Below are 72,089 nucleotides of genomic sequence, written 5' to 3' on the forward strand. Positions count from 1 at the left end.
ATTCACGTATTTGGTGGCCTTGTAGAGTACTTCCGACATTGTCTTTGGGTCGTTTTTGTATAGTTGGAACAAAAACTTACCCTTTCGCAACCCATTTGTAAAGGCTGCTACAAGTATTTTGTCGTCGACTTCATCGATCGAGAGCGCTTCCTTATTGAAGCACGTTATGTAGAATCTCAGTGTCTCATCCTCTCGTTGCTTGATACTCATCAAGTACGCCATGGACTTCTTATACCTGTGCCCCCCAATAAAGAGTGTAGTTAACTGAGCGCTTAGTTCCTTAAAAGTGCTGATAGAGTTCGGCGTCAGTCGGCTGAACCATACCCTGGCGGGGCCTTTCAGCGTTGTAGGGAAGGCCCTACACATGATTTCGTCTGCTACCCCTTGAAGGTGCATTAAAGTCTTGAAGGTCTTCAGGTGATCCAGTGGGTCCTTCACTCCATTGTAACTGTCTATATGCGGCATGCGAAATTTATGTGGTAGGGGGAAGGAATTGACAGCTGCAGTGAATAGCGAGTCGGTGCGATTTACCAGATCGTCAAGGTCGCTGGATGCCCATCCTTTGAAGGCATTCATCATGACCTCCATTTTTTCCTTTATTGCCTGTATCTCCGTGACAATGTGTGGTTGAGTTGCATCCGTGAGGGATGGCATGCTCAAACTCTGACCCTTCGATCTACTCAGAGCATTACTGCCCTCCAGCCTTTCTCGTTCTCTTCTATCGGCACTGGTACCTTCTTGGTCCTGCTCTTGAGTGCCGTGACTTGCATTTTTTTGGTGTAACTGTTCCTCTAGATCGCGGTTCTGCTTAGTAAGACGCTCTACGGCGGCGCCCAAGGTTTGCACCTGCCTTTCGAGGGCCGCTGCGCGGGTTTCATCTCCCTGAATGTTGTTCATTGTCGCCATCAAGCAAGTCAGCACCATACAACTCTTTTGTCTGGAAAGCGTTTGCAATGGCTTACAAACCAGAAAACGTCCGATCGTTCCCACAGACGGCGCCAATTGATGATGCCAAAAATATCACCAGTGAGTTACACGATGTTTGCACACTCGAAACGACACCTGCACGACAAAAAAGAAGAAGACTTTACAAAGAGCATCTGTGTGGTGCCGGCCAAATACCCTTCGAAGGTCAAGTTAGAACTTGTTACAACTCTAGAGTGCAAGAGAGGGGTTAATTATGTGTACCTCGATTTGTGAGGGTATTGGGGCTTTTATAGTAGCAGAGAGTTGACCTCTCTTTCTTGGAGTAGAAGTCTTTTCCTTATAGGAGTCCTTATGAGTGTAGATTACGGAATCCTTTCCTTGTAGGACACTAACACTCCGTGTGTGATACAAGTCATTTTCTTATATACTTATGCGTGGTGATCAAGCCAAGTTTTAATAGGGTCGTCAGCTTTAGGATTGTCAGCTCACCTTATTTCCTTCAGCTATATTGGCGTCAGCTTCTTAATGGCATCAGCCTTAAAGTCCAGCTATACACTAACTGTCCCGTTAGCTTAAGCTATAGGATCTATTATAAAAGCAAAGCTGACGGGTTGAACCTAAAGTCTTCCATGCCATAATTTTACCTATCAATAGACATAAACATAAACATTATATGATTTGAAAAACTCTTCAATATAGTTACTTCTATAAGATCTTAATCCATTTTATTGAAAGAAATTGGATTTCATATCTCAATTATGGGATCTAAAAAGTACTGTAAGAACAAAGAATGCGATAATAGTCCTATGTAAATCCAAACAAATATAACTCAACAAACCAAAACAACTCTAATGTTACAACAATAGTCACGACTAACTCAATAACAATCTCATGTATTATTGTACACTCAGACTTTACAAACTTCATGCCTTATTTCTCTTGCTCATGCACATCCTTTATGTGTTACTAACATCTACATCAGGCAACATCAACTGGTAAAATCTAATTTTAAAGTATAAAAAAAATATAAACATTATATAATTTTAAGAACCGTATAGTATACTTACACATATAAGATCATAATATTTTTTATGGAAAAAAATTTGGATTTATTTTCTCAATTATAGGAAGCTAAAAAGCACTAAATGAACAAAGAATATGATAATAGTTTTGTGTAAATCCAAACAATTATAACTAAATAAATCGAAATAACACTAACGTTACAACAATATTCACGACTAGCTCAATAATAGTATTATGTATATTGTCCACTTACACATTTCAAACTTAATGCATCCTTTCTCTAATGCTTATGCACATCCTTTATTTGCTGTTGATGGCTACCTCTAGAAACCTGTGAAAGTATTGTGAAAATGTTATAAACATAACATTTTTTTCTTTCTCATCCAAACTCTTCTTTTTGGATCAATAAAAGACAAAAATTATACTAAACCAAACTTCAATAAAAGACAAAAACTACACTAAACCCAACATACGGTAGAAAAGCTATTCAATTTTTTTATATAGTTAGTAGATAGAAGTAGATATTTAAAAATAATAAATTAAAAATTATTTCTAATCAAATGCAGCTTAAAATTAAAAGGGACGTCCAACACAATATAATAATTGAGTTTCTTCATTCAATTGTTCAATCACTCCGTATCCGGGCCACGAATTTTACTTTTGAATTGATCAATTTAGTTCCATCTCTATCTCTCTTCCTCTTCTAGATCGAGCTAAAAAAACAAGAGTCTTCTTTTTAACCCAAGCTTCTTAACAATTTCATAAAAAAAATTAAAACAAATCATTCACACATCCTTGAATTGTACCTGTAAACCCAAACATTTATAGGAGTTGAGTGAGTTCATCATCAACTTATGTCTTTATGTACTAGGTATTATTATTAACTAGTCGCAATCCCGCGCGTTACGCATGATAATTTTTTTAGGTTTTTTTTTTTAATTATTATTATTAATATTTGTCATGTTATTATGACTCAAACTGTGTTATATACATATCACCAATATATAGTAGGATTCACGCTGACAGGAGTTTTTGCTCATGGAAGTATATTTTTTTTTATTAGAGATTACTATTTGGAACAAAATGATGATAATTTATAGTAGAATTGATTTTTTTTTTTTTGAAATATTAATTCTACCATACTCAGTTGACTAATGTATACATTTTCAAGTCAATTGAACATATTTTGCATGTTACATGTAATTCCTTGTTTTCATAAGGGTAAGGACATTCACAATTCCAATGATCCACTCCAATATTTTTGCATGCTTGGTTTTTTGGGATGCAAAATGTGGTTGTTCTAAAAGTTGTATGTTGAAGGATTTGTCAATAGTCTTGGAGTAGTTGTTTTCCATCTGATTGATTTAGAATCGATAATAGTTATTGTATTCCCTCATCATTTGATTCACATAATAGTGCAATTGCGAGTACATATTTTGCATTTCGTCCCCTTCCATGTTGGCTTGAGGAAGGATTTCTTTTCCCCTTGTAATTTGATCTTGTACAAAATATTTGTGATCATGTTGTATGCTCATTTTGTGATTGTGTAGTTGTATGATTTTTTTAGTTTGTAATTTTTAAGTTGTTTAGGATTTTAATTTATAGTGTTGTGTGTGCTTTATGGACTATCGATTGCTCTAGTTATAACCAATAATTTTTCATTGTCTATTAAGCGAATAAAAACTTTTCAGATACCCTCCACTAGCCCAAGCCTTATAACATTTAATATGTATTTCAATTATAGCTGATGTTTAATGTTATCATGAATAAAGCCCAAGACAAATAGTCTTTCACACTACAATACTTGTTCAATTGCCACTTTACTTAAAAGATCAAAAGACAATGTATATGAACTATCAAAAGTCTCTTATAATCAAATTATTAATAATATTGAAATATGCAAAGAATGGAAGAGAGAATAACAAATTTATACTAAAATGGTGAGAATAAGAAGAGACAAAATAAGAAAATATGAAGAGAAAGATGAAAAGTGATATTAAAGTAGGGGGTAGTAGGGAGATAAAAATGTAAGAGAGGGAGAAATGTCGGACAAAATGTAAATATTAAAAAAATTATAGAAAAATTGGGAGAAAAAAATAACATGGATCCAAATGTGGCCCAATTTTAACTTGTTACCCTAGGATTTTCCTTTAGCTTCTTTTTATCCAAGCAAAAAATAGTCCAAATCTAAACTTTTGGGATAATCTTCTCAAAAAAAAAAAAAAAAAAAAAAAAAAAACTTTTGGGATAACAAAGAAAAAGCTGTTAAAAATTAAACCTCATTTGTGAAGCCCAAAACCCAAATCTATTTTGGGCCAGCTCCACCCAATCCAACCCAAACTTGTGTATTATGGAATTTTTAATTTGGGAGGCTTCTGCAAAGAAAAACGCGACTCAAGTCACTCAACCCCTAGCACCAGATTTCTTTGGTGGTCGTTGACGTAAATATTTAAAACATTCATTAACGCTAATTTTTTTTTCCCTGGCAATTAGTACATTGACCCTTTAGGCAACCCAGAAGATAGTAGAGGTTACTGAAACATTTGGCGTTACATTGGAATACTTTAAAGTTTTTCTATTTACTTTATAATGTTAAATGTAATTACTTTAGGACAAAATCATTGACTTCTGCAAAAGTCATAATAATGGCTTGGCCTTCCGACAAAACAGAATCCCAATGGCAATTGAATAGTCCACTAAGTTTTTTTTTGACACTAAGAGATAGAATTTTATTGAAACAATAGTATTGTGTTACATCACATCAATCCAATCAAAATACCCAGCATGGGCATGTGTGGAAGCTTAGTTTACAAATATACTTTTTGCAACCCCACTTTGTATTCCTCTATTGACATAGGCTCTGGTATTCCTGCAATAATGACAACACTCCTTGCAAAATGTCCGAAGGTTGAGATTGTTTTTTGGCAAACAAGTACCTGTTGCGTGCATTCCAGATAGACCAAGATACTGTAGCCCATACCTCCAATTCTTTTGTCGTAAGGACCACCATTAGTTCTCTCACCAGGATATAAAAGTCCTCCACTTCAGAGCTACGTTTCTGCATCTTACCCTTTACCAGCGCTCATACATTTCTAGCCAATGGACAGCCCCATAGAGCGTGGGCCACGGTTTCGTCATGTTGCTGGCATATTCCGTAAGCCGGGTTCAGTGGTACTTTCCTTCGACATAAGTTTGTGCGAGTGGGGAGTATATCTGAGAATAGTCCACTAAGTTAAAAGCTGACTTGTTTCTCTCTCTCTCTCTCTCTCTCTCTCTCTATATATATATATGTGTGTGTGTGTGTATATATATATATATAAAGGTTAAAAGCTCACTACTTTAGGAAAAAACCACCATAAATTTTAACAAATGCTTCATACCAAGCTTTTATATATATATATATATATAGGGTTATAATTAATTGAGTTTAATGTATTATGAATATTTAAAAAAAAATAATTGACTAAAGTAAATCAATAATCAAAAAGAACAAAACAACTTAAAATACAGCATTATATCGCATCAATCAAAAACATCAATCTAAATAATACAAATATTTATCAACCGAAAGCAAAGATGCAAGAAAATTACAAAATCAACCAAAAAGTTGAGAGAGAGAGAGAGAGAGAGAATTAACCTTTTTTTGTAAGAGAAAACTATGCAAAGAATGAAAGAAAGAATAAATATTTATAGCAAAAGAGGGTGAATAAGAAAAGACGAAATAATGGAAGATGAAAGGAAAGATGATGAGTGATATTAAAGTAGGAGGTAGTGGGGAGATGAAAAGAAAAAGGAGAGGAAGAAATGTTAGACAAAGTGTAAATATTAAAAAAAATTATAAAAAAATTGGAAAGAAATAGGATAATGACGTGAATGCTGATGTGGTTCAATTGGAGCGTAGCAATAATAAATGCTACGCTTCAGCTTTTATTTATATATAGATAGATATAGATGAGATATGTTTTACCAAAATGGTGACGAATTCATTTGAATTATTTATTTTTTTCCAAACGATGTTTAGGATCCCTTATTTATTTCTTCTGACAATAAGTTCAGGCTTCACTAAGCTAATGTATTGTTTTCATACAGGTATTTTTGGTTTTCAATTCCTTAAAACTAGTAGTTCTTTTATAGATATACCATACATGAATGAGTTTGACCAAGACCTTGTTTTTCAAAATCCTTATGCACTGCATAACGGGCTTGAAGGTTGATGTGCGAGTGTACTGTTGTAGTTTTAGATTTACAAATAGTTATAATGCTGAGACTACATGCTAAGTCACCTCAATGGCTCCATGAGAAAGTAAATTCTTCTTCGAGAGCCATATATTATAAAATACTATAATCAATATTTAACTTTTATGTAAACGTAAGATATGTGAGATTTGTGGGATGTATTGTTATAAGAAAGAGTAGCTAAGAGAAGAGAATTTGTGTTTTGGTTACTAAGGCATACATGTGGAAGAAGAATATGGCCATGGGCTTCTAATTTCAAAGTAAAAGACAACCATAAACATAAACATTATGTGACAAAATCTAATTTCAAAGTATAAGACAAAGATAGACGTAAACATAAACAGTATATGATTTGAAGAACGCTTCAATATAGTTACCACTATAAGATCTTAATCATTTTTATTGAAAGAAATTGGTTTTCATATCTCAATTATAATAAGCTAAAAAGTACTATATGAACAAAGAATGCAATAATAGTCATATGTAAATCCAAACAATTATAACTCAACAAACCAAAACAACACTAATGTTACAACAACAGTCGCGACTAACTCAATAACAATCTCATGCTCATGCACATCCTTTATGTGTTATTAACATCTACCTCAAGCAACATCAATTGGTAAAATCTAATTTCAAATTAAAAGACAAACATAAACATTATATAGTTTTAAGAATCCTACAGTATAGTTGCACGTATAAGATTGTACGGCCCCCGCACCGGGGCCTGTTTTGGGCCTTGGACCGTGGCCTGAGTGCATAGCCCATAAGGCCAGTCTCCCTCTACCTAGCAGCCCACCCCAGAGCCACACATGATACGGGCCTAGACTTTACCTTTTCATCATTTCTCGGCAACACTTTCCCGAGCAGTGATAAATATTCGATTCTCGGAACACCCCGCCCTATACCTACTCGGCCTCGCCTCGGAGAGGCACCGCTACCGAGAACTATCGTGGAAGTGGGAACCAAGTTCCAACGCCATCCCCACCGATTCCCACTCCCACCTAACCAACCACTTACGATCGATAACACTGGACCACCGGTTGCACTTACCGGCGAGTAATCATAACCTCTCCACTAACTATAGGCTATAAATACAAGAAGTCTTGAGAAGACAGGGGTTGGAGAATTCACTGTAAAAGGAGAGAAAACAGAGAGGGAGCAGTGAGAAGGTGGTTCGGACCCTTGAGGAAAGAAAAGTGATCTCATAGAGCCTTAGCGTCAAGAACGACCCAGTGTAGGAAATCCAAACCCACTACACAAGTAAGTTGTGAGCCCAAGCGAGGCCCAGCCCAACAGGCTTCAGTTTTAGGTGCGCACAATTGGCGCCGTCTGTGGGAAATCCTACTAAGCAGTGGTTCCGCTGAGACTCTTGTGCAGGAAGATGTCTGGAGGTAACGCCGAGAGTGGTTCGGCAGGGTCTTCCCGGGGCTCCACTTGGCGGGAGCAGAGGCAGAAGAGACGCGAGGATCCGGCTTACGAGCAACTGGCAGAGCGGTCTGGCCTTGGAGAAGGGTCGTATCAAACGGGGAGAACTGTATCCCACGCTTCCCGGCATAGGCAGCCCGACGCCAGGGATGAAGAGCTTGAGCGGCTGCGGAGGTTAGTACAAGATTTGGAGTTGGAAGCAAGAAACAAGCGCCGCCGAGTGGGTCAAAACGACCGAGGGAGAAGGCCTGACGCCGAGGAGGAGGGACGCGGGATGGGATCGAATCAATCAGGATCCCGCCCCCACAGGGAGCGTGTGAACTCGAGGGAGTCCCGTCGCCACCGAGACCGCTCCCATTTAGCGGAATCTCGTCGACGACGAAATCGCTCTCGGTCGCGGGAATACGGAAATTGGGGTTCAGATTCTCTAGAGGGACGGCCAAGGAACGCGGCCATGGATGCGATGAGCCGTGCACTGCGCAAGGCGGCTCGATCCCCGTTTTCAGCAGATATTGAGCGAGTGCCGATGCTGAATAGATTTACGCGCTCGCCGTTCAATTCGTATGGCTGGAAAATAGACCCCGTGGAGCACGTCAACCACTATATCCAGATGATGTCACTACATACCCGAAATGACGCTCTGATGTGCAAGGTTTTTCCCTCCAGCCTAGGTCCCACAGCTTTGAGGTGGTTCAATGGGTTGCGCAAGGGCTTCATCCATAGTTTCGCCTAGCTAATACAGGAATTCGGTTCTCATTTCGTGACGTGCAGCCGGGAACAGCAACCGGTGGACGCGCTGCTGTCTATGAAGATGAGGGCAGGGGAAACCCTCCGTGATTATGCTAGCCGATATTGGGAGCTCTACAACGAGATTGACGGAGGGAACGAGAAGATTGGAGCGAGCACTTTCAGAATGGGATTGCCTGAGGAGTCGGGATTGAGGGAATCATTGACTAAGAAACCTCCCGAGGATATAAGGTAGTTGATGAGACGCATTGAGGAGTACAAGCGGCTGGAAGATGACAGAATACAAAGCAAAGGCAAAGCACAGGTGGCAGATCGTCCTCGGCAGAGCGGTTTTCAACAGAGGGCACGTGGAAATTTGAGGATTCAAGAACCAGCAGTACCAGTAGGGGAGGTGAACGTGACGTTCAAGGAGCTCGTGCATAAAATTGTGGATAAGATTAAACATGAGCCGTATTTCAGATGGCCGAATTGGATGGCTGGCGACCCCTCTAGGAGGAATCAGAACCTATACTGCACCTACCATAAAGACCGGGGACATACGACCGAGCAATGCTGAGTATTGAGGGACCATCTCGGGCAGCTGGCTAAGGCAGGGCACCTCAAGGAATTTGTGACGGACGCCAGGGATCGAGAAACGGGGCAGGGCGCTCCACACAGAGGGAACCCCCTTCCACCCCCTCTTGGGGTAATTGATGTTATTCACGTCGCCCTGAGGGGCATTTCAACGACAAAGGGAAGGAGGTGTTGACAGTAATATATGTGGAGGGAGGTACAGGCGTGCCGCCTCCCGCAAAGAAGATCAGACCTACCTGAGAGCCGATCGCCTTCGATGATAGTGATTTGGAAGGAACCATTCAGCCACACGTCGACGCATTGATAGTCATGGCAAGGATTGGCGGCTTCGTTGTGAAGAGAATAATGATAGACCAGGGAAGCGGGGCGGATGTTATGTACCCGGACCTATTCAGGGGGCTCGGGTTGAGGAACGAGGATCTGACGAAGTACAGCACTCCCCTGGTAGGGTTCGACGGGAAAATGGTGGCTCCCGAGGGGCAAATCTCTTTGCCCGTGAATATGGGGGGCAAGGAGGTAACGGTAAGCTTCATCACAGTTGCCTCATACTCCCCCTACACGGCGATTCTAGGGAGACCATGGATACATGCAATGGGGGCTGTCTCGTCCACTCTGCACATGAAGGTCAAGTTTCATACCGATTATGGTGTCACGGTCATACATGGAAGTCAGTAGACGGCCAGGCAATGTTTGATCGCCATGGTCGATTGGAAGGAGTAGACCGACCAGAAGGATCAGGCCGACCCCAAATGTTCGTCGTCGGGGAAGCCATTATAGCAATTATAGAGCCCGCAAGAGGGGAAGGGGGTCGCACGCGCCAAGAGTATGCTCAAGGTAAAGGTGTTGCCGGATAGAGACAAGTACTTCCAAATAGGGGAGAGCATGGAGAATATGGAAAAAGTAGAAATGTTGCTACTCCTAATACGGAATGTAGACGTATTTGCGTGGAGTCCATACGAGGTTGCCGGGGTAGATCCCAAATTCATCGTGCATAGACTTGGAGTTGACCCCTCATTGACCCCTAAAAAGCAGAGGCTGAGGAGATCAGCCTGGGAGCACTCCGAGGCTGTCAAAGTGGAGGTTCAAAGATTGAAGGAGGCTGGGGTGATTCGGGAAATCTTCTTCCTAGATTGGTTGGCGAATACCGTGGTAGTGAAGAAGAAGAACGGCAAGTGGAGGGTTTGCGTCGATTTCACCGATCTGAACAGAGCCTGCCTGAAAGACCCTTTTCTCGTGCCAAAGATTGATCAGCTGGTGGACGCTACGTGTGGGCACTCGAGGATGAGCTTTCTGAACGCTTTCCAAGGGTATCACCAAATCGCCCTGGCGCCCGAGGATCAAGAGAAAACGACGTTCATCTCCCCGGAGGCCAATTATCACTACACGAGGATGTCCTTTGGACTGAAGAACGCCGGAGCCACCTACCAACGAATGATAACAAGAATGTTCTGAGACAAGATAGGGCGCACGGTCGAGGTGTACATTGATGACATGGTGGTGAAGAGCAAACAGGAAGCCCTTCATATGGGGGACCTCCAGGCGGTTTTCAAGGTTCTCCGACGGCACAAGTTGCACCTTAACGCGGAGAAGTGTGCTTTTGGCGTAGGGGCCGGGAAGTTCCTGGGGTACTTGATCAGTATGCGGGGAATTGAGGTCAACCCCGACTAGATAGAAGTTGTGAGAAGACTAGAGCCACCGAGCAACCCGAAGGAAGTGCAAAGATTAACCGAGATGCTAGCAGCCCTTAATCGATTCATCTCAAAATTCGCAGATCGCTGCCGACCATTCTACCAACTACTGAAGAAATGGACTGGATTTCGGTGGAGTGAAGAGTGTGACGAAGCCTTTGTGGATCTGAAAAATTATTTGGCGCGGGCACCCATGCTTACGGCACCAGAGCCAGGTGAGGATTTATTCATGTATCTGGCGGTATCCGAGCACGCCGTGAGTGCCGTGCTGCTGAGGGACAAAGGAATCCAGCAACTTGTGTACTACATTAGCAAGACTCTAGTCGACGCCGAGACGAGATACTTGCCCTTGGAGAAGCTCGTGTTAGCCCTAATACACGCCACCAGGAAGTTGCCGCACTATTTTCAAGCTCATACTGTATACATCCTGACCGAGTACCCATTACAGTCGTTATTAAAGAGGTCGGATTTTACTGGTCGAGTAGCCAAATGGGGAACCCGACTTGGTTCCTTCGACATACGGTACAGACCCCGAAGCTCGGTGAAGGGCCAGGTCCTTGCGGATTTTGTCGCCGAGTTTTCGCCCAAGGAGAAGGGGGAGATGGTTTGCCGATTGGAGGCTCGCCTGTGGAAGGTATTCGTGGACGGTGCGTCAAGCTCCACGGGCGCCGGTTCGGGGGTTGTTATAATCACCCCAGAAGGAATACGGCTAGAGCACTCGTTTAGATTGGGTTTCAGGGCATCTAACAACGAGGTAGAATACGAGGCTTTTCTGGCCGGACTAAGGACAGCTTCGAGCTTGGGGGCCCGGGAGGTTGAACTATATTCGGATTCGCGTCTGGTGGTTAATCAGGTGCTGGAAAGTTTTGAAGCCCGAGATCCTCAGATGAAAGCGTACCTAGAACAGGCGAAACTGGTTATGGCCGGCTTCAACATGGTGAGGATTTTTTAAGTAGCCTGAATGCAGAACAGACACGCCAACTCCCTCGCCACGTTGGTATCGTCAGTAATCGAAGAGATACCACGGCAAATTAAAGTCGAGCTTATTTCAGAGCCGAGCGTCAGGGTAATGAGCGATTCGGGAACGACAGGGATCAATGTCACGGCCATCGCAGCCCCTACCCCGTGCTGGATCGACCCCATTATCGACTTTCTGGCTGACGACCGTCTGCCGAGTGACGAGAAGGAGGGCATCAAGATCCGTAGGACGGCTCCTCGGTATTGGTTGGCGGAAGACCGGACTTTGTATCGAAGGTCCTTCGGAGGGCCGTACCTCTTGTGCTTACGCCCGGAGAAGGTGGGCGAGCTCTTAGCCGAGCTCCATTCTGGGGTGTGTGGCGGCCATGTCGGGGGACGTTCATTGGCACACCGAGCAATGACCTAGGGGTTTTGGTGGCCTCAGATGCAGAAAGATGCCGCCGATTACGTGCTTAAGTATGAACAATGTCAGAAGCACGCCCCTCTGATCCATCAGCCCGCGGGCCACCTGAACCTGATCAGCAGCCCTTGGCCTTTTGTACGATGGGGGCTGGACATCATCGGCCCATTCCCTCGGGCGACGGGCGGCCGAAGGTTCGTTTTGGTAGCCGTCGACTATTTTACCAAGTGGGCGGAGGCGGACGCTTTGGCCAACATACGGGATGTGGAAGTAAAGAAATTCGTGTGGAAGAATATCATCACCAGGTGGGGTGCCGAACACTATCATATCGGACAACGGGCTACAGTTTGACAGTCAGGCGTTCCGAGAATTTTGCGGTGGACTCGGTATCAAAAATGGGTACTCCACTCCCGCTTATCCACAGGGCAACGGTCAGGCCGAGGCCGTGAATAAGGTGATTGTGAGCAGGCTGAAGAAAAGGCTGGAGGGTGCGAAGGGAAACTGGGCCGAGGAACTTCCCAAAGTCTTGTGGGCGTACTGCACCACTCCTAGATGGTCCACCGGGGAGACCCTTTTCTCTCTCACTTATGGAGCGAAAGCCGTGATCCCTACCGAGGTGAATCTATGCAGTGCGCGGGTAGCGGGGTTCCATCACGCCCAAAACGACGAAATGATGGTAGGATATTTGGACAAGATGGAGGAATACCGCGAAATGGTGACAATACGGCTTGCGAAATATCAGCAGAAGCTCACCCAGAGATATAACCGAGGTGTAAGAATGAGGGAGTTTGTTGCCGGGGATTTGGTTCTCAAGAGAGCCGTGGGCAACATGCGGGACACTAGAGCCGGGAAATTGGCGCAGACATAGGAAGGGCCCTACAGGGTCACTGCGGTGGCAGGCACCGGGGCTTACTTCTTGGAAGACCTAGACGAGAGACAGCTGCCCCGACCGTGGAACGTCCATAATCTCAAGAAGTACTATCATTGATGGGTAATACGCCGAGCATCAGGTTAACCGCGACCTATTGTATATGTTTTGTTAGTTATACTAATGGTATTTCTCATGCAGATCCGCACCGTTCTAACCCTAATCCTCGGTTCGATCCCAATCACCGAGCATGGTTCATTATTAGCCGATTATTCTGAGGACAAAAGCCTGATTCCTGGTTCAATTTCGGTCACCGGGCAGGTGGAAACCTTAACTATTTGCCCTAAGGACAGAAGCCTAATCCTCGGATTCAGTCTATCGCCGAGCAGGTGGAAACCTTAAAGGCCCGTTCTCAGGACAGAAGCCTGACCCTCGGTTCGATCCGCATCACTGAGCAGGTGGAAACCTGAACAATTCCCTCTCAGGACACAAGCGTGACCCTCGGTAGAAATCTTACCAAGTAGGTAGAAACCTTACCCATCCTTAGGACGAAAGCTTGTTCATCAGTTCGGTCCCTTCGCCGAGCACTTAGAAACCTTATCATAGCCAAAAACATCACAATACAGAGGCAACCAACGAGAATTCATTACTCAGCCAATGCAAAAACACAACACGATAAAGCAATCATATTAAAACATAAAACTCAAACTAATAGTTTATCGCCAAAACCTGGCAACTCAAAATAAAGTAAGTACCACATAAATAAATTATCCTGTCACCACATCCTGGTGACCTAGGCAAATCTGATCATTTAAATTCTCAAAAAGGAAAAACAAAGCAAGGTTGGCTTTTAAACTTAAATATCCACCGCATGGGCGGGGGGTGCATCCTCTTGGGGGCGTTGGTCTGCATAACGGGTTGGCGACTGGACGTCCTCTTCGGTTCGGTCCCCAACATGAGGGTTGCTGGTCCCCTCCATATCGGTCGGCACTACGTGAGAGTCAATGGTGTTCACCAGTTCCCTCATGCTGGAGGTCTCTTCTTCGTCAATAATAAGGGGCGCAGGCTGCTCGGCGTGGGGGATACTCGGGAAAGGGATTTTGCTGCGATCCCTCAATGGAGAATCCTCGGGAACCCCCAAGGATTGAAGAGTGGCGAACCAACCCTCCTCGTATCCGAGCTTGTGGGCCTGGCGCATAACCAGCTCCGCCGAATTCTCGGCATCTGCGAACCCCTCGTTATACCACTTGTTTTCACAAGCCTCCAGCGCCGTCTTCGAATCGGCCAATTGTCCTTCCAACATAGTGTTTAAACTCTGAGCCTCCACCAATTTGAGCTCGGTGCCTCCCGGTTGCAGCTCTAGCTCCTCAGACTTCGTTTCAGCAAGAGCCTGGGCCTTCGCAGCCACAGCAATTTTACTCTCTGCTTCCTCGGCAATTTTTGACTTTTCTTTCGCCGTAGCCTCGGCGACGTCCTTCAGGGCCTTCTCACGCTCAACGTCCTCGGCTAAATCCCTCATCCTACCATCCACAACGTGTGACATTTGTGCAACCTGACCACACAAAATTCAAGTTATAAGGTAAAATGGAAAGTGCACGTAGATGAGCAAATGGGAAACCGAGAACGGGAAATAAAAACGAAACAGTTATCGCTATGGCGTGCCACTGTAATCGCCTCCCCAAAGACTCGTCCATCGATTCCGTAAAAGCATGCAGGTCCTCGAGCAAAAGCAGGCCGCGCGCTAGACTTTGCGCGACACGACCCCCATGGCCTTTGTCCTAGACTCGCGCACTAGCCGTCGCTGGAAGGGGCTTGCCGTCGACTTGGAAGGAAGGTTGCCAGTCCGTCGGAGCCTGGGAACTGGACGCCAAATTTACCCCGGTCTGTATAACCGGCTCCCGAATAACGATGCCCATCGACGGTATGCGGGGGGCGTCGCTCGAGCTCGTCTGTGTCTGTTAGACCGCTCGCGGCCTCTTTCGGACACGTGTTGCCGGGGCAGCTGGGGGCGATGCATCTTGGCCGGGGGTTCGTTGCTGCTGCGCGGCCGGCTGGGCACTCGGGACAAAGCGTTCGATCATCATTTTCCTCCTGGCCACCATGGCGTCGCCTAGGTCGGACTCTGTCTTGAAAGAACTGATGGACTCCGCGGCCGCTCCTTCTGTCGCCCGAACAGTAACCTCGGGCTCTACAGGTTCCTCGGGCTGGGCAGGAACTTCGCGCTGAATTTGCTCGTGGGCACGCTTCTTACGCTCGGCGGATACGCGCTCGGCAGATTCGTCACGTATTGGCTGTCGCTCGTCGGAACAAATGGGCCGGGGACCGAGATCACGTGCCTCGCCTACAGTTAGCCTTGGTGGAAAAAAGTTTGCGTGCCAGACGTCGATATATGAGAGGATAGGGCTGTCAACTAACAAAGCTTGGCTGAACGCTTGCTAGGTTGAGTAGACGGGATTGACACCGAGGATAAGGTGAGACGCTCGGAGTTGTCCGTCCGAGTGTACGAAGATTTCCGACCTGAGCAGGAAATTTAGGTCCCGAACGTGCACCACCCTGAGGTTCGGCTTGAATCTTTTGCCCTCTGCACAGGAAATAAGGGTTAGTGGTTACATACCTGGACAAAAATCAAAAGAGGCAAAAGTAGATAAAAGGTTAGTCACCGACCAAGGTCGCGCGGCGAAAATGCACAGGGGATCTCCTCGGCAAACCAGTTGTCGCTAACCCGAACGAAATCTTTAGCCGAATTTCGATTTGAATCTGGTAGGCATGAAATGAGCCGTACCCTACATCCCTAGTCTTTATATAATAATCCGACTCGATATTGCCACACAGACTATATATCTGATTAATGTCAAAATGATTCAGTTGTAACCCGTACAACTGGTTCAACCTACTCACGCAACTCACTACCCGGTAAAAGTTGGGGGGGAGTTGGTCGGGGCAAATGCCGTAAAATCTAAGGGTACTAAGAATTAAAGGGTCTATCGGGAACCTGAGCCCACCCTCTAGAATGGCCATCAAGGGGAAGAACACCGTGTTTTCACCATGGCGCATCTAGATGTCAATGTCGCCCATATTACAGTAGGCAATATCTACGTCCCTTGGGACATTATAGGCGTCCCTAAATCTAGCCAGAGCGTTTGCGGAAGAAAGGAGGTAAGAGTAACTCATTTTTCTAAACGAGTGTTTTTAAAAAGGAAAGAAATGCTACGATTATCAAAGAATAGAATCAAATGGCCAAACAGAAAAAGGAAGAAGAGGGAAAGGAACTTACTGTGGGCTCTAAGGAGGAAGTATGTTCTGGGCCAGAAGATGAACCACGAAGGAGGGATGCTCGGCAGAGTAAGATATTGAAAAGGGAGGAATGCAAAAGTGAGGGTCAGTGACAAGAGCGACTATTTATAGGCGTAAGGAATGAAGTGGGTAACATTAAATAACCCACTGGCAAGAAATCCACGCTGACCGCCGCTTCAACTTCCACGCGCATAACGCATCGGTTCACGAACCGTCAGACAGCGATGACGGATAGGCCGTCAATCAACTCCAAATGCGTCTTTTGAGGCATGCATTAATGTGCCCATCAACGGCCGGGCACAAACCCTTCGACTTCCCAGACGGGTAATTACCCCTTGTGATCCTTAATTCACCCCCGAGAATGGGGAGTGAATCATGGGGGGGCTATTGTACGGCCCCCGCACCGGGGCCCATTTTGGGCCTTGGACCGTGGCCTGAGTGCATAGCCCATAAGGCCAGTCTCCCTCTACCTAGCAGCCCACCCCAGAGCCACACGTGATACGGGCCTAGACTTTACCTTTTCATCATTTCTCGGCAATACTTTCCCGAGTAGTGATAAATATTCGATTCTTGGAACACCCCGCCCTATACCTACTCGGCCTCGCCTCGGAGAGGCACCGCTGCCGAGAACTATCGTGGAAGTGGGAACCAAGTTCCAACGCCATCCCCACCGATTCCCACTCCCACCTAACCACCCACTTATGATCGATAACACTGGACCACCGGTTGCACTTACCGGCGAGTAATCATAACCTCTCCACTAACTATAGGCTATAAATACAAGAAGTCTTGAGAAAACAGGGGTTGGAGAATTCACTGTAAAAGGAGAGAAAACAGAGAGGGAGTAGTGAAAAGGTGGTTCGGACCCCTGAGGAAAGAAAAGTGATCTCATAGAGCCTTAGCGTCAAGAACGACCTAGTGTAGGAAATCCAAACCCACTACACAAGTAAGTTGTGAGCCCAAGCGAGGCCCAGCCCAACAGGCTTCAGTTTTGGGTGTGCACAAAGATCATGATCCTTTTTATGGAAAACAAAAATTGGATTTATTTTCTCAATTATAGGAAGCTAAAAAAAAAAAAAAAATACTAAATGAACAAAGAATGTGATAATAGTTTTGTGTAAATCCAAACAATTATGACTCAACAAACTGAAATAACACTAACGTTACAATAATATTCACAACTAGCTCAATAATAGTATTATCTATATTGTCCACTAAGATATTTCAAACTTAATGCATCATTTCTCTCATGCTTATGCACATCCTTTATTTGCTATTGATGGCTACCTCTAGCAACATTAACTGCGGAAGTGTTGTCAAAATGTTATAAACATAACATTTGTTTTCTTTCTCATCCAAACTCGCTGTTTTGGATCAATAAATGAAAAAAATTGTACTAAAACAAACTTCAATTAAAGACAAAAACTACACTAAATCAAACTTACTATAGAAAAGCTATTTAATCTTTTTATATAGTTAGTAGATAGAAGTAAATATTTAAAAATAATAAATAAAAAAATATTTAGAATGAAATTCAGCTTAATTTAAAAGGGACCAACAAAATAATAATTCAGTTTCTTCATTCAATTGTTCAATCAATCCATATTCATGCCACAAATTTTACTTTTGAATTGATCAATTCAATTCCATCTCTATCTCTCTCTCTCTCTTCTAGATCGAGCTAAAAAAAACCAGAGTCTTCTTCTTAACCCAAGCTTCTCAACAATTTTATAAAAAAAAAATTAAAACAAATCATTCACACACCGTTGAATTATACTTGTTAACCCAAACATTTATAGAAGTTGAGTGAGTTCATCATCAACTTATATGTCATTATATACTAGGTATTATTATTAATTAGATATGCTTGAAATTAATTTTTACCAAAATGATGATGATTTCGTTTGAACTTTTTTTTTTTTTTTTTTCCAAACGATTTTTAAAAACCTTTATTTATTTCTTCAGGCAATAAGTTCAGGCTTCTCTAAGTTAATGTATTGTTTTCATACGGGTATTTTTTTTTTCAATTCCTTAAAACTCGTAGTTCTTCTATAGATATACCATGTTTTTTCACATAAATAACCTTCAATTTTTTTTTTCCAGGTGTGATTGGAGGGGGTATCATCTATATAAAAGAAGATTTTGAGTTGGGTTTGACTGAAACCTTGTATTTCGATGTTCTTACCCACTGCATAACGGGCTTGAAGGTTGATGCGCGAGTGTACTGGTGTAGTTTCAGTCTTACAAATGGTTATAATGCTGAGACTACCCACTAAGTCACCTCAATGGCTCCATGAGAAAGTGAATTCTTCTTCAAGAGCCATATATTATCAAATACTATAATCAATATTCAATTTTGATGTAAACGTAAGACATGTGAGATTTGTTGGATGTACTGTTATGAGAAAGAATAGCGAATGCAATGACATGAAATGTTATTGCATTCGCTATTCACTACCTATGTGTTTTAGTTTTTTTTTTTTTTTTTTTTTAATGGTTTTTGTTTTGTTACTTAGATTTAGATGGTTTATCCTTGATTTTCGCTATTCACTACCTATGTGTTTTAGTTTTTTTTTTTTTTTTTTTTTAATGGTTTTTGTTTTGTTACTTAGATTTAGATGGTTTATCCTTGATCACTGTTCTGTAGTTGAAGCTTGAATGTTGTAGTGTAGTCATTTGACAAATGCAAATTAATTGTCGTTTAAGTTGAATAAGTTATAATGATCATTGCAATAGAATAAATGCTTTCTAAATCAAATAACTACAAGATTGTGCTTTATGTTAAATGCAGGTTGGTACTAAAGCAGGGCCGGCTCAATGGTATAAGCCATTGATGCAGCCCCCTAAGGCCTGAACTGTAAAAAAGGCCCCTAAATTTTAACCAATAGTATTAATAAAGCCAAAATATTAACCAATAAATAAAATAATATTTTCTTAATGAAAAACAAATAAAAAGAGAAAGAAATGTTATGTCTACAACATTTTTACAAAAAATCTTAATAGCAGATTGTTAAAGGTTGTTATTGATAATAAAAAAATAATTTTAGTGGTAGGTTCAACTAGAAAACAAGAAGCAACATAACACCTAAGATTTGTCATGAAAAATATTATGAATGTGGCACTTCTAAAAGAAAAAAAAAAATCACAAAAAATTCACAACATTTTTCACAATAGTCAAGTTAGCAAACTTTTAATAGTTTTTAACTAGATTCACTACTGACATCACTCTTTTACTCACTACTATCAATCTAGCACATCAACAAATGTAAAAAGTTTTGTCAAATTTTTTTGTGTCTATAAATTTTAAAAATAAAAAAAATTCTACATAGTTCATGTTGATTAATAGTAATTTTATATATGAAACAAGATAACTAATTTTCACCTTAGGCCCCCAAATGCATCAAGCCACCCCTATACTAAAGACATATAGAAACAAAGGAAAATTGAAAATCTACATACTGATGCTTTTGTAATTACTCATATGAAATTCAAACCAGTTTCAAAAAAATAGCTTGTGGTTTAGAGCATTTTTTGTCCTCACTAATTATGTTTTGCTTCCATGTACTTGTTTTTAAAATTTGGTTTGTTTCCATGTACCTGTTTTTAAAATACATCTAAATTTGGTCAAATAATAATTTTTATGCCTTACAGGGCTTTGAGGAGTACATAAATTTGATTTTGGAAGATGTTGGAAAAGTCAACATCAAGAGGGAGAGGAAAAAACTTTAGGTGAGTTCATTTTCTTATTTTCCTTCACTTTTAATCTCAGAAATGTGCATACTCTAAATGTGGTACATCTATTTTGTTATTTGTCAATTACATATCAAAAAAATATACTGGGTAGATTCTTCTTAAGAGATGCAACACAACAACCATCCCTCTCTCTCTCTCTCTCTCTCTCTCTCTCTCTCTCTCTCAATAGTGGAAATAATGATTTCAAAAATTGTGTAAATTGGCATTATGTTGCCTTTTCAATCCCATTAAGGTTTGTGAGAGTACTTTTTTTTTCTTAGCACACAAGCCCAAGTAGAGACAAGGATCCCGGGCCTAAATACTTGTTGTTTTGGTGGACTGGGCCTGATTCACCACAGCTAAATGGGGCTGATTACGAACCAAGTTGTGCGCATGTCACACAAAACTCCTCAAGATGAAAAATGCATTCCTCTTGGTACCCCGGGGCGTATTGTCGTGGGATCCCGGGGTGTACTAGGCCTGTAAAAACCCAGAAGGCTGGTTCTCTGAACTATGTGATCTTTTTCCGTGTTTATTATGCAATAGAGCTTTGTCCTTACCCTTTACCTCTATGTGTGCTACATAAAAACACACTATACAATACACATATCTTCAAATAATTGTTAGTTTCTTAGATTAGGATATACATTTTAATATATATACATATGTGTAAATGAATTTCATGAGACTGATTCAACTAGGAGGATCTTGGCCCCAATTCTCACAGACTTAGTGCTTTTACACAAGACTTGTGGGATTTGGAGCTCAAGTTCGAGTGGCTTTGCTTGAGATTTTCCTTCTAAGATAGTTAGGTAAGAAGGATTTTAGCAAGAAACAGTAAAGGAAGACAATGTAATAAAGAAATACACCAAATAATTGTTAGAGATCCTCAAATCAATATGAGGTATTTCATTATTTTTTTTTACTGTGGGTTACAGTGTGCTCACTAAGACATGATACAAGGTTCAAATTAACTCAAAAATTGCAAACTTTGATGGCTATACAAACCTCTAAGACTTGCAAAGTTTGAATCCTTTCGAATCCAAGTATGTGCTATAGTGGCTATTTTCTGGGATACCGGGAGACAATCCTCTGTTTTTCTTTGGGGTTTACAGAGTTCTTTTTATGGCTCTGTTGTGATATCTTTTCTCAGATCAAAATGGTGATGAATGAATGTCCCTCAGCATGGGTTTTCTCTTCCTTTTATAGTGCGACTCTAGGGCTCCAGGGTACTAGCTATTTCTCTCTTTTGCCCCTCAGAGCTCGTACTCTGTCAGTTACGCAGGGGCTAGTCTTTTCATTTTTTCTCATAGTTTCTTCCTTTTGGTCCGACCAAGCTGAAAGCCCTTAGTTAACATTCTATTCCAAGGTCCCTTTAGGTTGCTAATTCTAGCTATTTTGGCCCTCTTCACTTTTTCAGCTTTTGGCTGCCTTCCATCCTTGTCATTTTTCCCAAATAATCGAAATCTTTTACTACTAGGTTGAAAGCTCCTCCCCAGCCACTTCTACTTATGGTTTTTTCATTCTTGGTTCCTTGAGGTGTAGCTCCTTTGTTCATGAATGTTTGCTTTACACTTTCTGATGCATGACTGGGCGCTTGAGACCTGTTTGTCCTTCATCCTTTATGCTTTGAGCCGTTTCAATCTTACTTAGAGCATGTTGTGCATCCCGAGGATCCCGAGCCTCTGGTGATCCCGGCCCAGTTCTTTCACTGGAATTTGCTGGACTTTTTTAATGGTCTTTTTTGCTGGAAATCTGAACATACATAAGGCCTTGATGTTTATTCTTCTTGCTGCATGAATTGGGGCTTCTTTATTTCTTATGGAATGGGCTTTGTTGTGAAATTTTGGACCTCAACGTTAGCCGCTCGAGCTCGTGGGTTACCTGTAGCCCATGCGCGAGAAAATAAAATTTTTTTTGGACACTTTCCTACTTTGTAGAACCAATGTGTAGATCAAATAATTCTTGAGGGAAACTCCAAATGAGTTTCTACACTTGCTTCATTGAATGAACTTTCTTTTGTTGAATTGAAGTACCTCCAAGCCTTTGGTGAGTTTACACCTTGTAAGAGGAGGGAAATGTTGACTAGCTGGTTTGCAAAAGTATCCATGCTTTTGCGGCTTCGAGTGATGTACTCTTAGAATTTTTTTTTTTTTTTAGTTACGCCTTCCTTGCTTCCTTAGGCTCCCTTGAACCAATTCCTTTCAAGGAGGTCAATCTTGTGTACACCCACTTTTGGGTTTTCATATCCACTTGAGGCTTTTTCTCTTTGTACCCCTCGTTGGGCCTTGCTTACAATTTGCACCCTTTGTTGGGACGTGCTATGGCTTGTACCTATTGCTGGTACGTGCTACAAGTTGTAGCCATGACTGGGATATGCTTACAATCTGCACTTGTACCTATTGTTGGTACATGCTACAGCTTGTACCCATAAACTTTTGCTTTTGACCATTTTCTTGGTTGTACTTGGAAACTTTTGGTCTTGGCCAATTTCTGAGCCACGTATTTAGAACATTTGTTCTAGGCCAAGTCTTAGGCTAGGTACATGGAAAGTTTACTCTTCCCAAGTCCTAGGCCACGTCACTTCAAATTTTTTTGGCCAAGTCCTAGGCCAGGTATAAACAAAGTTTGTTCTTTCCAAGTCCTAGGCCATGTCACTTGGAAAATTCTATTTTGGTCAAGTCTTGAGCTAGGTACAGGGAAAATTTTCCCTTTCCCAAGTCCTAGGCCATGCCACTTGGAAAAATTTCTATTATGATCAAGTCCTAGGCTAGGTACATGGAAAATTTTCCCTTTCCCAAGTCCTAGGCCATGCCACTTGGAAAATTCTGTTTTGGTCAATTTCTGTGCCAGGTACATGGAAAGTTTGCCCTTTCTCAAGTCCTACGCCATGTCACTTGGAAAAATTTGTATTATGATCAAGTCTTGGGCTAGGTACATGGACAATTTTCCATTTCCCAAGTCCTAGGCCATGCCACTTGGAAAATTCTGTTTTGGTCAAGTCCTGTGCCAGGTACATGGAAAGTTTGCCCTTTCTCAAGTCCTAGGCCATGTCACTTGGAAAAATTTGTATTATGATCAAGTCCTGGGCTAGGTATATGGAAAATTTTCCCTTTCCCAAGTCTTAGGCCATGCCACTTAGAAAATTTTTATTATGATCAAGTCTTGGGCTAGGTACATGGAAAATTTTCCCTTTCCCAAGTCCTAGGCCATGCTACTTGGCAAAATTTGTTCATGACCATTGAATTTTTCAATTTTCAGAAAAAGTTCCTTCATAGCCCCTCGTTCTCAAGTGGACTCATTGAATTGATTTCTTTTCTTGTCTTTAAAGGGTTGAGGATTTGTTTCCTTCTCCGAGGATCTTCTAAAATATCCTCTCTTGACTGTGAACAAATTCTTTATGGAAATAAACTTTTATGAGTCATCTAAGGTTGCTCTAGCTCCACCAAGATGATTCTGTCATGGTGTTTTCTTCAAGTGGGGGATCCTCTTATTGGGATCCTGGAAGAGGAAGGCTTCCTCTAGGCATGCTCGTTAAAGGCTGTCTTCACAAACCTCATAGTCTGTTTCTTTACAAAGATCTCTACCGCTACTGCTTTTTTGGACATCTTCTCACTCAATAGGTACTCCTCTTCTTCAGAGAACTAGACCAGTAAGTTTGTTACAGCTTAGCTCTTGACAACTCTGGGGATCCTTTGGACCTATGTTGTATTGGGAAATTAATATTAGCCACTGGGTCACTCTTCAAGATCTCAAGGGCTGATGGAGGAGGGCTTTTATTGGATGAGAGATTATCACCAATAGGATTTGGTGGTAAAAAGTAATGATTCAGTTGTTAAGATGCATGACTGCCAAATGCGCTCTTTCTATGTTGGGATACCTCATTTCGGTTTCCTTTAATGCTCTGTATGCTTGGTATCGGGATCCCAGGTACAACAATAATGATTTTGCCATGGACTAGTACCCATAAGGTAGGCAAATGACTCATGTTGAAGTTTTATGATTGGATGCTCAGCTCCCCATATGAGAACATTCTCCCTTTTCAACAGTTTGGATAGTCCACTAGTGACCAATGTTGGTCTTGGTGTGAACTTCCTAATGTAAGAAACTCTTTTCGAGAAGCTCTTAAGTTCCTTGACCATGGTATGCCTCTTCATGGTTGATATTGTTGTTGCCTTGGCTAGATCTATGAAGAAATCGATGTTAGGCAAAGGGAATTTATCCTTTGGACGTGTCTTATTTAATTTGAAGGAGTTCATGCCAATAAATCTTCATATTTTCAATAGCTCCACCAGTTGCTTTTTTTTTTTTTTGGATACCGATAACTGACTACTGATTAGGATAGGCCCCGGGTTCCTTGGGTCAACCCCCAAGTTCACCTCTTCTAGTTTTTCCTTTGGTAGGATTTATGTCTTCCTTTTCATATCCATAAGTTTCTCTGGGATCTTCAAAAGCAGTATATCAGCCTTCCTCCTTCTGTCTTTTTTTTATTTTTATTTATTTATTTATTTTTATTTTTAAATTTTTATGTCCAAGGGATCCCTCAAACCATGGGTATTGTTTCCTTCTTCTAGGATGGGAGCCCCTCGGGATCCTGGAGATGGGATATTTTGACTCATCGTATCCCCAGGTTCCTCCAGGATCTCTTCCTGGGCTATCATGTAAGATGGTGGTCTGAGATCCTTTTGTAGGCTACATTCAAGTCCCGCATGCCTTCATAAGTAAAATTCTGCCTTCCCTCCAGGTTTCTTCTTCTTCTGGGATAGGAACCCCCCCAGGATCCTCGGGATGGGAGCCCCCTGGGATCCTTACAATAGGATATTCTTCAGCTAGAGCCAATTCATCATAAAGTATATTTTCCACAAAGTTTACTTTGTGCTGGATGAAAGGACTATGATTGGCAGTGACTTTTGTGGACTTCCCATTCAATCCCTCTTTCATGTATTAGTGGTACATTGAGGGGATTAGGCAATACTTGTGATGTCATGGTTGGCCTTTAGAGCTAGTTGTAGGCGCCCTTCAGTGGTCTCTGTATCTCCTCCAAATTTTGTTATTTCCATGGGTGGGCCCAATTGTTGAGCTATAACAAATGATAGATGTACTATATAGTTGTTGAGTTTTCAATAATGTTGATTTTGATGCTAACTTGCAATGTAGTGTTTCTGTTTATTTTCTTCAAAATATATTCAAGGCCCATTGCATAATAGGCTTTAGCCCCCAGGACATGAGGTAGTTGTTGAACCATGCTTGATCCACCTTCTCTTGATGTTATTGTGAAACTTCTATCAAAGTTTTTTATAACCATTTAACTTTGTTGGATCCATGGAGGTACTTCAACTTTGTTGGAACCAAAGAATTGTTCCATTTTGCAAGAATCAGAAAAACTATTCCATCAAGGAACAACTTGAAATTTTTTTATGGAACCAAAGAACTACTCCATTTTGCTAGAACCATGGTTGGAACCAAGGAACTACTCAACTTCTTTGAAATCAAGGAGCTACTCTATTTTTGTTGGATTCGTGTCTAGACCCAGGGAACTACTTTTTTTTTTTTTTTTTTCTTATTTTACTGGAATCTAGGATCTCATTTGGAATCAAGGATCTCCTCAGCTTTGTTGGGATCAAGGATCTCTCAGGCGTTGCTTCTTGGAGTCAAGGATCTCCTAGGCTTTGCTGGAATCAAGGGTGTACTCAGCCTTGCTGGAATAAAGGATCTCCTCAGCTTTGTCGGGATCAAGGATCTCCTAAACTTTGCTTCCCGGAGTCAAGGATCTCCTAGGCTTTGCTGGGATCATGGAACTACTCAATTTTGCCAAATCCATGGGCGAAGCCAAGGAAACTTGTCCATTTATTTAACCTGTGCCATATGATATTATTATCAAGTTGCTGCAAAATTATTTAGCCCCACAACGTGAGGCGATTGCTTTGCTATGTAATTTACATCTCATCAAGCCTCTTTGATTTGCTTACTACTCTTTCTTTTTTCTTTTTTTCTTTTTTAAAAGAAATGAAACAATATTATGATTTTTTAAAAAAGAAAATAAATCAGCCCCTAAACGTGAGGCAATTGCTTTACTGTGTAGCTCACACAATCTTCATTCCATCAATCTTTTTTTTTTTTGCTCACTTCTCCATTTTTTTTTTTTTTAGCAATGAGACAATGTTTTGATTGTTAAAATATTATTACATGACTCCTCTTACCCCCTTTTTGTAAAGAGTAGAATCCTCATGAGAAACAAGATTCTATTTCTTCTAGCTGAGTTCAACATTTATTTTTTTCAATTTTTTGGTTGTACTATATAGGTTGGCTGTACTCTATAGGTTAGCTGTACTCTCAAAACACCTTTAGTATTAGTTAAGTTTTTATGAGACCAGTGAGTTGCCTTTGGAGACCAATGGTACAAAGTAGTTTCACACCACCAATACCTCATTTAACAAGCATCTTCAAGTTTTGGACTTCAAAGTTTAAGACTAAACTAACTGCATAAATGCTAATCAAATTGGCCAGCTTTCTTCTTATCACTCCTTCCTACCCTTTCTATTGCTCAAGGTGTGGAGTCATCAGTAGCCAATCCCATGCCATGCTCAAAACATTGTGAACTTTAGATCAATGTCAAAACCATTTAGTAACATGGTCTTAACCACCAATAAGTTGAAGTAAAACAAAATTGCAGTACCCTACCTCCAACACAAGGTTGAAGAATAAGTTGAGCTAAGCTGAGGGCTTGGCTACCAAAAATTCCAAGTCCTTGTGGGCAGTTATCTTTTATGAATATCTTTAAATGAGGTCCAGTTAATTGGAGGATGAGTATGACAACTAAACTTATCTATGATTCTATATTGTGTAGAACAAGTGTCTACTTCTATTATTAAACAATACAATGCTTTTGCTTTCATGCAACATAGTGTTAGCTATCCATTTGAAAACCATAGATTTCAGTACATTATGTTCAAAATATAAAATGGAGAAAATAATGATGCATAAAACTTATCTTGTGTTGGGAAGTTCTCCAAAATTCCATATAGAGTCCATTGGTAGGACGTTCGTTAGAGGAACCCGCACTTTTGGGATCTTGATGTTGAATGCACTAAGAGGAACTTTCCTTCCTCTAGGTGTTTTCTAGCTTTGGAGTCATGCTTGCGAAGGGATTGCTTTTTCCCTCTCCTTTTTCCCAGTCCCCAGTGAAGTTGCCAAAATGTGAGAGTGCTTTTTTTTTTCTTAGCATACAGGCCCAAGTAGAGACAAGGATCTCGGGTCCAAATACTTGTTGTTTTGGTGGACTGGGCTTGATTCACTGCAGCTAAATGGGGCTGATTACGAACCAAGTTGTGCGCAAGTCACATAAAACTCCTCAAGATGAAAAATGTAATTCCTCTTGGTACCCCGGGGCGTATTGTCGTGGGATCCTGGGGTGTACTAGGCCTGTAAGAACCCAGAAGGCTGGTTCTCTGAACTATATGATCTTTTTTCATGTTTATTATGCAATGGAGCTTTGTCTTTTCCCTTTACCTCTATGGGTGCTACATAAAAACACACTATACAATACACATATCTTCAAATAATTGTTAGTTTCCTAGATTAGGATATACATTTTAATATATATACATATGTGTAAATGAATTTCATGAGACTGATTCAGCCACGAGGATCCTAGTCCCAATTCTCACAAACTTAGTGCTTTTGCACAAGACTTGTGGGATTTGGAGCTCAAGTCCGAGTGGCTTTGCTTGGGCTTTTCCTTCTAAGATAGTTAGGTGAGAAGGATTTTAGCAAGAAACAATAAAGGAAGACAATGTAATAAAGAAATACACCAAATAATTGTTAGAGATCCTCAAATCAATATGAGGTATTTCATTATTTTTCTTGACTGTGGGTTACGTGTGCTCACTAAGACATGATACAAGGTTCAAATTAACTCAAAAATTGCGGACTTTGATGGCTATTCAAACCTCTAAGACTTGCAAAGTTTGAATCCTTTCGAATCCAAATATGTGCTATAGTGGCTATTTTCTGGGATATCGGGAGATAGTCCTCTGTATTTCTTTGGGTTTTACAGAGTTCTTTCTATGGCTCTGTTGTGATATCTTTTCTCAGATCAAAATGGTGATGAATGAATGTCCCTCAGCATGGGTTTTCTCTTCCTTTTATAGTGCGACTCTAGGGTTCCAGGGTACTAGCGATTTCTCTCTTTTGCCCCTCAGAGCTCCTATTGTGTCAGTTACGCAGGGGCTGGTCCTTTCATTTTTTCTCATAGTTTCTTCCTTTTGGTCCGACCAAGCTGAAAGCCCTTAGTTAACGTTCTATTCTAAGGTCCCCCCAGGTTGCTAATTCTAGCTATTTTGGCCCTCGTCACTTTTTCAGCTTTTGGCTGCCTTCCATCCTTGTCATTTTTCCCAAATAATCGAAATCTTTTACTGCTGGGTTGAAAGCTTCTCCCCAGCCACTTCTACTTATGGTTTTTTCATTCTTGGTTCCTTGAGGTGTAGCTCCTTTGTTCATGAGTGTTTGCTTTACACTTTCTGATGCATGACTAGGCGCTTGAGACCTGTTTGTCCTTCATCCTTTATGCTTTGAGCCGTTTCAATCTTACTTTGAGCATGTTATGCGTCCCGAGGATCCCGAGCCTCTGGGGATCCCGACCTAGTTCTTTCACTGGAATTTGCTGGACTTTTTTAATGGCATTTTTTGCTGGAAATCTGAACATATATAGGGCCTTGATGTCGATTCTTTTTGCTGCATGAATTGGGCCTTCTTTATTTTTTATGGAATGGGCTTTGTTGTGAAATTTTGGACCTCAACAAGGTCTAGCATCTTTGTTTACTAGCAATGTTAGAATTTAGATACATCTAGTAATTTATGAAAGATATTAGATATTTGATTGAATGAGTATGGAATTAACTATATTTGTGTAATTAATTGTATTGGAGTGTACTTATATCAGTTATATATTTTCTCAATATGATCTCATGATATCTCATTGTGTGTGATAGATTTTATTACTTTGTAAGTGATAGATTTTATTGGTTTGGTATATAATTTATACCAAGATATTGATTTTTTTTTCAAATTAGGTGAGTTATTAATAGCTTTTCCGTGCATCGCACGGGTTAGCGACTAGTTATGCTTAATGAGTTATAATTTAATTTAAAAATCTAGGTTTATAGTAAAGTTAAAATTTATTGATTCATTTTTAATGATAAAGAAATATGGTAACATTATTATTTTAACTATTTTATATATAGAAGAAGAAAAAAAATCATCATTTTTTTTTTTGTTTCACCTCCAAAATCAAAATTTTGGCTCTACCACTGCTTAGATAGTTGCCAATGATATAAGATTTGTCAAGTGACATCAAATATGCCCTCTTCCAACCCATTAAGCTCTTCAACATAATTCAGGATGCTCTGCATAATGATACCTACACTGTCATTTTTGTTTTCAATCCAGAATACATTTTGAGCTGTCCAAAGTTTTAACAATGAGACAGCAATAAGACGAATGTCATTAGGATGGCGGGTTGTTGCTCAAGCTGTGGATAAAGGCCTTCATGTCTTGGATTGGTGGAGGAATTTTTTGAAGATGGCTCTGTAGAACATACCAAACTTCTTTGGAAATGTCACAGTTGTAAAAAACACGACTCATACGCTCTTCATTTAGCTTGCAACATGGACACCTTCCTTGCGCATTAAGTTTGTTAAAATGGGCAAGATATTGTGAAAGCCTCCACACAATAAATAAAATTTATTTGGAACTGGAAACGCTCGAGTAACCTTCCATAAGCCACCTTCTTCTAAATCGTGAGAGCTAAAACCATCCTCTGCAGCTCATTTATTTTGATAAGCCACCTTGTATGCACTCGTCACTGAGAATTTACCATTTTTGTTGACTGCCTAGATTAATTTATATGGATTTATAATCTGTATAATTTCAACTTCTAAGGGCAAGAAGTCGACTATATCAGATCTAAAGGTCACTCACATATTGACTGTACTCTTGAAAGCCGGTAGGAACTCTTCACTCTCAAGCTACTACCAAAATACCAAATAAAATGAAATGTTTCGCCTCCATCAAGCTCCACCAAATAGGAGAATGGGAATGACCCAAATTGACTTCCATGAATGATGAGTTTGGAAAGTACCTTGACTTCAAAATTCTTGTAGCCAAGTTATTCGGGCTAGTGATAATCCTCCAACATTACTTAGCAAATATTGCTTAATTAAACAATTAAATCTCTCAGAATACCATACCTCTTTGCAATTTTGGTTTGCACATTGTATTCCATTTGTTGTGAAAATTGGTGAAATAATCTGTTTATACAAGGTTAAAGAAGAGAGAGAAGAAAATATGACACAAGGAATTTACGTGGTTCGTGCTTCGGCAATATCCTACGTGAGAATAATTTTTCACTATAACTGTGGTGGAGATTACAACAATGACTTGAAGACACTTTCACACAAATCCAAACCCCAAATACACCCTTGGTTCTCTCACAAATAAATAGAGAAAGTATTTAGACAAATTGCAAGACACTCTCACTTCCTAACTCTTACTCTGGTTCACACACAGAAGAAGTTCTTTTCCATCTCTGTCTCACGCAGGAACCATCTCTTGCTCACTCACCCTTGGTCTCACAAGCTCACATCTATTTATAGCTAGATGTTCAGCCGAAATATCATAAATTTCAGCACATGAGAGACTTCTATTGTTAAGGAAGTCAACAATAGTGGCCAAGCAATCCATACAACATTTAATGCATGAGTGTAGTATTTCTTCACGCAAGTTTACATGCTGAATTGCATATCTTTGACTTTGTTCATCAAGCCATTCTTTCTAACATAGGCATGCATCCATTTATTGCCTATAGAGTCATAAATTTCGGCTATGCATGAATATAGTTCAAGTCGGTGTTGTTCCTTGCCTTTTTCTTTGACAATTCATACAAGATAGCATTTAATGCTCACTTGTAATGTTAATCTACCGACATTAATGGCCTGTTTGGAAGTTTAAAGAGGGAGGAGAGTAGTGGGGAGGAGAGTAGAGGGGAATGGTTTCCCTCACCTTGTTTGGATGTTTTTAAAATTAGTAAGGGAGAAGTGAGTAATTAGCCCTTCCCCTTATTTGGATGTTTTAAAAATTAGGATTGAGAGGAGAGGAAATGATTAAAATAGACAAATTTACCCCTATTTGAAAATGAACTTGCAATATTGGTCTATGATTAATTTATTCTAAGAAATGTTAATCAAGTGATTGAAAAGTGAAATAAAACCCTAATAGCAAGAATTTTTTTTTTTCTTTTATGAATCAAATTGCAACATATTAAAAGACAATGAGTACTTCCTAGAGAAAATTTAGTTTAGATCTAAAATGTTCCTATATAAATAATTAAAAAAAAAAAGTAAATACAAGGAATTATCATAGTCAACTAGCATCTAGGTGATATTAATAAAATTTTTTTTTTGAAATAATGCTTGGGAAGCAAAAGTAATGCCTCCATTTATTCGAAAATGAACCCAAAAAAAAAAAAAAGTGATAATAGAATATAAATTGAATTAATTAAGTATTGATAATGTGATAACTGTATTAATCACTGATAAGGACAACTATCAGACTTAAATGAGGCCAATATTTTTTTCATCGGAAAATGTAAGTTTGTTTGTTTGTTTGTTTTTTTTTTCCCCCCCAGTCAGATTTCTCGGCAACCAAACAGAAAGTAAAAGGAAATCAAAGAAAGACAACAAAATAGTGAAATGAAAATAGAGAAAAAAAAAACATGAGCAAATCAACAAATGATGGAAGAAGATAGATAGATTATTAAAGCAGATTAATAGATAATAATAATAAAGCAATAGAAATTACGCTAAAATTCCTCTGTTTTCTCAGCAACGAAACAGAGGCCAACTAGCTAAAATTTGTACGAAAAGAAAAATAAATTGGAGCTTCTAAATCTCAGATTCATTATCATTTGTGACTACTCGACCTAATACAACTATGTATCTTGTTCTAAGTGAAAGCTCCTTATCAGTGGACAAAACTGAAGAAGAACAAAAAAAAAAAAAAGTTTCCTCTGTTTTTTTAGCAACGAAACAGAGGCCAAGTAATGAGAAACAGCACGTAAAAAAATTTATCTACTCATTTGGGCTTTGAATTTGTAGGCTCTAATGCTGTGGCTTTTTCCCTAGCTAGTGATATTTTTATTTATTTATTTATTTTTTTCATTCACCTTAATTTTCTCAGGAAACAAACAAAGATTATTTATATAATAGTTTGTAATTTTGTTAATTTGGAAAGGATAAATTGGAGAATTCATTTGTTTAATAACTTATCTACTCTACTCTCCCTCCAAATCTCTCCAATTTGGGGGAATTAAAAATAATAAATTAGAGGTGGTTGAAACCCCTCTAAATCCCTCCAAACCCCTCTCCCTCATTCCTTTAAAAACTTCCAAACAAGGTAATTTAATTACTCTCCCTCCCTCTACTCTACTCCCCCTTCTTTTTTAAACATTCAAACAGGCCATAAAATTCAAGCCATTTCAACACCATTTCAACCACAATTCGATGGTCATCCCTCTGTTGACCCCACCAAAAGTTGCTATAGAGGGAATTAATTCAGTACAGAGCTTTTTAGGGAATTTATAGAGGATCATAGCATAGGCCAGCACACTTGAGCTATAGAGGATTTCCTTGCTAGCTTGAGATAAGAAGACACCCTTCCAACCTTGAATCCTTTTCCAAACTCGCTCCTTCATGTATTGAAAGCAGGGGTGGAGGTAAGAAATACGGTGGGGCCGAGGCCCCCCAAAATTTTAAATTTTTTTAATATATATAATTATTTTTAAATTTTTAAAATTTAGTATACAAAAATAAGAGTTGGCCTCATATAATTGAATCAGTCCAAGGATGCTCTTAAAAAATAATAATTGGTCTAATAGTTATAGAGATATAACTTTATTTTTCTTAATTCTATTTTTTATTGTAAAATGTCCTCTTATATCTGCAAAATATTTGATAAAGTTTGATACCAAACATGTTTGAATCTATATCTTTCAACCTATTACGTGGCAATTAACAAGTTATTGACTCATTAAAAAAATATTGTCGCTAAAACAACACGTGAAATGTCTCTTTAGTAGCTACATAATAGATTAGAGCAAAATAGCTTCAAATATGTTCGCAGCTTAACTTATTTCTCCAAGTTTCGGATCAATTTTTGAAAATTGCATTAATTCAATTGAAAGATTATTTTTACTAACTTTAGTATAAAATTTGATAATTTGTATTGAAAATAATACATTTTAAGAATTTCACTATGAAAATGGTAAAAATGAATTTTATTTTATGAAAAATCGCTAACAAATATAATTTTGATTAAAAATACTAAGTTCTTTTTGTTGTTGTAGGGTGTGTGTATATCTATATTTTTGTGTATATATATATAACTTATCAAATAAAAAAGGTGTGTATATATATGTGTATATATAATAAAAAAGCGTGTGTGTATATATATGTGTGTGCGAAGTTATCTTGATCAATATACTAGGGTCTCAACTTGGCCCTTCCAAATAAAAATTTCTTGCTTTGCCACTTATTGAAAGGCTTTTCGTTTACTGTGTGTAACCAAAGGTAGTCCTAAATACTTATCATCCTCCCAAGATAAAGCAACCCCCAGGAAATTCTTTAGAGCCTCTTTGGTGCCATCATCACAGCTTTTGCTAAAGTAAATGATATATTTATTCAAGTTGACCTTTTGTCTTGCTGCTTGTTTATATTGTGCCAAGATATTTTTCAAATTTGGGTGCAATCCTCCATAGTTGATTCGCAATACATGAGACTTTTATCTCCAGAGAATGACAATTTTGGGCCTCTTGAGTAGATGTATAGGCCGTAGAGGCTACCATCACTGCAGCTGCTCTCAACAAAGATGAAAGACTTTATGCACATGTAAGAAAGAGGTATGGTGATAAGGGTTCTTCTTGGCAGATTTCCCTTGATGGAATAATGTGACCTTTAGGCTCTCCATTGATCCAAAACTAGTCAAAAATTAGTAAAAGTTGGGAACTGGGAGCTTTTCCAGTTCCTAGATTGTACTGATTTTTAAAACCATGAGTAAATCACATTGCAAAGGCTAATTGGCCTAAACTCTTGGATTAGTTTTGGATTTTTTTTTTTTTTTTGGAATTAAAACAATGTTTGTGTAGTTAAAATCATTAGGAAAATTACCAAAATTTAATGTTTCAAGAACTGTAGGGGAAATGGAATTACCAATAATTGTAAGGTTGAATTTAATCAACCATTGTATTGGATTTATTCTATGCCAAATTTGCTTGTAATTTAGCAATTAGTAATCCTGTGTTTAGGTGGGAATCATGTAAGGGTAGTGAGTGAGAGAGTATGGAGAAATGCTCAAGATTGTGCAAGATGCAGAGATTCGTGGTTGGGATTCGCGGGTGACTCGCGACTAGCAAGCCGCCAAATGTAGCACACGAGTGAAGCGTGCGAGAAGATGAACAGTCGCGCCAGCTGGAGCACTACAAGACAAAAAGTCTAGCCTAGCTGTTTTGTTATCTCGCAGCTTGAACTCGCGACTCAGTCAAGTCGCAAGGCCAAGCCGCTAGACCACCTTATTTGGGAAAAACTGACTCTTCGCATTCTCTTCTCCCCCAATTTGATAATTTGTATTGAAAATAATACATTTTAAGAATTTCACTATGAAAATGGTAAAAGTGATCTTGTAGATTTATTTAAGTCAAAGAAACATGCCAAAATTTTCATTCACATGCTAAAATCATTAGTCCATAGAAATCATGATATTCACAATAGCTTGTGTGAGTATATTTCCTTGGTTGAAAAATATAAGAAGAGGAATAGACATTTGTGTGATACACTTGATAATCTGAAAAGGAAGCTACATTTTTCTATGAATGAAGAAAGTAAGGATGATTCTTGCTTTGATGGTCAAGAATGTCTATCACATGCATGGCTTTTTGTTCATACCGCATTGAAAGTATTTAATTCATGTTTGTAGTATCTTGATAGTGGTTGTTCAAGGCATATGACTGGAGATAAGTCTTTGTTCAAAACTCTCAAAGAGAAGGAAGATGGTTATGTGACATTTGGAGATGGTAGTCATTCACAAGTTCTGGGAAATGGAACCGTGGTAATTTCGGGATTGCCATTGTTGACTAATGTGCTGTACATCAAAGGATTGAAAGTGAACTTGCTGAGTATCACTCAAATATGTGATGAAGACTTCTTAGTCCAATTTTCGAAGAAAGGGTGTTTGATTCTAAATGACGAGGGTGTTTAAGTGTTGACGGGACTTCGGACCACCAACAATTGCTACGGTATTACTCCCAAGCCAAGCATAGCGTGTCGAAGTGCCCGAGTGAATCTCTTGGAGCTGTGGCATCAACGACTTGGGCATGCTAATTACAAGTAAGTGACCAAAGTCTCAAAGTTAGAAGTTGTGGTTGGCTTACCAAAGTTTGAGAAAGTTGAGAAAAAGGTTTGTGGTCCATGTCAAATGGGAAAACAAACAAAATCAACTCATCCTAAGGTGAATATAGTTGCTACTTCACGACCCCTGGAGTTACTTCATGTGGATCTTATGGGTCCAACAAGAACTGAAAGCATGGGTGGAAAGTGATATATTATGGTGGTAGTTGATGATTTCTCGAGGTACTCATGGGTGGAATTCCTTAGAAAAAAATCGGAAGCATGTGATAAAATGGAAAAATTATGCAAAAGGCTACAGAATGAAAAAGGGGTTCCCATATTAAAAATCAGAAGTGATCATGGGAAGGAATTTGAAAATGCCAAATTTGAAGCATTTTGCGATGAGCACGGCATCAAGAAGGAATTTTCAGCTCCAAAAACTCCACAATAGAATGGGATAGCTGAAAGAAAGAATCAGGTGATCCAAGAGATGGCAAGAGTCATGTTACTCAATAAGAACATTCCACAAAAATTCTGGGCTGAAGTTGTGAATACATTATGTCACATTGGGAACAGAATTTATTTCCGAGCAGGAACAAAGAAGACATCATATGAAATTTGGAGAGAAAAGAAACCAAAGGTGAAATATTTCAGAATATTTGGAAGTAAATGTTATATTCTGAACGATAGAGAAAATCCTGGAAAATTTGATGTTAAGAGTGATGAAGGGATATTCTTAGGATATTCCACAAATAGCCAAGCATATAGAGTGTACAACAACCGCACTAAGACAGTGATGGAGTCAATAAATGTGGTTATAGATGATACCATATCAGAAAAGGACATTGATGATGATGGTAAAGGGCTAGATCTTATGAAGAAGGAGGATGATGATGATATGTTTCAAGGTGATGATGTTGAGAAAGAATTGCCTGAAAAGGAGTCTACGCCTCCTATATCAAGAAAGGAAACTAGATCAACTCAAGAAGTTTCAAGCCCACTCACACCGCCGGAAGTCCAACCTCTAATCTCTCGTGATGAGGAACCATCTACTTCCAAGAGACCGTCGTCAAGAGTAATTCTCAATCACCTAACAAGCAATATCATTAGTGATGTGAATGAGGGACTTTGATTAAGAAGAGGACCAAGATATAGTGCGAATTATGTTAAGTACAATTGTTATCTTGCTCAATTTGAAACTAAGAAGGTAGAGGAAGCTCTCAAAGATGAAAATTGGATAAAATCTATGCACCAAGAGCTACTTCAATTTGTTAGAAATGATGTATGAGAGCTGGTTCCAAGGCCCAAGGATACACATGTAATCGGCACTAAGTGGATCTTTAAGAACAAAACTAATGAAGATGGGGAAGTTGTTCAGAACAAGTTTAGATTGGTGGCTCAAGGATATACTCAAGTTGAAGGCACAGATTTCGATGAATCTTTTGCACCGGTAGCAAGGCTAGAGTCAGTCCGAATTCTTCTTTCCATAACATGCATTATGATTTTCAAGTTGTACCAAATGGATGTGAAAAGTGCCTTCTTGAATGGGTTTCTGAATGAAGAAGTGTTTGTTGAGCAGCCAAAGGGCTTTCAAGACCTTCAGTTTCTGGATCATGTGTTAAGGTTGAAGAAAGCATTGTACGGACTAAAACAAGCACCAAAAGCGTGGTACGATCGCCTCACCACATACTTGTTGGATTGTGGTTTAAAAAGAGGCCAAGCAGATCGAACTTTGTTTGTTAAAAGAGATAAGAAATCTTTCCTTGTTGCCCAAGTCTATGTGGATGATATTGTTTTTGGATCAACAATTGATCAATTAGCTCATAATTTTTTAGAAGAATTGAAAAGGGAATTTGAGATGAGCATGGTGGGAGAGTTAAACTACTTCCTAGGGCTTCAAGTGAAACAACGGAAGGATGGAATATTTATCTCACAAGAGAAATATGCCAAAAATCTTGTTAAGAGATTTGGTCTAGACTCTAAGAAACACACTTCCACTCCCATGAGTTCCTCAGCAAAAATGAGCATAGATGCAGCCGGTGTTGATGTTGATTCAACACTTTATTGAAGCATGATTGACAATCTTCTCTACCTCACTGCAAGTAAGCCAGACATTGTTTTCAGTGTTGGGGTATGTGCACGTTTCCAAGCAGCACATAAAGAGTCCCACTTGACAGCAGTCAAGTGAATTATTCGGTGTATCAATGGCACATCTGACTACGAGATTTGGTATTCAAAAGATTCAAATGAGTGCTTGACCGGATATTCAGATGCTCACTGGGTCAGGTGCATTGATGATAGGAAAAGCACTTCCGATGGTTGCTTTTATCTTGGGAATAACTTGGTTCCATGGATGAGCAAAAACAGAATTCAATCTCTCTTTCAACTGCAGAAGTTGAATATATAGCAGCAGAAAGTTGTTATGCTCAACTACTTTGGATGAGAAAACTACTACATGACTATGGAATCACTCAAGACACCATGTGTGTATTCTGTGATAACACTAGTGCCATAAACTTGTCAAAGAATCCAGTTCAGCACTAAAAATTCAAGCATATCGAGATTCGGTATCACTTCATTCGGGATTTGGTGGAGGACAAGATTGTGTGTCTAGAGTTCATCAACACTGACAATCAAAAGGCAGACATATTCACTAAACTTTTTGATAGTTCAAAGTTTGAATCTTTGCGTAAGACCATTGGTGTCTGTATCATCCCTTGAACTCTTTCTTACATGTGTTCTTTTTGTGTTTTTTTTTTTTTTGATGCATTTTTTGTGTCTGTGCTTTCCTTGAATGTTAGTGTTTTTACATTGTTGCTTTTGATCAATCTTTTCTTACTTTTTTGTTAAAAATCCAAAAACACATAAAAAGTAGAAAATCCAAAAAGTTTGATCGACTTTGTTGAGTTTTGTCTCAAAACAAGTTTTGCCTTGTACTTTTGTACTAATGGCTTTATGCATCTACAAGCTTAGCTTGTTTTCTATGCACTCATATCTTTGTGGGAGAAATCTTGAAATCTGTGTGACTGTTGTAAATTGATCTTCAACCTTGTCATGGATGATTAGTGAATGGTTTTGTTGATCTTGAGACATGCATAGACTTGTGGCTATATATCTTCCGACTATTTTTTTTATTGTTTTGCCTAAAAAGCTCACCAAATTTAAATCTCCAAATGAAAAGAGATATTGAGCTGTAAAAGCCTATCGCACAAACTAGTATTTGACTAGGAAAAAGGGAAAGCGACCAAAATTGTGTTGTATGATGCCCAAAAAGCCAAAGGCTAACTCATCAAAGGGAAATATCAAAAATTTCAGGCATCGATCTCACAATGAGATGTGTTGATTCAAAAAGATCAAATGATATATTGAACATGGAGGCAAATGAAAAGCTTTAAAGATATTGTACTCAAGTTTATGTAGGAGGTCATATATGCATATTTCTATAATTGAGATGAGTTACATTATTTAATGCTAGTTGTGTATGCATTGATTGAATTGATCATTGAAGCTTCACATTAGACTAAGGACTATCTCATTTTTTATATCCACACACATCACACATGTTTATGTTCAATGAATGCCATATTCATTTGTGTGATTGTACTTGATTAAATATGTTTTCACATGCTCAATCTTTGTTGATCAAATACCAAAAAGATTTTTGAGTGTTTTAGTTATTTTTGGAAAGCATTTTGTTTTTGCAAAAGTTGTCAAATTTTCAAAAACAGTGTTGCCTTGTTCTGGCGACTCAGTTGCAGGTTGGTCCAGTTGCATGCCCCAGTCGTGAACTTTACTTAGAGAGTTTTTGCGACTTATTGGTGACTCACTAGCGGGTAAATGCCCTAGTCGCGAAAAATACTTAGAATATTTTTTAAAATTTGAGTTTTTATGTTTCTCGTGGCTCAGTATGGTAACTTGTTTGTGGGTGGAAGGTCCAGTCGCGAGGGGTACACAGAGATTTTCGTCGCTCACCTAACGACTGTCTCGCGGGTAGACCTTTAGTCATGAAAAACACTTAGAAAAATTTCCAAGAATCTTGTTTTCAAAGTGTTTTCGTGGCTTAACTGGGTGACTGGTTGGCGACTTGAACCAATCGCAAAAAATGCGTGTTTTGCGTTTTAGAGGCAGTTTTAAAAACTTTTCAGTTTTTCCCTTGGTCCTTTGTTACTATTCATTGTCTTCCCCATTTGAACTCTTCTCAATCTCACCGTTGCTCTCACATAAACCACCATTGATGTCCATTGTTTCTGATTCCATCTTGAAGGAACGGTACGGGTTTTGTCTCTTTCCCATTATATTTCACATTTACTGCAAATACCTCTTGGATTGTGTGATTTGCTCTTATGTGTATCTCTCTTGTTTGAATATGAACATTTGATCTTGGCTAAAATTTATGAGTATTTCTAGTGGTTTTGTACTGATCTACTTTATATTGAGTATAAATTGTGTTTGTAGTGACATACATGTTCATTTTCATGTTTGGAACCTAAATCTCAATGTTTTAGGGTTTCAACCTCTATTCATGTTTTTGATCTAACCAAATGCTAATAATGCTTGGTGTTTTGTGTGGTTTTTCTTGTTTTTTGACAAAACATGATGTAGGGTGAACATGTCTCCTTTCAAGAGAGCAGATGTAAAAGGGGGCAGCAGCAAAGGGAAAGAGTCTGTCATTGATGTTGATGAACTCTCCCTTAAAGCAAAGAGGACTCGTTCATCATCAGGATTATTTGATCCCAACAAGTTCAGATCTTATGCTGTATTTCAGACTCATGAGAATTACTTCAGAAATGCTACACCGTTGGTCGAAAGGGTTGTTGATCAACCTTCTCTTTTTTACACTGACATTTCTAAATGGTTGGCTCACAAAGATTGGAATTACCTTCTTTCCGACCTTGATGAAGCAAATGAGGGCTTGGTAAAAGAGTTTTATGCCAATGCAATTGTTGAAGGTGAAGAACTTAAATGCTGGGTTAGAAGAAAGAGTTTCTCAGTCTCTCCCGCATATCTAGCTGAGATTCTTCACATCAATTGACCAATGTTTAAAAACTCACCGGTTTATGATGATTTATGTCCAGATGAGGACCTACTTCGGGATGCTCTAAGAAAAGACTTGGAATTCTCATCGAATGGGAACTCAGTCAATGTTTCATTTCTTCCTCCAAAATTGAGGGTGTTTACAATCATCATGTTTCATAAGTTGTACCCATTATCTAGCACCGGGTACATGAACCTTGGACGTGCCCTGTTTCTTCACGATCTGATCTCTGATGTAGAGATTGACATTTGTGCACACATCTTTCATGTCCTGAGCAAAACGGTTCTTCGGACTGAATCAAAGATATGCATTCCTTTTTGCTGCCTCATTTCTAGGATATTGAAGCTCAAAGGAATTCATCCTTCAATAGATGAGTCTCCCTGCACAAAACTGTCTCCAATCAACATGCGTATATACAACGCTAGCATTGGTCATAGTCGGAAGGGAATCAAAACAGAAACTTCAGTATCTCACAGTGGTTCGCGCTCTAGCTCATCCACATTTGACGAGAAACTAGACAATATTGTGGAATCTGTCCACGAGTTGAGCACCAAGATGTCCAGATTTACATCTATCTTGCACCATCTCAACATTCGATGGGATATGAAGTTCACCTCTATCCAAACTCAATTGGATTAAATTCAAAGAAAGCTAGAAGGAGATGAGCACTAGCTATTCTATGACAAAAAGGAGGAGATGATGTTGGCAGGGAGAGTATAATGATAGGGGGAGAAACAGCTGGATCAAAGAGGGAGATTTCAGCAAGAAGGACTATGTTTAATTTCTGTTTCATATTAGCATTTTTCAGTCTTTATGTTTTGTTATTTTGTATGTGTTAAGGGTTTATACCTGTTGCTTTTGTAAGCTTTTAAGGTTTATGAACCCATGCTTTGTAGTTTAAGTTCTTGATGTTAAATGTTATGCATTTTCTTTAAGTACATCACTCTTATGCCTTTTGTTGGATTTTATATCCTTAATGCAATTTCCTAGTATTATTGCATTGGTTGAGTGTTGGACATGCAAATGATTCTTTGCAATTGAGCTTATTAGCTTGCATGTTCGGATGTTCATTCCATGTGTGAATGAGCATTGTGATCACTTTTCATAGTGATTGTTCTTTTTTGGTCAAGCCTTGGTTTACTACTTGTTTCCATTCTTTTTGATCGCATTGTGCTTGCGCCATATGCATTACAAGTTTTATGCATACAATGATCATAGTGTGTTGTTGTGTTTCAGGAGATACTTGTTCTTATGGTTCAAGAGCTTCACATATTCTAGAGTTAGGTGTGAGTGAGTTTTGATCAATTGTTCCCAACTCATGCGTTAAGTCTAGAGTTTGTTGTAGGGTTTTGTCACGGAATAGTCAAAGGGGGAGATTGTAAGGTTGAATTTAATCAACCATTGTATTGGTTTTATTCCATGCCAAATTTGCTTGTAATTTAGCAATTAGTAACCCTGTATTTAGGTGGGAATTATGTAAAGGTAGTGAGTGAGAAAGTATGGAGAAATGCTCAAGATTGTGTAAGATGCAGAGATTTGCGGCTGGGATTCGCGGGTGACTTGCGACTGGCAAGCCAAATGTAGCATATGAGTGAAGCGTACGAGAAGATGAACAGTCGCGCCAACTTGAGCACTATAGGATAAAAAGTCCAGCCTGGCCGTTTTATTATCTCGCGGCTTGAACTCGCGACTCAATCAAGTTGCGAGGCCAAGCCACCAGACCACCTTGTTTGGAAAAAAACGACTCTTCGCATTCCCTTCTCAATCAAGTATAAATACCCTTTAAACCTACGAAATGTCGAGAGTTTCCAGAGAGAATTTTAAGAGAGAAACCCTATAGAGAAATAAGATTGATTCATCCATAATCTTCACATAGAGACTCTTCAAATTCCTCTACTCTCATCCTCTCCATTGTTACATTCTTGAGAGGTTTTTACCCAAATCATTTTCTTACCATACCCACATCAATAAGAAGGCTATTTGGTGTTTTGGGAAGCAGTTAAGAAAGGACCAATGGTTATTGGTTGATGCTATGGGTTATAGCGGAATCTGGTAAGCTAGAGAAGACAAAGGTTCGGTGTAATCTCATTGGAGCAAGAAGCTTGGAGGGCTTAGGTACCTGAGTAAATTAGGTTTGGAAGGTCTATTGCTGGTCATGTATTCCAACTTCATTTTCTAGTGGATTATTGACCGCTTGGAGGGCGGCGGAGAGGTTTTACGCCAAGAGTTTTGGTTTCCTCTTCGATAACACATCGCTGTGTTGTCCTTGTGTTTACATCTCTTATCCTTTAATCTTTGTCATTTAATTTTTGTTGTGGATGTGATTTTATTTGGTTTAAATTGTTTATCAATTCATGTATAAGCTTATAATCATTTTCCGCACATACATTGTTTGATAAAAAGCTTGAATTGGTAATTTGTATTTTAGGGGTCTAAACGTTGATGGTGTTTTCAGCGCTATTGAACATTCTGGCCAATACTGTTGGAAGAAAAATGGGGACATATTGTCAGGACCAGGTGAGATATTTGAGTGCATTTGTTTTAAGGCTTTGAAATCCTGCAAGAGCTTGTTGTTCATGTCCTCCGTCACATGTCTTTCAACCGTCCCTTTGATAGGATATAAGTTTCGGGACCGAGCACTAATAAAGAGGGATTGAAAATAATCTGAGGTAATATGTGCACTGTCTTCCGCCTTCTCATACCATAAATCGATATGATCTCTTAAGTCTCTGGATTGCATTTCTTCTTCTTCTTCTTTGGCTAGCCCTTGCATGAAAATGCCATGTGTTATGTAACATACATTAATTTGGAACATACATTACTCGGTGTTCCTTATGTTAGGCAGGCTGGAACACAACCTCCGCCGTTTGAATCTGAAGTAGATTATAGTTTTGAGTTTGAACATGGTCCTCTTTTTAGCCTCTCACGTTTTCTCACAGAATCTGTTTCAGTCGCATATTATTTTCCACCTCACCTTCTCACTCGACCCGCTTCCAATATGCTATATATGACGAGCTTTATATATGGGATTTTTTAATTGAAAAAAGTCACAGAAATTGTTTTCCTTTTCTAATTCCACTGATATCTGTTTCTTCTATTTCCCAGAGTGCATCTCCTAGGATTTGGGAATTCTCATATACTACTTGCAACCAAAAAGATGCATATTGCCAATTAAGAGAAATGAACAAGCAAAGGTACTAGAAAGTGCAAATAATTTGCTCCTTTTCTTAAACTTGTGACCACGGATTTGATTCTAGTTTTCACTTGAAGGAGAGTGAAAACCAAGAATGCATAATTTCATTTCTTTTAATTTAAAATTACATTAAAAACCCAAATACAAACACCCCCTCCCTCTGAAATGGAAAGGGACTAGGACATGATTAAAAAACATGCCCAACAAAAAAAAAAACACTGAAATCACAGAACCATAAACAAAGTGGCAACGAAGTCTTATTACCAACACTACCCCCCCAATCTAGTCCTTTTAATACCCCTCTTTGGGGTGAGAGGAGTTAGTTTTCTTTGCATTCTCATCTTAAATGTGGCAATGCCAGCAGTGTGCTTCAAAGCATCTAGCGCACCTTGGGCCATGCTCTTCACTTGCTCCCCAGTCTTCTGGATTATCCCACCGGTCTCCCCCTTGCCGGCCTCGGCTTTCTCGCGGGCCGCTTTGTCCGTCTCCCAGGTCTTCTCCTTCACGGTCTCAGCGGCTTGGGAGGCCTTTTCTTTGGCTGATTGGGCTGCGCTTGAGGTCTTCTCTTTGGCAGCCTCGGCCGTCTCATAAGTCTTGTCCTTGCCCTCTCTGGCCTTTTCCCCTAATGAGCCCATAGCAGAGTTGGTGTAGTCCTTTGCTTCTTGGGTTTTCTCATAGGCCATATCCTTTCCCTCTCTGGCCTTATCCCCTAATGAGCCCATAGTCTGGTTGGTCTTCTCCTGAATACATAAGGAAGCAACACCAAGATTGCAACTCTAGAGTCAGGACAAAAAAGAAACAAAAAAGAATAGAGGTTTTTCTATGAGACACTAGAACAAAAAAGGCAATAATATGACCCAAAGGTGCAAAAAATAGCAAGTGGAAAAGAGAATCTAGATAAACTAATTTCAAAAATAGTAAGTAGAAAAGAGAATCTAGATGAACTACATAAATAATGTGTAGAAGAAAACTATATGAATAATGTAAGTTGTTCAAATCTAACTATGATTTTGCATGATGAACGCTCCCAAATTGTACATTAATCCTAACATTTTCTTTTTGCCAACCAGTACTTAACATAAAGGAAACTTACAAAACCTGCATGATGCATCGTTATGAGTAAGAAAAAAACTACACCAACACAATCATTGAGGACCATATATAAGCACAAAATAAGAACAATTCCCATACCTCAGCTCGGCCTTTAGTTTCATCGGCTCTGTAGCTCTGATTATGGGATGCCATTTTCTTCTCCGAAAAGTAGTGATTGCTATTTAGCTGAAGTTGATGTTTATTTCTGAGAACTGATAAAGTGTTGTGTGATTGTTGTATCAGAAAATCTTTCTTGCAGTGATGAGGAGGTTTCTAGGATTGTATATTTATAGTATATCATGTACCCTACTTGATAGACACGTGTCCTATCTGACAGGAACAGTGGCCTAGGAATGGGTCAAACTTGGACACGTGTTGAGACAGGGCCTTGATGCGTCGGTTATTGGATTTGTGATTATCCAGAAAAATATGTATTGGATTTGTAACTCAGCTTGTGGATTGTTGCCACGTCGTGCTGCAACTGCAGTAGGCTACGTTTCAAAATTTGAAGGCATCTACCTCAAAAACGTACGTGGCTTTTGTTCATTACAGTGGTTGTATTATGTAAGGGCATATATTAATTATTTATTTTAAAATTTTTTTATAAAAAGATAAAAAAAATTGTTAAAATAATAATTTATTTTTTATTTTTTATAAAAAAATTTTTAAAATAATTTATTAATGCGTGTTCTAAAGTTACACGTTAGTAAATCCCTAAACAAAATTTGAAGGCATCTACTTCAAAAACTAAAAACGTACGTGGCTTTTTTTTTTTTTTGGGTTAACTACGTACGTACGTGGCTTTTGCTCATTACAGTGCTTGTATTCAATCCAAGCAATATATTTTGGGGTAAAATAATTTTCACAAAAGTTCATTTTTGTCTCTAAATTTTGCAAAGTCTTCTACTTTTTATCCTTCCGTTTATATCTGTTAGTTTATTTCCTACATGGCTTAACAGAGTGTTGACACAGTATTTGACTTAGACTAAACTATTTTACTCTAAATAAAAATAGGTACAAGGCTCACAATAATTTGCACACATACAAACTATTTTTTAAAATGATGAAAATATATCTCAGTCCCTTAATTAACACTTAACACAGCCTGATAAAATCTCCAATCTAAAATAGACAAAATTCTCAAACCCTAATTAAAACCCCAAAGCCCCAACCATGAAATTCCCAGAGTCAACCCCATCAGTTACCAGTGACCCAAACCCACCCCATTCCCACCACGCTCACAAACCCACCACGACGCAAAATACCCAAACCCATAAACCCAAACACAACAATCATAGATTTCACTAACCCACCTACAAAATGGCGATGTCATACTGCCTCCATCACATGGCAACTTCAAAGACTAATGTCATGTTAGCTTGCTTGATTTTATCAACATGGGTATTTCTCTCAGTAAAATCATTGGTAACTGTTGCAATCTGCTGAATAAATGAACTAAGAACTCTTGAAAGACCCACTTGAACAACTTGCACAGAAAGTCGAAGTAACCAAGTCATTGTGAGAAAGTTTTGGTGGGAGGAATTAACCATGTCAAACTTAATTAGTCTGTGATTAGTTACTAGTGGGATCTACTTGTGTTAGAGGTGAATTTGAATATAATTACTAGTAAAATTTGGGTTTATTGTGTTTGGGTTTATGGTTTTGGGTTTCTTGGTGGGGTGGGGGTTTGTGAGCATGAATCGGTTGTGAAGAGTGGTGGTGGGTTTGGGCCGCTGGTGACCACTGGGGTTGCCAATGAGGATTTCACAGTTGGTGCTTGGGTTTTCAATTGAGGTTTAGGATTTTTTTTTATCCCATACTCGGGATTTCAGATTTCTATTAGGTTGTGTTAATTGGAGTGAAGGATATTTTCGTCCTTCTAAAAAATTGTTTCCAAGTGTGCAAATCATTGTGAGCCATGTGTCTATTTTTTTTAAAAAAAAGTAAAATAGTTTATTTCAAGTCAATACCACGTCAGCACTCCGTTAGTCCACTTAGGACGTAAACTAACAGATATAGATGGAAGGACGAAAAGTAGAATATTGTGCAAAGTTTAGGGACGAAAAACAAAATTTTGAAAGTTTAAGGACGAAAAATAAATTTTTATGAAAATTTAGGGACGAAAATGATATTTTACTCTATATTTTGAATGTTATCTTTGGACATGATTATGATATAATAAACAAAATTAACTATTTTGATACAACTTTTTACCAAAATTGTCAATAATTAGCTGGGCGGTCTATTAGCCAATCGAAATGAAATATTTTCATATTATAATATATATTCTGACCTACCATTTCAGGGTAGCAGTTAATATTAAGAATAATGGTAATAAAATTACTTTTTTACTTATTAATAATAACAAGTAATAATTTGTCATTTATGATTTGTTGTGAATTTTTTTTTTTTTTTTTGAGAAACTGTTGTGAAAGTATTGTGAATATAACATTATGCTAATATTTATTTAATATACCTAACGTATGATCCAGACTTCATAATTTTTTTTTTCATATATCAAAATATAATATTTAAATCGAATAATACACATTCTTAATCATATTGCCAAGAATTATCAAGAGTCTTATAGATCAAGCACCTCCACATACACTAAATGTTGTTTAGGGGTTTAAGGATGGGAGGGAGTTCGAGCTACAGAATTAGGAACATATTTATCCATATATTTTTTAACAATCTAATAAAAAAAATCACAAAAATTTTGTAATTCAACTGGCAATATTATTCTAACATTGACGTACAAGGGTTCACATCCTCCTCACCAATTATTAGAAAACATCATCATTTCACAACAATGAGATTTATAATATCTCATTATTATATATCTCATTACATAATAAGGAACCCATTAATTCAAGATAAGTCATAGAACTTAACTTTATAGGATCAAATTTCAAATATAAATAAAAAAAAAAAATGAACTAAATCCAATAGCTCAAATTTTTCACAAAAATAATATCAAAACAAATAGTTAAATTCAAATTCCATATTGTAAGAAGGTTTTTTTTTTTTTTTTTTAAATAAAAAAAAAAAGAAACACCCAAGAAAAAAAAGGTCATTATTTTGTTCACTTACCTGCCCAAAACATCATATCAGCCGGAGTTTAGTTGAATCTTGAATGGATTGAAACAAGTTGAACAAATTAGGATTAATCAGAATTGAAGTTAACTGCACACCTTTAGTGCGATGGTTACTCTACAAGTATAAGTGTTTGTAGAGTGTGAAGGGCAAGGGCCGGGATTCAAGTTTCCAGGAAGGAGCTTCACACATATATACATTTAGATTAGGCTAGAGCAGAAATTCTATCTTNTTATTAATATATATATATATATACTTTTTTATTATGTTGTTGTTTACATTGGAACATGCTCGGAATTACTATTTTCTTCTAATATAAACCTTATGTACGTTGTGATTAATTTTTAAGAATATAGATATTTTTCTTTGGTCAAAAGAAGTTTTATTTAATATGAATCCAAATCATTTAAAGAACTAAAAGATTCATCAAGTATAATATGAAGTTCTGACTTCTGACATAGAAGTTCAGAACTAAATTGCAGTCTAAGTCATTTTAAGAACTAAAATTCATCAAGTATTAAATTTAAGGGTCTGGCTTGTGTCCAGTGGAAGTTTCCACTGGACATGTTGGATTGTGGACACGTGCTACTCTTAGATATGTGTTTCGAATCTGGACGTGTCCAATGGAATTTTCGCTGGACACAAGCCTCCTAAATTTAAAGCCAAGAATTTTGTAGTTCAATTAGTTAATACTTCATAGTGTTTTAATGGAGATATTTTTTTATATTCTCCTTCCCTCATCATAATTATCAAATTATTAATAAAAGTTTTAAGTGTTAACAGTTCCTTTTAATAATATTTAATTTTCATTTAAAAGCTAAATGATTTTTTTTTTTTTTTGAGAAAGAAAAGCTAAATGATTTGATAGTGAGTCACCATTTAAAAATTTTAGCCTACAATTCTTTTCCTTGCATTTGTACCACTATTGAAGCTTTAATCGGGGTAATTATCATTTCTATGTGACCCAAAAAAAAAAAAAAAAAAAAAAAAGAGCTAGAGACAAACTGGGGTTTAAAAGAAGATTTAGAACTTTGGATTAATTTTTATATTTTTTTACTTCTTCTAAAAATAACATGTGGTTATAGAAATTACATAAATCAATCAATTAAAATAGTTGGTAAATGTAAATGTGCAATACTATGGACGTAAAATAATTTTTAATTACTTTTTTCATAGCTTATTAAACTGTCCATGTTATGATTACAGAAATATGAATTCAATTAGTGACACACATTTATTATATGTCAATAACAATATATCACATTAATAATTATGAATGAAATATTTTGTGTCACTAAATTCATTGTTCAAGCACCATCATTGTCTCTACAAATGTCAACCTTAAAATTTTGAACAGTAACTTAAAATATCTTGTCTTATCTTTTTCTAAACTACTTTTGCGCATGTTGATGAATAGTAAAATTTGTCTATCTGTCAGGAGGCATGGTCATGAATAGTGATCTGTCATTTTTGTCTAATATTTTTGTCTGAAAACCCAAGTTATTCTGTTGGTAGAATCTTGTAGAATCTTGAATAGTAACCTGTCTGGGAATGGTGATATTTTAAAATCTGTCTTGCTCTCGCATGCTAATAATAGTGTCGACTGTCTGTAAATAGTAGTGCCATCTGTCTGTCTCTTGTCTCTTGAACTGTCCTGGACCGGTTTAGATTTGAAAATCCTTTTTACATGTGGATTGATATTGTCTGTGCATTCTGCTAATGTGTCTGAGAAGCCTTTTTGATCACCACTTGAATTTTGAAGGGATATTGTCTCTATTGAGACGCCTTCATGCTTTGACTAAAATCTTATTTAAAGATTTCTGTTTTGGGCAAAATATGGTCATAGAGTTTAGCCTTAGAATGGCTATCTTGCTTGCCAGGCAATTGACCGTTAATTTTAAAATTAACTAATTAAAACCTAATTAAGACTATTCTGTAAGCATTAATATTTACAAGGGAAGTAGTGTTTGAGAAGGAACAAAAAAGTCATGATTTTATAGTACAAGGAAGTATCATGACAAAGGCAAGGGATGTTACGTAGGAAGCTAGATACAAAAGTGGAAGGAGGAAGGAGGATAAGTCAACAAAGGGAGGAAAATTCATCATAAAACCTTAAATTTATATATATATATATATATATCTATTTATTTAGGTACTACTACTACTGGGTAGGATAGTATCATCTATCATTGAACTTGTAGGAATCTCATCATCTATTGTTGATTCAATTTTTCTAATACTTATGTCCTTTGAGATGGAAATTTCTTTCAATAAGTATATATCCTTGGGAATTGGTGGTAGGAGGAATTTAAAGAATACTTCTGTTTCCAAAATATTAGTTATGAGTTCCTAGTAACTTCTTAATTGCAAAGAAATAAAACTCATACACCTACCATCCATGGCTCTGATACCATTAACTACCCAAGAGAGAGCACAGCAGTAATATAGAAGCATAAACAATGATAAAATAGATGATAAAGAAGAAAATAGCAAAACAGATATATTCAAAAATAAGTTAAAACAGAGTATGGAATATGAAAACTGAACTGATAAAATCTTACTTGAAAATACTTCTGTCTTTGATTAAACTTGAAAACAAACTGTCTTTGATACAAGCTTGAAAATAAAACACTGTCTGAAGAGTTACAAGATTACAAAGTAAACTGTCTGAGGAGAAAGGTTACAAGATTATAAAAGGGAAGTTACAAAAGTCTTTCTGAGAGGGAAGGCTATTTCAAGGGCTTTCTTAAAACTATCTCTGGAAATTTTGGACTTGGTCTTCAAAAGTAACTTGGGTTAGGTAGAGTGAACCCAAGTTAATCTGTCGGTGGAATCTTGTAGAATCCTAAACAGTAAAAGTTTTACTTTATAAACAGTAACCTGTCTGGAATCTTTGTGTGCTAGTAAATAGTAGTGTCATCTGTCTGTCTCTTGTCTCTTGTACTGTCCTTGAACTGTCTGTCTCTTGTCTCTTGTACTATCCTGGACTGGTCTAGATTTGAAAATCCTTCTTACACGTGGATTGATATTGTCTGTGTATTCTGTAGTTGTCTGTTATTTTGTCTTGATAATACCATAGCTATTCTGTTAATATGTCTGAGAAACCTTTCTGATCACCACTTGAATTCTGAAGGGATATTGTCTCTATTGAGACGCCTTCATGCTTTGACTGAAATCTTAAAGATTTCTATTTGGGCAAAATATGGTCATAGAGTTTAGCCTTAGAATGGCTATCTTGCTTGCCAAGCAATTGACCGTTAATGTTAAAATTAACTAATTAAGACCAGTATGTAAGCATTAATATCTACAAAGGAAGTAGTGTTTGAGAAGGAACAAAAAAGACTAAAAGTCATGATTTTATAGTACAAGGAAATATCATGACAAAGACAAAACAAGGGATGTTACGTAGGAAGCTATATACAAAAGAGGAATGAGGACAAGTCAATAAAGGGAGGAAATTTTATCATAAAACCTTGAAATTTATATATATATATATATATATATCTATCTATTTAGGTACTACTACCACTGGGTAGGATAGTATCATCTATCATTGAACTTGTAGGAATCTCATCATCTGTTATTGATTCAATTTTACTAATACTTGTGTCCTTTGAGATGGAAATTTCTTTCAATAAGTATATATCCTTGGGAATTGGTGGTAGGAGAAATTTAAAGAATACTTCTGTTTCCAAAATATTAGTACTTATTTCATTGTCTGTCATGAAAAATGGGTAAAGTAAAGCCAAAAAAGGATTTCCTAGTATAACTTTAGAGGACAACTTATCTGTAAGGAAGAAAGGTGTTCTGAAATTGATGCCATTATTATGTATGTATACCTTAGTTAGTTTATTACTTATTTTAAGTCTATCCCCATTAGCCTGAGTTAATCTGTCAGTTGTTGATTCATAATACTTAGAGGGTATTAATCCTTCTTGTATACAATTCATATCAACACCTGAATCAACAAGGGCAATAACTGTCAATGAGAATTCATTATTAGCTATGTCAAGTCTAACTTTTTGAGCAAAGAAATAAGGTAGGCCAGCAATAAACTTTTCTTTCCAATAGGATTGTTGACAGTCATTCCTACTTAAAACTTTTGAAATAAAAACATCTTTATACCATCTAAAGTCTGAAAGTTGTGGACATCTTAAATTAATTAGGCGTAAATGCACTTTTAGTCCCTATATTTTGACTTTTTTCCATTTTAGTCCCTATATATTATTTTTTCCACTTTTAGTCCCTAAAACCAATTTACGCCTGTTATTTTAGTCCTTTCCGTCAGTCAACGGACGGAAATCACTGAAGTGCCTAACGGAAGGATTAAAATATTATTAAAGATTTGCTGTAGCAATTAAAAAAAAAAAAATTAAAACAAGAACACACCAGAACATAAAAGAAGAACAGAAACCCAGATTTGGCTCAACGTAAAATGATTTCAAAGTATAAAATATTTTCAAGTTCAGAAATGAAAATAATTTCAAGTGGGTGGTTCTGAATATTATAATAGAAAATTTGAATATATAAACCAAATTAACAAAAAAAACATAACAAAAAAAAATTCAGTCTTCCTCAAAAATAAGCATTGATCGTCAGAGAGGGAAACGGAGAGATAGATTGAGAGAAAGAGAGCCCCAGCCACACACCACCGATTTCTCTCTTTCTACTCAGCACGCTCTATCTCTCCAGGGTAAGATCGTCCATTCTCTCTCTCCTAGGTATGATCAATTTTTCTCTCTCTCAGTTGAGTTCAACGATGGTCTGTTATTTTTTTTATGGCCCTAAGCCGATTGGGTTTGGGTTTTAAATTACTACTTATGTGTTTGTTTATGTGTTTGTGGAGGTTTTAGATTCAAATTTCTAGGAGATGGGTGTTTTGATTGGGGTTTGGGCGTGGGTTTGGCTGTGGTTGTTTTGATTGGGGTTTGGGCATTGGTTTGGCTGTGGTTGTTTTGATTGGGGTTTGGGCGTGGGTTTGGCTGTGGCATTGTAGGCTTCTTCGCACCTACCTTCACAACCTTAACCTCATCGTACCGAATCGGTTTCTCCAACTCTCTCTCAGCATCCTTCTTCGCTCTACCGCTCCAGTCACCAGAGGTCCGATCCCATCGCCTGGGATCAGCATCACCGCGCATGGAGCTCCGTCACCGGGTTGGGGCATGTAGTTCACAGATCGATTAGTGTTGGTCGCGATCTCTCTGACTTGGGTTTGTTTTTCCATTTGGGTGGTGGTTTGTTTTAAATTTCTGGGTTTGTTTTTTTCATGTGGGTTTGATGATTTTTCTGGGTTTATGGGTTTGATTTGTTGGATGTTTCGGTGGAAGATGGTGTTTGGATATGGAAAATGTGAACATCGCCGGTGGTGGCCGTGGCGTGCAGCAAGAGGAGAATCAGTTGCTAGGTATCTGGGTTTGTTTGAGACTTATGTGACTGAGTTTGTTCAGATCTGGGTATCCTTGCTCTTGTTCTGGGTTTATGAATTTTATTTGCTGGAGGTTTCATTGTTGATTGAATGATGAGAAAATCTGGGTTTGAGTTGTGATTTTGAATATCTGGGTTTTTGTTCTTGTTTTATGTTCTAGCGTGTTCTTGTTTTGAATTTTTTTTTTTTTTAATTGCTACAGTAAATTTTTAATAATATTTTAATCTTTCTGTTAGGCACTTCAGTGATTTCCGTCCGTTGACTGACGGAAAGGACTAAAATAACAGGCGTAAATTGGTTTTAGGGACTAAAAGTGGAAAAAATAAAATGTAGGGACTAAAATGGAAAAAAGTCAAAATATAGGGACTAAAAGTGCATTTACGCCTTAAAACATCTGAAGCTCTTTCTTTATATTGGTTAGGATCTCCAACAAAATGTTTAGTTATAGTAAAAATTAAAGTATTAACTACATCTTGTGAAGGCTGTCTATCTGTCATTATAACACTTCCATCTGTTTCTCTTTTAACTGCTGATAATATTTCATTTCTATCATCATTATTTAAATAATGATCCCACCAGCCTTTCAATTGGCCAGTAAAACCAGTGATAATTAAATGAGCTATCTGGTGGTCCTATCTTCCATGATTTTTATAAACATTAGTTAACAAGGTCATTTCATGTAAAAGGTTTATTAGTTCATATTCTGACATTCCATCTATATTCCATTCATAAATTAAGTCTGGTGAGTAAGATGAATTAACATAAGTATGTCTTTCTTCAAATTGTAGATCAGGGGGAGTAGGTTTAGGATACCAATTCTTTTTAGGATACAATTCTTCAATTCTTCCTTTTTTGCGATCTTGCGATGAAGATGCTAAAGTTAATTTATTAATCTGTAATTTGTCTGTAAATTGTGATTCTAGATTTTCTACATCTGATGAGTCTATCAAATTTGTCAATTTATTATCTTTTGATTCTTCATCCTCTGAAGAGTCAGTCTGTCCTAATGTTATAATATTCTTATTTTTTTTAATGGCTCCATGTCCCTTAATGATTCTAGTTTCATTAAATCTAACTTTTTATTTATTTCATTGAGTAAATTATCAGTTTTTTCTGTCTTGGGCCTTTTCAAAGGTACTCTAAGGTGAGGAGGTATTTCATGAGGGATAAATAAAGGGGTATTATATGCATTTTCTTTCTTTATGGAAGTGGAAGGGGGTGTTATTCTGTCTTCTATATCTTGTACCTTTTGATCAATTGATTTTATTACTTCATCATCGACAGACACTTCTTCAGATAATGAAAAAATTAAATTATGTAACTGTAATAATCTTGATAACTGTTATTGTAAAAGAAAATTAAAAATAAGTGTTTTAACTAAACAAGAAGATATAATAATAGACTTAATAGACAAACTTTCGGATACACAGACTAGGAAGGATTATTTATCCAAATTAAAAGAATCCCTAACCCAGGTTGACACATTTGAAACAGATTTAAAGGATTATAAGTCAACTTATAATTTTTCAGATATTACTGATAGATTTAAACCCAATAAACCTACAACTGTGACAGATTTGCAAATAGAAATTAACAATTTAAAAAATGAACTGAAGGAATTAAAATCAGAAAATTTCATCTTAAAAGGTATGATTGACCAAATAGCTGCACAAGTAATTAACATAAAAGACAGAATTAAATTTTGTAATAAACCCCTGATAGATTCCTCTGATTCCTCTCTTTATTGTCATCACTTAGACTAGGTCTTTTAATAGGAGTAGCCAACACTTGGACTCCACTGTTTTGATTTAATATAATTGATTCAAAAGGTGGAAAAGTTTGATATACTTTCTCATGATTTTCTGTCTTCGTCCAAGACAATGTTTTCTCTATTACATTTATCTTTTTGTTATGATAGTCCAAAAAGTCAAAGAAGCTAAAATGTGTCTGTAAGTCTGTCACCATTTCATAATATTTGGCTTTTAAATTATTTCTTTCTTGTTCATTATATTCTTTAAAAAATTGGGTTTTTCTGACATTATTTTCAGGTTTTAAGTAGTCATGTTTTAATAATTCTTTATCTAAAACAAATTCCTTGGCTAACACATTAATTTGTCTATCATCTGTGAATCCTAATATATCTGTGTGGGTAGGAGAATCAAGTTGAGGTTGGGGCTCATAAAGGGCTTGATGGACGTTGAGAGTTGGTTGTGTGGTTTCTGTTGGATAATATGCGGGTTCAGTCTTTACTGGGGTTCTAGTGGTGTTTATAGGTGAAAGGTGTATAACTGGAGGAAGATTCTGGGGGGGTAAAGGTCTAGAATCTGAGAAAGGTGTTCTAGAGGAAAAGGAGCTTCTAGGGGTAAACATCATAGGGGTCTTTCTACCTGTAGAACTTCTGGGTCTTATAATACTGTCTGTATGCCTGTCATTATTATTAAAAGAAATAATAACTGTACTATCTGTATTTTGGGCTATGAAGTTTGGTTCAGTGTTTTCTATTTTTGGTGTGGGAGCAATGGCCTCAAGTTTCCATTTTTCAGGAAGGGTTATATCTTTCCACTGTATCTGTCGGGGTATACGAAGTCTACTGTTTGCTGTTGAGGCTTGAAGAAGAAGAGTATGGCCTTTGGGGGAAGGTTCAACCATAGATTGGGGATTTATAGTGGTTTTCATTAGTTTATAATAAATCCTATAGATAATAGCTAAAGGTTCTGAGCCTTCTTTCATATAGTATCCATTTGTCTTTATATTTAAAGTTAAAGCATTTATGATATTTCTGTCAGTCAAGCTTAAAGCAAAATTGGGATAACAATTAAAATATACTGGTCCATTATGTAGGCTAGTTTCCATCATTCCTAGAAGTGAATCATTAAATCTTAAATGTCTGTCATCTCTTAAATAGAGTAAAATACTTGCATTTAAAGCTTCTCTTGTCAATGGTTTTACAGCTACCTGTACTAAACCAACATGCAAAAATGCATATTTTTCTTTATGTCTGTCAATAGAGTCTATTGAAAATAATTGAATTGTTTCATATTCATTAAATAAAGAGTAAGTTCTTTCCACAGTTTTTATAGTGTAATCTGTTAAAAAAGATAGTTTAGAAAAAGTAGTTTGTCTGTAGATTTTATCAATTCTTTCTGTTGGTATATTCCATTATAACAAATTTCTGTCTATATCCTGCATGCTATATTCTTCCGAATTGACTATCTTATCATTTTCCATGTTTAAATTAGTGTGTGCCTGTCCTAAGTGTGTCCTAGCAACAGATGATGAGCGACCAAATATATTCATTCTACTTCTAAGCAATTAATAATTACTGGCGGAACTTTATTACTAACCACTGATATCCTTGCTATCGGGACCACCTTCTACAAATGTCAACCTTAAAGAACTTTTTTGAAGTTACAATCTGGAGATGCTTTTTTTTTTTTTAATCTTTGAATCCCATATTGCTGGAGTTCTGCTCTAGGTATTGTAATTCTCCTCAGTGAGATGTTGAACCATAAGGGAAACACCAGGGTTATCTCCACTAGACAAGAAAAAAGGACTAATGCATTTTCCCAAGGCTAGACAGTAGGAACAGAAGCACTAGAAGCACTTTCAGTCTTACTTAACAAGAATTATCTAGCAGAAGAAAATTGATCAAGATTCAGATTCCCAAACAAAAGCTAACAAAGCTAGAAACCAAGATTCTTGAGAAAAACCAACTCAATTCAAGATCTTGATGAAAGGACAACAGCAATCACAAATTGGTAATTGAAAACCCTAACAAAGAAAGTTTCACTTTGCCAATATACAGAAGGAAACACAAAATTGAAAAACCCTAGTAATAGGAATTTCAATTTGCCAATACAGAAGAAATCAAGATTTTCGAGTTGCTATCAAGCCCAGAAAGAAAATCTTGATTTGGAGAAGAAAATTCAGCGCAAGAATTAAGAACAATACGATCAACTTAATTCAAAGAAAAGCACTAAGGAAATGAAAGAGATTGAACTAAAATTTAGAGAATACCAGAATTTGAAGATTCTCTTGAATTAGTTCAGCTCTAATACCATGTTGAAATCAGACACAAGCTTAAAGCTCCTACAATGATGGAATCACACACAAAGAGAGAAAGAAAAGAGAGGGAAATTGTTGTGAATGATTTCGTGTATATAAATATCTGCTTCCTTATATATTAGAAACATTACTCTGACCAACAATCAAGTCAACCAATACAAACATGACAAGTGGTAGATATCTAACTAAGTGTGCTTTGTAAATTACACCCGTTTACTCTATGCTACTGTAGCGCACTACAACTCTATGCTACTTTAGCTTAGCATTGCTATATACAAACTACAATACAAAATTACTAAACTAATATCTACAAGATATTCTATGCTTTAACAAATATCTACAAGACTCAAATATCTACAAGATATTTAATAGAGGGATTGAAAATAATCTGAGGTAATATGTGCACTGTCTTCCGCCTTCTCATACCATAAATCGATATGATCTCTAAGTCTGTGGATTGCATTTCCTCTTCTTCTTCTTTGGCTAGCCCTTGCATGAAAATACCATGTGTTATGATCACCTTCCTTAAGCCATCTAATATCGGGCAACCATTTCCACACACTATTTCTTCCTCTTCCAATAGGTTATTAAGTTCACTTTTAATTTATTTAAACACCATGTTGTTTCTTCCATCTATATTGGTTTTCTCCAATTACTCTACTCTTTGTTTGCAGGCTTTAATTTGGAACATACATTACTTGGTGTTCATTATGTTAGGCAGGCTGGAACACAACCTCCGCCATTTAAATCTGAAGTAGATTATAGTTCTGAGTTTGAACATTGTTCTCTTCTTTGCGTTTTTTTCCTTGGGAACTTGCATTGTTAACTTGAGTTTGAACATGGTCCTCTTTTTAGCCACTCACGTTTTCTCACAGAATCTGTTTCAGTCACCATATTATTTTCCACCTCACCTTCTCACTCGACCCGCTTCCAATATGCTATATATGACGAGCATTATATATGGGATTTTTTAATTGAAATACGTTACAGAAATTGTTTTCCTTTTCTTATTCCACTGATATCTGTTTCTTCTATTTCCCAGAGTGCATCTCCTAGGATTTGGGAATTCTCATATACTACTTGCACCCAAAAAGATGCATAATGCCAGTTGAGAGAAATGAACAAGCATAGGTACTAGAAAGTGCAAAGAATATGCTCCTTTTCTTAAGCTTGTGACCACGGATTTGATTCTAGTTTGCACTTGAAGGAGAGTGAAAACCAAGAATGCATAATTTCATTTCTTTTAATTTAAAATTACATTAAAAACCCAAATACAAACACCCCCTCCCTCTGAAAAGGAAAGGGACTAGGAGAGGACATGATTAAAAAACATGCCCAACAAAAAAATAAAGACTGAAATCACAGAACCATAAACAAAGTGGCAACAAAGTCTTATTACCAACACTACCCCCCCAATCTAGTCCTTTTAATACCCCTCTTTGGGGTGAGAGGAGTTAGTTTTCTTTGCATTCTCATCTTCTGTGGCAATGCCAGCAGTGTGCTTCAAAGCATCTAGCGCACCTTGGGCCATGCTCTTCACTTGGTCCCCAGTCTTCTGGAGTATCCCACCGGTCTCCCCCTTGCCGGCCTCGGCTTTCTCGCGGGCCGCTTTGTCCGTCTCCCAGGTCTTCTCCTTCACGGTCTCAGCGGCTTGGGAGGCCTTTTCTTTGGCTGATTGGGCTGCGCTTGAGGTCTTCTCTTTGGCAGCCTCGGCCGTCTCATAAGTCTTGTCCTACGGGAGAGACCGGAAATCCCCTAATGAACCCACAGCAGAGTTGGTGTAGTCCTTTGCTTCTTGGGTTTTCTCATAGGCCATGTCCTTTCCCTCTCTGGCCTTATCCCCTAATGAGCCCATAGTCTGGTTGGTCTTCTCCTGAATACATGAGTAAGCAACACCAAGATTGCAACTTTAGAGTCAGGACAAAAAAGAAACAAAAAAGAATAGAGGTTTTTCTATGAGACACTAGAACTAAAAAGGCAATAATATGATCCAAAGGTGCAAAAAATAGCAAGTGGAAAAGAGAATTTAGATAAACCAATTTCAAAAAATAGCAAGTAAAAAAGAGAATCTAGATAAACCAATTTCAAAAATAGTAAGTAGAAAAGAGAATCTAGATGAACCACGTAAATAATGTGCAGAAGAAAACTATATGAATAATGTTAGTTGTACAAATATAACTATGATTTTGCATGATGAACGCTCCCAAATTGTACATTAATCCTAACATTTTCTTTTTGCCAACCAGTACTTAACATAAAGGAAACTTACAAAACCTGCATGATGCATCGTTATGAGTAAGAAAAAACTACACCAACACAATCATTGAGGACCATATATAAGCACAAAATAAGAACAATTCCCCATACCTCAGCTCGGCCTTTAGTTTCATCGGCTCTGTAGCTCTGATTATGGGATGCCATTTTCTTCTCCGAAAGTAGTGATTGCTATTTAGCTGAAGTAGATGTTTATTTCTGAGAACTGATAAAGTGTTGTGTGATTGTTGTATCAGAAAATCTTTCTTGCAGTGATGAGAAGAGAGCTTTCTAGGATTGTATATTTATAGTATATCATGTACCCTACTTGATAGACACGTGTCCTATCTGACAGGAACAGTGGCCTAGGAATGTGTCAAACTTGGACACATGTTGAGACGGGCCTTGATGCGTCGGTTATTGGATTTGTGATTATCCAGAAAAATATGTATTGGATTTGTAACTCAGCTTGTAGATTGTTGCCGCGTCGTGCTGCAACTGCAATAGGCTAAGTTTCAAAATTTGAAGGCATCTACCTCAAGAACATACGTGGCTATTGTTCATTACAGTGGTTGTGTTATGCTTTAAGGCATATATTAATTATTTCTTTTAAAATCTTTTATGAAAAATTAAAGAAGTTATTAAAATAATAAATTATATTTTTATTTTTTATAAAAATTTTCTTAAAATAATTTACTAATTGCTCAAAAACGTACGTGGCTTTTTTTTTTTTTTTTTGGTTAACTGCGTACGTACGTGGCTTTTGTTCATTACAGTGCTTGTATTCAATCCAAGTAATATATTTTGGGGTAAAATATTATTTTCTTCCTTAAATTTTCATAAAAATTTATTTTTCCTCCCTAAACTTTCATAAAAGTTTATTTTTATCTTTAAACTTTGCAAAATTTTCTACTTTTTGCCCTTTCATTTATATTTGTTAGTTTATTTTCTATATGACTTAACGGAGTGTTGACACGGTATTTAACTTAATTTTACTCTAAATAAAAATAGTTACAAGGCTCACAATAATTTGCACACATACAAACTATTTTTTAAAATGATGAAAATATTTCTCAGTCCCTTAATTAACACTTAACACAGCCTGATAGAAATCTCCAATCTAAAATAGACAAAATTCTCAAACCCTAATTAAAACCCCAAAGCCCCAACCATGAAATCCCCACAGTCAACCCCATCAGTTACCAGTGACCCAAACCCACCCCATTCCCACCACGCTCACAAACCCACCACCACGCAAAATACCCAAACCCATAAACCCAAACACAACAATCATAGATTTCACTAACCCACCTACAAAACGGCGATGTCATACTACCTCCATCACATGACAACTTCAAAGACTAATGTCAGGTTAGCTTGCTTGATTTTATCAACATGGGTATTTCTCTCAGTAAAATCATTGGTGACTGTTGCAACCTGCTGAATAAATGAACTAAGAACTCTTGAAAGACCCACTTGAACAACTTGCACAGAAAGTCGAAGTAACCAAGTCATTGTGAGAAAGTTTTGGCGGGAGGAATTAACCATGTCAACCTTAATTAGTCTGTGATTAGTTACTAGTGGGATCTACTTGTGTTAGAGGTGAATTTGAATACAATTACTAGTGAAATTTGGGTTTATTGTGTTTGGGTTTATGGTTTTGGGTTTCTTGGTGGGGTGGTGGGTTTGTGAGCATGAATCGGTTGTGAAGAGTGGTGGTGGGTTTGGGCCGCTGGTGACCATTGGGGTTGCCAATGAGGATTTCACAGTTGGTGCTTGGGTTTTCAATTGAGGTTTAGGATTTTTTTTTTATCCCACACTCGGGATTTAAGATTTCTATTAGGTTGTGTTAGTTGGAGTGAAGGATACTTTCGTCCTTCTAAAAAATTGTTTCCAAGTGTGCAAATCATTGTGAGCCATGTGTCTATTTAAAAAAAAAAGTAAAATAATTTATTTTAAGTCAATACCATGTCAGCACTCCGTTAGTCCACTTAGGACGTAAACTAACAGATATAGATGGAAGGACGAAAAGTAGAACATTGTGCAAAGTTTAGGGACGAAAAACAAAATTTTGAAAGTTTAGGGACGAAAAACAAATTTTTATGAAAATTTAGGGACGAAAATGATATTTTACCCTATATTTTGAATGTTATCTTTGGACATGATTATGATATAATAAACAAAATCAACTATTTTGATACAACTTTTTACCAAAATTGTCAATAATCAGCTGGGCGGTCTATTAGCCAATCGAAATGAAATATTCCCATATTATAATATATATTCTGACCTATCATTTTAGGGTAGCAGTTAATATTAAGAATAATGGTAATAAAATTACTTTTTTACTTATTAATAATAACAAGTAATAACTTGTCATTTATGATTTGTTGTGAAAATATTTTTTTTTTTTGAGAAATTGTTGTGAAAGTATTATGAATATAACATTATGCTAATATTTATTTAATATACCTAACGTATGATCCAGACTTCATAATTTTTTTTTTCATATATCGAAATATAATATTTAAATCGAATAATACACATTCTTAATCATATTGCCAAGAATTATCAAGAGTCTTATAGATCAAACACCTCCACATACACTAAATGTTGTTTAGGGGTTTAAGGATGAGAGGGAGTTCGAGCTACATGATTAGGAACATATTTATCCATATATTTTTTAACAATCTAATAAAAAAATCACCAAGAATTTTGTAATTCAACTGGAAGTATTACTCTAACATCGACGTACAAGGGTTCACATCCTCCTCACCAATTATTAGAAAACATCATCATTTCATAACAATGAGATTTATAGTATCTCATTATTATATATCTCATTACATAATAAGGAACCCATTAATTCAAGATAAGTCATAGAACTTAACTTTATAGGATCAAATTTCAAATATAAATCAATAAAAAAAAAATGAATTAAAACCAATAGCTCAAAATTTTCACAAAAATAATATCAAAACAAACAGTTAAATTCAAATTCCATATTGTAAGAAGATTTTTTTTTTTTTTTTTTAAATAAAAATAAAAAGAAACACCCAAGAAAAAAAGGTCATTATTTTGTTCACTTACCTGCCCAAAACATCATATCAGCCGGAGTTTAGTTGAATCTTGAATGGATTGAAACAAGTTGAACAAATTAGGATTAATAAGAATTGAAGTTAATTGCACACCTTTAGTGCGATGGTCACTCTACAAGTATAAGTGCTTGTAGGGTGTGAGGGGCAAATGCCGGGATTTAAGTTTCTAGGAAGGAGCTTCACACATATATACATTTAGATTAAGCTAGAGTAGAAATTCTATCTTGTATAAAAAAAAAAAAAAATTGAAGTTAAGGTGGAATAAAATGATGATTCATAGCAGTTAATTAACTAGAATGCAATTTGCAATAAAAATTGTTATAAATACAATTTAAGACGTCAATGGATTATTTATACTAGACAAAAAGTGTAATCCATCAAATTTTGTAACATATGCAAAGATTAGTTATCTAAAATTAATTAATATGTAATGTAAGTATTAAGAAAGTATAAACAGATATAAAAATATACCTTTCTAAAATATATATATATATATATATAAATATTTTGTTTACATTGGAACATGCTCGGAATTACTATTTTTCATCTAATATAAACCTTATGTACGGTGATTAATTTTTTAAGAATATAGATATTTTCCTTTGGTCAAAAGAAGTTTTATTTAATATGAATCCAAATCATTTAAAGAACTAAAAGATCATCAAGTATAATATGAAGTTCTGACTTCTGACATAGAAGTTCAGAACTAAAATTGCAGTCTAAGTCATTTTAAGGAACTAAAATTCATCAAGTATTAAATTTAAAGCCAAGAATCTTGTAGTTTAATTGGTTGATACTTCATAGTGTTTTTAATGGAGATATTTAGGATTTATATCTCCTTCCCTCATCATAATTATCAAATTATTTAAAAAAAAAAAAAAAGGTTTTAAGCGGAAGTCTTAACAGCTTTCCTTTTAATAATATTTAATTTTCATTTAAAAGCTAAATGATTTGATAGTGAGTCACCACTTAAAATTTTAGCCTACAATTCTTTTCCCTGCATTTGTACCACTATTGAAGTTTTAATCAGGGTAATTATCACTTCTATGTGACCCAAAAAAAAGACCCAGAGACAAACTGGGGTTTAAAAGAAGATTAGAACTTTGGATTCATTTTTTTTTTTATTTTTTTACTTCTTCTAAAAATAACATGTGGTTATAGCAATTACATAAATCAATCAATTAAAATAGTTGGTAAATGTAAATGTGCAATACTATGGACATAAAATAATTTTTAATTACTTTTTTCATAGCTTATTAAATTGTCAATGTTATGATTACAGCAATATGAATACAATTAGCGAATTCATTGTTCAAGTACCATCATTGTCTCTACAAATGTCAACCTTAAAGAACTTTTTTGAAGTTACAATCTGGAGATGCTTTTTTTTTCTTTTTTTAATTATCTTTGAATCCCATATTGCTAGGGAGTTTGGCTAGCTCCATATAAAATTTAAGTTGCTTAAGACTAATATGATATAGATGAATATAAATTTGCCTCTAAATGCTTTTATTTCTGATTGCAAGATTAACTAGAGTATGACAAGTTTCAGTCCTATACATATATGGAGAAGCTAACAAATATGTTGATAGATTAGTTTTTTAGTCAACTTTAACTAGACTTTAAAAAAAAAAATATTATTATTATTATTATTATTATTATTTTGTGTACTTATGATAAGTTCGAGGTTTGCAAACCCCTGGACTAGTTTAATTTGTATTTTGAACTGCTATCATTTATATACAATTACGTTTAAGTAGAAAAGTCACATCACATGTTGCCCCTCCCAACTTTTTTTTTTTTTCCAAAAAAAAGAAGATTATATGTATGGGAATTAAAGGTCTAAACTCAAGTTGAATTGCATCTTGCACGTGTAAACAGCAACATTATCACAGATTTTCATTCTATTCAAGTTAGTAAACCAAATTAGAAAATTTTCTTCTTTGTATGGTCGAAACTTGAAACCCATTATCTTGCACTTTAGCAAATGATTGAGATAATGACATGGTCAGAATTTGTAGAATCAACTGCACAAATTTGTACCAGAGAAAATTTCTTCCCAAGTTCCCGGGGTCTAAGCCAAGGAAATCTCATTCTTGTGACTGAGCAGCTTGTTTTGAAACATTCCTATATGTATCAAAGTCCCTCACAAAAAGGGACTGACCAGTGCATGCCATGTGTTAGTAAATGCATGCAAGGGGGGTTGCAAATGGTAAAAATAGGGGACTTACAAGCAATATATAAGATTCATCGATCTCTTCAAGCTAATAATTCAAACTTAATTCATTTGAAACTTGGTTCATTCATTCATATATCAAAAGGAATAAATACAATGGCAAGCCGCCAGGATATTGGAAACAAGGCAGGCGAAATCACAGGTCAAGCTCAGGTGATAACCATTCTGACTTCCTTACTATGCAAGCTTGATAATCTTAATTAGTCTATTATCTTCTCTTTTTTTTAATGTCAATATCACTCCCCTTAATATTGTACAGGTAAAGAAGGATGAGTTTCTGGACCAGGCATCTGATGCAGCTCACTCAGCCCAAAACTCTTCCCCTAACCTCACAGGGCAAGCCACCAACTTCTTTCAACAGGCAAGTAATTAACTAGCTTGCTTCAAGTCTTACTATGGAAGTGAAAATTTGGCTAATGATTGAAGTAATTTTCATTTTTTATGGCAAAAGATATATTAACACGCATGTCATTTTATAAAGGTTTTGATTGTCTTACATCCAATATATATATAGTATCCATATTCTGATTGAAATACTTTTTTCCCCTTTGGGCAGCTAGGTTAGGGGCGTTGCATAAAAAAATGTTACACCTCTCTAGTACTATATGAATATTAAGTGAACACATTGAGTTATAAAAATCAAATAGTTTATAATATCACTTATTTTCAATTGTTATGTGGTTTTGGTTTTAGACGGGTGAGCAAGTAAAGCACATGGCGCAAGGGGCCGCAGTGGCAGTGAAGAACACACTGGGATTGAACACAGACAGCCCCAACAGCACCAACAATAGGAGCAACACCAACAATCCAAGCAACCCAAATACCGCGAGCAACATCAACAATCCAAGCTACCCAAATACCACGAGCAACCCAAGTACAAGGATTTGAAAGTGTTTTTTGATCATTAATTGACTTTGGTTAATAGGGTCGAACGCCTTTATGACGTGCTATTATGGGAATTTGCTATTCCATAATTTGTGGTGCTTATCTTTTGGTTAATTTCTTGAATTTGTAATAATATTTTTGATTTAATTCATAAAAGGATCAATAATAAAATTGTAGTTCCTTGATCTGTCACTATTCAGTGAGATTGTTCAACAATATATAGTTTTGTTGTATGGGTTCATAGAGTACTTTCCGAATAAGAGGATGTATTCCCACCTCATTTATCTTGAAATAAAAAGTTTGAAATGGCTGTTCAAATTTTATCTAGAGCTTTGAGTTAGAAAAGAATAAGAAAATGATTTTCTTTTGGAATTTCTGATAAGTGATAACTCGCAAGGAGTCAGTACGTACCTCGGTCTTCTCTTGTTGAGTAGCATCTTTCAGAAGACTTTTTTTAGGATGGGATCTAAAGAAGAAAGAGCTCATGCATAGCATGTATGCTGTGTGTGCATATGGGTTTGATTTTGGGATGGGTATTGATTGTGAAGGCGGTACTGGTAGTTGGTTTTGATTGTGGTGATGGCGGCTAGTTTTAATTGTGCGGGTGGTGAATGTAGAGGATGAGAGAGACGAGAGGTGAGGAAGAGAGACAGAGAGTGAAATGAATAAAAATTGAATAGCGTTGGGTTTGATGTGAAAAATAAGAAATAAAATGGTAGGCGAATTGTAAAATGATAGTAAAGTAGATAAAGTAATTTTTTAGATGGTAAAATGACAATTTTTTAAAACTTCCAGATTCTAAAGCTCTAACAAAATAAAATTTTTCTCTTTTATTTATTTTTCTAAATATGAAATTTGATAATGATGGTAATTATTTATAAGCATTTGTTATGATTGAGATTTTTATTTTATTTTATAATTTGATGGTTACAATGGGGATGGGGAGGGAGAGGATTTAAATCTTGGATGTCTCAATTGAAAACTCCAGAAGAAAACACCAGAAGTGCCAATTAAGATATGAGACTCTTAGCTTGAGAATAAACATAACTATCTATTGTACTATTAATGAAAATATAGTTTGATAAGATTCTAAAGAAGGATTTAAATGTAGAATATAATTTAAACTCAATTAAAGCTATATATATAAAATAATGATGTCAAAATTGTGAGGCTTAGAAGTTTATATATAATTCCCCCCCACCCCCCACTGAAAACACATTTTGGCTGTTTTTAATTTCCATAACTCATTGTAATTAAACACACATAGGGGACCCAAAAACAGTACTCAGCCGCACCTTTTAACCATCTTTTGACTTTTTTTTTTTTCCTTTCTTCTCCTAGGTTAGCTGTTCGGTTCTTTTTTTTTTTTTTTTTTTTTTCCTTCTCACTAGTTCGGTCTGTTTTGGGTTTCTTTTTTTTCTTTTTTCACTGGGTTCAATGAGTTTGGGTACTGGAAAAAAAAAAAAAAAAAAAGTCTGCATCGGGTGATAGGTATGGGGCCACAAATAGTGTGAAAAATATTAAGTGATAGAAGTGAGTGATGGTGCCAAACAAACATGGTATTTTAGTATTGAGTGATGAAAAGTGAGTGATGGTGTTAAATAAACATGGTATTTTAGAGTGATGAGTGATGAGTAATGGAAATTGAGTGATGAAAAAAAAATGAACCAAACAGCCTCTAAGTATTACATTTATTATTAAAAAATAAAAAATAAAAATAAAAATAAAAAACTTAATAATGGACTCGCAACAGTTTTTCTTTTCTAATATTTATTAGAAGTCTCAAGTCACTTTTGGTGTTTAATAATAATTGAAATTCAATATTTTTGAAGGAATGTCAACTAGCTGATCCATGGGTTTATGGGTCAACATGTTGCTCACGTTGGCACCCCTAGCTCTTTAAAGCTCTGAATTTAAAGTAGTTAAAGGAAATCCTTGTTGGCTTTTAAGATGTGCTTATGTGCTTAAAGTTGCATCATTTTCGAAAGTTTTTTGGTTATTTTGAAACAAAGTCATCTATAGCCAATGTTTTTTTTTTTTTTTTTTTTTTTTTGCTGAGAGCTAACTAGTTGAAGATGTTATGAAGGTAATAGAGAGAAGTTTATTTAAACTAGCATGATTTGGCTATTTAGTTGTCACATGAACTATTATGGGGTTGTATAGAAATTCTTCTATTTCAATGAAGTTTGCTATTTCTATCTCAATTAATATTTTTAAATTAATTGTGTTTTTGATCTTGCTAATTATTGTTACACACGCAAAATTATATATTGACGTACATACTCATACTCTAGTTGAATGTCATGTTTTTGAAAACACAATTCAATTATATATATATATATAAACACATTTATTCAATCATTAAATTTTTATTTTTGATAAAATTTTCTATCATTACATAAAATTTTCACTTTTGGATTTACCCATCACATGGCATTCTTTGGAATCACACAGATACCACATTTGAATAAATCCTAAATATATACACAACAGCTATAGACCTAGGCTGTCCAAGGACTCACCCAACTTGACCCACTTGCCCTAATTGACTAGATCCAAGTGGACCAATGACTGATCTAATGCTTGTGGTTTTGTCGAAAGGTCCCTCCAAAACCTAATGACGGAGAGTCGAGAGGCAGGTTTCCCCATTCAAAACTCGATTCAACTTGATTCAACCAATGAAGGAACTCGAGCTTGCTATGTAACTCGAGTTCCAGACAAAATAACCATCAAGTTTGTTGTGTAACTTGATGGCTATTTTTTATAGAACTCGAGTTCTTGGAACTCAAGTTACATGACAAACTTGAGTTTGTGAAACTTGAGTTTCAAAATAGTGGTAGATCACTAATTATTTCGCAAACGGTGATAGAACATTAATAATTTCTATCAAAGAAGGTATTTGGTCATTTTCACCCCATATTTGACAATATCTCTATTGGATTTTGTGAGATCTTGTCGAATCTTCATCCTTTTTTGCCTCTCCCCATTGTTATCTCACTGAATCTTTGCATTTTCAACTTGTAACACATTTATTCATTCATCAAATTTCTTTTTGATAAAATATTCTATCATTACATAAAATTTTCACTTTTGGGTTTACCCATCACATGGCACTCTTTGGAATCACATAGATACCACATTTAAATACATCCTAAATATGTACACAACAAATATAGACCAAGGTTGTCCAAGGACTCAAGCCCACTTGCCCTAATTGACTAGATCTAAGCAGACCAACAATCAATTTGATGCTTGTGGTTGTTGTCAACAAGTTTCCCTCCAAAACCTAGCAATAGAGAGTCGAGTGGCAAGTCTCCCCATCCAAAACTTGATTCAACCTGATTTGACCAATGAAGGAAGCAAAATTTGATGAGATCTCCACCCTATTTGACAATATCTCCACTGGATTTGGTGAGATCTTGTCTAATCTTCATCCTTTTTTTGCCTCTCCCTACTATTATCTCACTGAATCTTTGCCATTTTCAACCTCTCCGATGATGATCTATTCACTCACTACCTATGGGAGGCTTGATTAGTTCAATTCACCACTTCTTTCCAATCAACGGCAAGTTGAGTTTTGCTCCACTCGATTAGATTGGGTCAAGTGTGGGTTGAGCACAAACCTGACCTAGACCAACTTATGAACACCCTACTACATATAGCATTTCCATAAGTTCAAATCATAACAACTTTGCTAATGTTTCTATTTAAAAAAAAAAAAAAAAAAAAAAAAAAAAAAAAAAAGAAGAAGAAGAAGAAAAAGAAAGAGAAGAAGAAGGCAAATGTGAATCAAAAACTTGTACTTGGTCATAAATTAGGACTCAGGAGTTGTTGTCCATTTATAATATGACTATGCTCACATATAGAGGTTATTTATTTTAGGTAAAAATGGAATTTACACCCATTAACTTTACCAATAAATTATTTTAATTCTTTAAATTTGAAGTTAGTCATTTTAATCCAGTAACTTTGCTCCAAAATCCTTTTTGTCCTTTAAGTTTAAAAATGGTCATTTTAGTCCAATGGCTTTATCCAAAAATCATTTTAGTATTATAAGTTAGTAGTTTTGAGTGATTTTTGGGGAATATTATTGGACTAAGTGAGTCCTTAAAGGACTAAAAAAAATTTTGGGAAAAATTATTGGACTAAAATGACTAACTTCAAACTTTAAGAGTAAAATGATTTTTAGGCAAATTTCCCGAACTAAAATTACTAATTTCAAACTTAAAGGACCAAAATAATACTTTGGCAAAGTTAGTGGGTGGAAATTGTAATTTTGCCTTTATTTTCTAACAATGCACAACTTTTTTTTTACTATTTTTATTTTTATTTTATTTTTGTTGAGAAACTACTGATATATATATATATTAAAAGCCAAAATTCAGAGAAAATCCAATGCATCATGTGTCCCATTTAATTTTTGTACCAAGTTAATTATTGAGTGTAAAAATCAAAGAGTCCAAATCCAATTAGATTATAAATTGGATTTCAATTGAAGTCCAATTTTGCGCCACATGTCTATCTATTTTTTTTAAAAAAAAAAATTTTTGGCAAGTGACTTATTAGGTGCAAAAATCGAAGAATCTAAATCCAATGAAATTATACACACACACACACACACACTGAAAAACCATTACATATTTTAGAAATGTATGGTTTAAAAAATATGTAAGCTGATGAAGCCTCCAAAGGGGGTCTATAAGATAAATGTGGATGGAGCGATGGCTGAGAGGGGTCGGTATTCAAGTATTGGAGTAATCATAAGAGATTACAAGGGGGAGGCGGCAGCTGGTATGTGTAGGTTGCTAAATGGAAATTTTTCTGTGTTGGAGACTGAACTGCTGGCGATGGAAGCTGGTATATTGTTAGCAAAGGATTTAGGCTTCCAACAAATTATTATTGAATCTGACTCTCTATTAGCGGCTCAGAGCATAACTGAAAAGACAATTAGTGGTGAAATAGGGCATATTGTTCAAGGAATTTTGTGTTACCTGGACTGTTTTGGTAGTTGGAAAGTTCAGCATGTTAAGAGGGAGTTCAATAGGGTGGCGCATGAACTTGCCCACCATGCAAGGTGTAAAGAAGTGAATCAAGTCTGGGAGGGGTGTTCCCCACCCATTGTGATTCACTTGATCCTTCAGGATCGGTATTGAAGTGTCAGCTCTATTGTTCTCTGTTTGCTGTGTTGGTTAATGGAAGTTGTTTCTTATCCAAAAAAAAAAATGTGTAAGCTAAACCATTACCAGTGTATATGCACGAAATTACACACTAATATATATATTAAAAGCCAAAACTTAGAAAAAATCTAATTAGATTTCAATTGGATTCTCAATTTTGTGCAATGTGTCCCATCTAATTGTTAATTTTTATGCCAAGTGAGTTATTGTGTAAAAATCAATGAGTCTAAATTCAATTTGATTCTAAATTAGATTTCAATTAGAGTCCAATTTTGAGTCACGTGTCAATCTAATTTTTAAAATTTTGTGGTAAATGAATTATCAGGTGCAAAAATTGAAAAGTCTAAAATCTATTTTAATTCTCATTATATATTTTAAGAAATGTATGGTTTAAAAAATGTGTTAGCTAATACTATGTCTAATTTGAACATTTTCTCAAAAAAAAAAATCATTTAAACCGTGTAATTGTGATTGTTTTTAATTGTACTTATGTATATACACGGGGTTACATACTAGTTGTGGATTTTTTTTTCTTTTTTTTTTTTTTACAGCACCCAAGCCCAAATAGAAACAAGGACCCTGAGCCTGATATTTGTTATTTGGTGGACTGGGCTTGGTTCACCGTAACTGTGTTAGGCTGATTACGAACCAAGTTGCACACAAAAAAATATGGGTCCTACAACACATACATATCCATACATACAAAATATATACGTATTGTACAGTAAAGGAATAGTAAAAAGGTGAATAAGACGTTGGGGGTCGTTAGAAAATGTAATGATATTTATTATATTAAGTTTTAGTACTGAAAGTTCAAATAGCATTGAAAACACTATGAACGTTTAGACCCCCAAACACCAAATTACCAATTCAAGCTTTATATCAAACAATGTATGTACGAAAAATGATAACAAACTTATAACAGAATTGATAAACAATCTAAATCATAAATAATCACAATCACAACAGTAATTAAATGGTAAAGATAAAGGGAAGAGAGATGCAAATACAAGGACAACACACGATGTGTTATCGAAGAGGAAACCAAAGCTCTTGGCGTAAAACCTCTTCGTCGCCCTCCAAGCGGTCAATAATCCACTAGAAAATGTAGTTGGAATACATAAATAGCAATAGACCCTCCAAGCCTAATCTACCCAAGTACCTAAGCCCTTCAAGCTTCTTGCTTCAACAAGGTTGCGCCAAACC

At 36.8% G+C, this 72,089-nt stretch overlaps 4 protein-coding genes and 1 long non-coding RNA gene across 5 annotated transcripts; 2 read left to right on the forward strand and 3 right to left on the reverse strand.

Annotated features, from left to right (window-relative positions):
• The first annotated feature begins 9,243 nt into the window (after positions 1–9,243).
• On the forward strand, positions 9,244–9,609 carry LOC111990834 (uncharacterized). The gene has a single exon (XM_024022613.1). It carries the CDS (start codon positions 9,244–9,246, stop codon positions 9,607–9,609), a length of 366 nt encoding a protein of 121 aa, XP_023878381.1.
• A 34,029-nt stretch (positions 9,610–43,638) lies between these two features.
• On the reverse strand, positions 43,639–44,911 carry LOC111990835 (late embryogenesis abundant protein 2). The gene is made up of 2 exons (XM_024022614.2): positions 44,748–44,911; positions 43,639–44,296 (listed from the first exon to the last, which is right to left on the reverse strand). The coding sequence occupies exons 1-2, from the start codon at positions 44,799–44,801 to the stop codon at positions 43,826–43,828; spliced, it is 525 nt and encodes a 174-aa protein (XP_023878382.1). The 5' UTR covers positions 44,802–44,911; the 3' UTR covers positions 43,639–43,825.
• Positions 44,912–48,895: 3,984 nt separating this feature from the next.
• On the reverse strand, positions 48,896–56,632 carry LOC136061999 (uncharacterized). Its single transcript, XR_010623848.1, has 2 exons — positions 56,558–56,632; positions 48,896–49,084 (listed from the first exon to the last, which is right to left on the reverse strand). It is a non-coding gene; the product is annotated as an uncharacterized LOC136061999 (long non-coding RNA).
• A 1,814-nt stretch (positions 56,633–58,446) lies between these two features.
• LOC111983933 (late embryogenesis abundant protein 2) lies at positions 58,447–59,768 on the reverse strand. Its single transcript, XM_024015582.2, is given in 2 exon segments — positions 58,447–59,107; positions 59,602–59,768. Coding segments are annotated over 2 exon segments (501 nt in total). The 5' UTR covers positions 59,656–59,768; the 3' UTR covers positions 58,447–58,660.
• A 5,074-nt stretch (positions 59,769–64,842) lies between these two features.
• LOC136061998 (late embryogenesis abundant protein 1-like) lies at positions 64,843–66,014 on the forward strand. Its single transcript, XM_065760540.1, has 3 exons — positions 64,843–64,974; positions 65,081–65,182; positions 65,515–66,014. Exons 1-3 carry the CDS (start codon positions 64,918–64,920, stop codon positions 65,707–65,709), a joined length of 354 nt encoding a protein of 117 aa, XP_065616612.1. The 5' UTR covers positions 64,843–64,917; the 3' UTR covers positions 65,710–66,014.
• Positions 66,015–72,089: the final 6,075 nt, after the last annotated feature.

This window comes from Quercus suber, unplaced genomic scaffold (genome assembly GCF_002906115.3).
Source record: "Quercus suber isolate HL8 unplaced genomic scaffold, Cork oak 2.0 scaffold_371, whole genome shotgun sequence".
NCBI classification, from domain to species: Eukaryota; Viridiplantae; Streptophyta; class Magnoliopsida; order Fagales; family Fagaceae; genus Quercus; species Quercus suber.

Excerpts from the sequence above, each read along its gene's own strand:
- LOC136061998 (XM_065760540.1), top strand. The coding sequence starts at position 64,918 with ATGGCAAGCCGCCAGGATATTGGAAACAAGGCAGGCGAAATCACAGGT. Across the intron at positions 64,975-65,080 it reads AAATCACAGGTCAAGCTCAG|GTAAAGAAGGATGAGTTTCT; the intron begins GTGATAACCATT and ends AATATTGTACAG. Across the intron at positions 65,183-65,514 it reads CCACCAACTTCTTTCAACAG|ACGGGTGAGCAAGTAAAGCA; the intron begins GCAAGTAATTAA and ends TTTTGGTTTTAG.
- LOC111990834 (XM_024022613.1), top strand. The coding sequence starts at position 9,244 with ATGGCAAGGATTGGCGGCTTCGTTGTGAAGAGAATAATGATAGACCAG.
- LOC111990835 (XM_024022614.2), bottom strand. The coding sequence starts at position 44,801 with ATGGCATCCCATAATCAGAGCTACAGAGCCGATGAAACTAAAGGCCGA. Across the intron at positions 44,297-44,747 it reads AAACTAAAGGCCGAGCTGAG|GAGAAGACCAACCAGACTAT; the intron begins GTATGGGAATTG and ends TTATGTATTCAG.